Source organism: Cervus elaphus, chromosome 15 (assembly GCF_910594005.1).
Source record: "Cervus elaphus chromosome 15, mCerEla1.1, whole genome shotgun sequence".
NCBI lineage: Eukaryota > Metazoa > Chordata > Mammalia > Artiodactyla > Cervidae > Cervus > Cervus elaphus.
This window is the reverse complement of record NC_057829.1, coordinates 44,022,506-44,092,157: the sequence shown is the minus strand read 5'-3', so window position 1 is coordinate 44,092,157 and position 69,652 is coordinate 44,022,506. Positions and strand designations below refer to the sequence as shown.

General features: G+C 48.0%; 4 protein-coding genes across 9 annotated transcripts in view; 3 read left to right on the top strand and 1 right to left on the bottom strand.

The window, feature by feature from the left end:
• Positions 1-1,695, top strand: part of TMEM72 (transmembrane protein 72) — a 22,396-nt gene extending 20,701 nt beyond the window's left edge. Inside the window, exon 5 of the mRNA XM_043925000.1 lies at positions 128-1,695. Within this exon, the coding sequence (XP_043780935.1) occupies positions 128-606 (479 nt within the window). The 3' untranslated portion in view covers positions 607-1,695. The remainder of the gene's footprint in view (positions 1-127) is intronic.
• An 18,806-nt stretch (positions 1,696-20,501) lies between these two features.
• On the top strand, positions 20,502-55,078 carry RASSF4 (Ras association domain family member 4). Of its 4 annotated transcripts, none has more exons than XM_043924996.1 (11): positions 20,502-20,624; positions 31,055-31,151; positions 33,526-33,601; positions 42,552-42,685; positions 44,045-44,136; positions 45,308-45,465; positions 50,197-50,298; positions 50,581-50,632; positions 51,233-51,354; positions 52,191-52,288; positions 53,538-55,078. In XM_043924996.1, the coding sequence occupies exons 2-11, from the start codon at positions 31,090-31,092 to the stop codon at positions 53,596-53,598; spliced, it is 957 nt and encodes a 318-aa protein (XP_043780931.1). In that variant the 5' UTR covers positions 20,502-20,624; positions 31,055-31,089; the 3' UTR covers positions 53,599-55,078. The 4 variants fall into 4 exon arrangements, with proteins under 4 accessions (XP_043780931.1, XP_043780933.1, XP_043780934.1 ...); XM_043924998.1 differs by lacking the exon at positions 53,538-55,078 and adding an exon at positions 53,040-53,531; XM_043924997.1 differs by having other exon boundaries at positions 20,514-20,624; positions 31,058-31,151.
• DEPP1 (DEPP1 autophagy regulator) lies at positions 38,441-39,996 on the bottom strand. 2 transcript variants are annotated; one of them, XM_043925004.1, is made up of 2 exons: positions 39,695-39,996; positions 38,441-39,126 (listed from the first exon to the last, which is right to left on the bottom strand). In XM_043925004.1, exon 2 carries the CDS (start codon positions 39,097-39,099, stop codon positions 38,473-38,475), a length of 627 nt encoding a protein of 208 aa, XP_043780939.1. In that variant the 5' UTR covers positions 39,100-39,126; positions 39,695-39,996; the 3' UTR covers positions 38,441-38,472. The 2 variants fall into 2 exon arrangements, with proteins under 2 accessions (XP_043780939.1, XP_043780940.1); XM_043925005.1 differs by having other exon boundaries at positions 38,441-39,129; positions 39,695-39,897.
• A 7,358-nt stretch (positions 55,079-62,436) lies between the features above and the next one.
• On the top strand, positions 62,437-67,651 carry ZNF22 (zinc finger protein 22). 2 transcript variants are annotated; one of them, XM_043925001.1, is made up of 2 exons: positions 62,437-62,633; positions 65,004-67,651. In XM_043925001.1, the coding sequence occupies exon 2, from the start codon at positions 65,097-65,099 to the stop codon at positions 65,772-65,774; it is 678 nt and encodes a 225-aa protein (XP_043780936.1). In that variant the 5' UTR covers positions 62,437-62,633; positions 65,004-65,096; the 3' UTR covers positions 65,775-67,651. The 2 variants fall into 2 exon arrangements, with proteins under 2 accessions (XP_043780936.1, XP_043780938.1); XM_043925003.1 differs by lacking the exon at positions 62,437-62,633 and adding an exon at positions 62,760-62,892.
• The last annotated feature ends 2,001 nt before the right edge of the window (positions 67,652-69,652 follow it).

Below are 69,652 nucleotides of genomic sequence, written 5' to 3'. Positions count from 1 at the left end.
GTTAGGTGTGCCGGCTGGAGCACTGGGGGCCTAGGTGTGGCTGCACAGGCCGCCTGCACAGGGACGGTGGGCATCTGGCTCTTCTCGAGGATGTGTCCAGCATCCTAACCTCCCAGATCTCTCCCAGGCTCTATGCTCATCATCACCGGTCTGGCCTACTTCCTGCTGAGCAAGCGGAAAAAGAGCAAAGCTGCAGCAGAGGTGCTGGCCCTCCCAGAGCAGTACACAGACCCTTCTAGCAGTGTGGTCAGCACCACCGGCTCTGGGGACACCGAGCAGACCTACACCTTCCACGGAGCCCTCAAGGAGGGACCTGGCTCCCTCTTCATCCACGTGAAGAGCATCCTGAAGGGGACGAGGAAGCCCAACACCCTCCGACGCCCGGACACCCTGACGGAGCTGACTCTGGAGCCGGCTGACTCACTGGCCAAGAAGAAGCAGGTGCACTTTGAGGACAGCGTGGTGAAAATCATACCGGCCCTGGCAGAAGGCCCAGATGATGGGGACAGCGAGCCGGAGGAGACCACCTCTGACACCACCCCCATCATCCCGCCCCCCGAGGCCCCACTCTTCCTCTCTTCCCTTGCGAGCCCCGGCCTCTTCTGAGCTGCTCTTTCCAGGCTGGGGGATGCTCAGCAAGGAGTCTGTATAGATATATGGTCCTGCCAGGAATTCCCTGGTGTCCAGGGCCCCTCGGGGGAGCTCAGAGTCTTCACAGGTCAGCTCTTTAGGGGTTACCAGACATCCCCATGGTGGTTGGGCCTCTGGGGCCATTGGGCAGCAGGACAGGTCCTGTGGAGACCATGAGGGTGGCACAGATGAAGCTCATGCTGCCTCGAGCCCTCACAGGGTCCTCCCTCCTGGACCCAGATCGGAGAAGTCCTTGTGCTTCCCTAAAGGAGATCGTCACTCCCACCTCACACAAGGCATCAGCCCAGAAGTCCTGGGGCTTCTTCGGCTCCTGAGCCCGGATCCTACACTCTACACTGTCACAGCCCATCTCCTCTCTGATGTAACATAGCTCTGCAGGCCCAGCAGTGCTCTGGCAGCTTATGCATCTCAAAGGCAGGTGTTGACGACCGCCATGGTCCTGAACTCCAACTGAGAGTGTTCGGGGACGGGAAGCGGGGAAGGAAGGCAAGGTGGCGAACCTCCAGGGTGGGAGCAGCGCTGAGGAGTAGGCTGCATTCTTTGCGTGCTCCAGGGCTGGCGCCAGGCAGCAGGAGTCACAGAGCCACTCAGGGAGACAATGCGGCTCTGTGCTCACTGCAGGGAGAGCGGGGCTGGGACAGTGATGCTCATTCCAGAAGCATCGCTGAGGGCTCCCTGTATCCCCACCACATGGGTTCTCAAGATTCCAAGCAGATGATGTAAATTAAAAGAGACTGTGAGCCGACAATCTTCGGCCGTGAATGCCAACATACATGACAAGGCGCATGCTGTGTGCAGGGGCCACGGGGCGGTGCCTTGGAGACTCACACAGCTTGGAGACGTGGCTCTGGCCTGCTTGGTGACTGGTGGCAGAAGAGGTGAGAAATGTATGCTTGTTCAAAATGGAAGAGAAGGAAGGAAGAGCAGGGGAAAGAGGGGAGATAGGAAAGTGGGCAGGGAACAGGCCAGCCCTGTGCCACAGGGCCATGGAAGTAACAGTTAACCCAGAATGAACAAATAAAGTTGAATCAAATATTCAGTTAAGAAAACTGCAATATATATTTCTAAAAAGTGTTCTCTGGTCCTTCAGGTGGTTGCAAGGCAGAACAGATGTGTTATTCTTCATAAGTAATCTTAATTAATGAGCAATTATATTATATAATGCTTCCCATTCGTGTGTGTGAGCAAACACTAGGGTTCTGCAGAATAGCCCTTAGAGCACATGCTTTGAGGTTTAGGTAAGAAACACGTGCTTATTCTTGTACACTTTTCCATATTCCCTACAAGTTATTTCACAAATGAATGGAAATAGCCAACCAAAAGCTGGTATCAGTGTGGTGCCTAAACGCAGCAGGTGTCCCAAACAAGCAGACTCCTTCCTGGAGACAGGGGTAGCGGGGGACAGTTCTTCTGTAAAACCAAGTGAGAAAGGATACTCTCATAAGCCCTCAAAGGTGGAAGCTGCAGAGTTGTTTCTTTAGCCGCCACCAAGGAGGAACTTCAGGAGTCACTGTCCGGGGAGAATGAGTAATACGGATCATGGGTATGTGTAGGCAGGGATTGTGCTGGATTCGTAATGGGCCAGGGTTCTCAGGCTGGCCTGCTGTGCACCCAGGGAGCCCAAGTGGGAAGGAGTTAAGGTCCCCACCTGTCATGGGGGGCGGGGGTGGAGGTGATGGGCAGAGACACCCTCACTGCACAGGCCTCTAGGGAACATGACACTCCTACCCCGTACTCAGCCCAAGTCAACTGAGCTAGATGGGTGACTCGGTCTCAGTAAGCAACTGGGAAGCACAATCTCAGAGATTTCAGACCCCATTAGTAAACATCTCAGTTTATTAAGAGATGTTTAATAAGCATCTGCTATGGCATTGTTCATGAGGTGGGCACTGGGAGTTCCAGGTGATATTCTGAAACCTCTAGGTTTCCTGGTCGGCTTCCCTGTAAAGAATCTTCGTGCAATGCAGGACACCTGGATTTGATTTCTGGGTCAGGAAGATCCCCCGGAGAAGGGAATGGCTACCCACTCCAGTACTCTTGCCTGGAGAATTCCACGAACAGAGGAGCCTAGCAGGCTACAGTCCATGGGGTTGCAAAGAGTCAGACATGACTGAGCAACTCAACACTAAGGCTTCCTGGTGGCTGCTATCAGTAAAGGGAGTCTGCTGCGTATGAAGCATTAGAGGCTTAGGTGACTATGAACTTACCTAGGTTAACAAAGTAAAGTTCTTCAACACTCTTCTTGCTGACCCCACCCTACCCTCCAAAACAGGCTTGGATGAGGTCATTCAATAGACCAGAGCCCTCATCTCTGTCAACGGACCGGGCAAGAAAGCAGCACCTTCCTCAAAAGCAGGCAAGCACCACGTCTCCATCTGATTCTCAATCCAAAACACTAAACCACGTCCTGATCTACTGCTGTCCTTACGAAGATGCCCTGACTTCCATCTCACTGAGAAACAAAGACTAGAAGGGCTGACTTGCGGTAGCCTGCCCCACTTTCTCAGCAGAAGGCAGAGCAGACATAGTGTAGATGCAGAATAGAACTATTGGGCGTGGAGCACTGGGCTGAGGTTGAGGGGGGGCGGGGTGGGGGAGGGGGTGTTCTTAAATCTGCCCTTAACACGTTGACTGACTTCCGCCAAGCCCCTTCACCTCCCTGGGTTCCAGGATCCCCTATTAAGTAGGAACAACAGCACTTCTCTCAGAATAGGTGCAAAGTCTTCCCAGAAAATGGGGAAAGTGCTTTTTCAGATTACACAGGGCCCAAGTCAGTGTGAGTGCTTGTTACTATGGGTCCCGCAGTGAGAAAACATCAGCAAGGCTTGTCTCCAGGGCACGGCCAACGCAGGTCTCAACTCCAGATTCCAGGGCTTGAGCCTGGAGAGGGTGTAGACACCATGCTCCAGCTTCAACAGAGAGCCAAAGCAGACCCCCAGTAACGGGGAGCCATGCTCTAGGGTCGGTGGGAGTGGGAAGTGACCTAGTATCCTAGTCTCTCTCCCATCAGTACTAAAGGATTATTTTTTAATTTTTAAAATAGCTTTATTGAGATATGGTTCAAGTATCATACAATTCACCAAAGTGTATAATTGAATGTTCTTTGTTATATTCATAATCGGGTTTACTACAACCTAAGATAATACATTTTCATCACCCCTACAAAATGTCTGTTACTCATTAACAATTATTCCCCACCCTACTCCACTCCTACCCTAAGCAACCACAATCTACTTTCTGTGTTTTTAGGTTTTCCTATTCTGGACATTCCATGTAAATTGAATCATACGATATGTGGTCTTTTGTGAGTTGCCTTATTCACTTAGCATAATGTTCTCAAGGTTCATCCATGTCTTAACACATATTTTACTTTGTTCCTTTCCATGGCTGAACACTCCTATATGGATATACAACTTGTGTTTATCCATTCATCTCTTGATGGACTTTTGGGTTATTTCCATTTTGTGCCTTTTATGAATAACGCTGCTATGAACATCCTCATGTACAAGTTTTAGGGTGAGCATGTATTTTCATTTCCCTGATATATACCTAGCTGTGGAATTGCTTGGTTAAGTGGTAAATCAATGTTTAACACCTTGAGAAACTTGCAAAACTGTCTTGCAAAGGGGCTGCATCATTTTACCCTACCATCAACAGTGTATGAGAGTTCTGATTTCTCCATATTCTCACCAACATTTGTTATTGTCTGATTTTTTTATTATAGTCTTTCATTAATTATGGTTTTGATATGCTTTTACCTAATGACTAATGAGTTGGGGCAACTTTCCATGTAATTATTGACCATTTCTATACCTTCTTTGAGAAACCCCCATTCAAATGGCTTGCCCTTTTTTAAATTGGACTATTTGTCTTTTTATTTTGAATTGTAAGAAAAGAGCTTTTAATATATTATGGATACTAGACTTTTACCAGGTATGAAATGTCAAATATTTTCTCCTATTCTGTGGGTTGCCTCTTCTCTTTCTTGAAGAGTCTTTTGAAGCCGTTTCTCTTTCTTGCCTCATTTTCCTAGCTACCACCACCAGTACAACATTGGCTAGAATAAGAGCAGACATCTTTATCTTGTTTCTGAGTCTTAGAGAAAGCAGTCTTTCACCACTGAATATGATGTTAACTCAGTTTTTTGTTGATGTCTTTACGGGGTTGAAGAAGTTTCTATTTCCAAGTCGTTGAGTGATTTTATTATGAAAGGTTAGTGGATTTATCAAATGCTTGAGGGAAAACTGTAATTCTAAAGTGAAAATTGTAGGGAGAGGGATCCTCTGTGTTATTAGCCATCCTTGCCCAGAGTGGACTACAGGTACCTGGAATAATTTCCAGGAGAGAGAACTGAGAGGGAGTAAGCCAATGGGTCGTGGTTCAAATGCCATATATACCCTCTCTGTTCTCACCAGGATTTAAGAGATTTTCTTGAATCAACATTTCTCCATTTGCTGTATGCCCTTAGGACAATTTCCAGAGATCTTAAATAATTGATACTTTAATTTCCTCCTGCTAAATAGTTGGTTTGTAGGGAGAGTGTCCCCCGAGTTCCTTACACTGCCAGTCCATAAATCTTGCTCCTAATTGTGGCACAGCCATGAAGACATGGCATACATTGATGAGAATGTTGACCATCAGGTGCACAAAGTGTCGTCTGGAAGCCTACATCTGCTTTTCACCAGCTATGTGGTCAGAGCTCATGTAATCCCTCTGAACCTCCATTTCTCCATTTGGAAAAAGGAAATAATGAGAGTACCTACCTCTAAGAACTGACTGATAGTTAAATATAAGGATTTAAATGAAGTAAAGCACCTGGTTGCTGGCAGGGACTTACCAAACATAAGCCTCCAGCCTCCGAATGTTCCTTTTTTTTTAGAACATAAGTGCCTATGGCCATTCTGGAACCTATTGCTGGCTCCCTGGTCAGCTTTGCTGAAATGTAGCTCTCTTTCTGCAGGCTTCGTGTTACTGTCTCAAAGTCCCACCCACCCCTTTCAGCTCAGAGAGGAGTCCAAACCTTGCCAAAGACATATAAGTCCCAGGAACCGACTTGAACCTCTTTTTCTGGAGTTCTACCCCTTCCACACCTTACTGTTCTCTCAAAGGAAATGTATTATTTGGTGTGTCCAAATGGGAGAACATCTTGCACCATCCACTGCCTGCACAGAATGTCAGTCTTTTTCTGCAAACTGGTCAGTCATCCAGCCTGCATCTTTCCCTCAAAGCCCTGGGATCCACTGGAGATTTGAGCTGCTGCCCTGTCAATGGAAACCCAGCTGTTTGGCCACTTGGAGAGGGGAGGAAAAACTAACATTCTTGGGAGACAAAGAAGTAGTGTCCCCATTGGCTGGATGGGGGCTGCTCCCCCGGGATTTGTCTGGCTGGTTATTTTCTCATTGTCTGGAGAAGAAGAAAGAATTGATTAGTAAAGACCTTTGCATAAGAGGGAAGTGGATTTCTGAGAAGCCAAGTTTCATTTAAGGGGAACATTATGCTGTGAGTTTCATATTATGACAAAAGTGAAAACAGCCTTTATAAAAGGAAGCTTCCAGGAAGCCAGGAGTATGGTCCCACTGGGCTCTGCTGAGAAATGAGGTCATCTGTAAAGTTTCTGCCAGCTCCAAGCTTCAGCAATGCCCAGCTGGGCACATTAGCAGGGAATATTTGCCCAGACTTCAAAGCAGGGCCAAGGAAAATCCAATATTGAGTCTAAAGATAGGCTGTGTGGTTTGTTTTTTTAAAAAGCTAGATCTTCTGGGAAATTCATAGAGTCTATGAAGATAGAGAATGGAGATCTGGGGCAATGGGTGTGTCAGAACAGCAGAAGTGCTCTGACATGTCCTGAGGCAGGTGCAAGAGCCCATTCAATGAAATGTTTACCAACTAATGGATATTGAAAGCCTCTGTGAGTCTCAAATCAAATTCCCCTTTAAAGTGAAGATGACAAGTAAAGTAAATAGGCAATGCCTGTGATGATTCATTTGTCCCTAAACAACTGCTTCTGACTGAGGCTGCATGCCGTCCAGAGTGGGGCTGAGGCTGCCATAAGCCCACTATTGCTTCAGTTTCCAGGAGACCCAGTGAGATGTTTACAGGTCCCAGGTCTCTGGTTCCCCTTCTCAAAGTGAACTACATCTTTCTTTTTGGCCAGCAGCACCATTATAAACTTAGAGATCAGGTTGCTAGGGACAAGAGGCCATTTAAGCAACAAATATCCAGTAAGCTCCTCCTAGTTGGCTAGGCACCATGCGAAGTGCTGGGCTAAAGGGATGAGTCTGGCTTACTGTCTCATCCCACAGATGGACATGTGGCCAACATGAGGCAGATATAAGCATTATAATGAAACTGCAGACAATATTCCATGAGAGATGAATTCAGAGGGAGACCTCGGAAGGAAGATTCATGTTGAACTTCAAAAGCACTAGCATATTACCAGGTACATCATCGTCTCTTCTGGGACAAGAGAAGCACAGCCAGAAGATATGTTTTCCATACACAGCAAACAAGGTTTTTCTGCAGTAGAAAGAGCTCAAGGCAAAGAGCCCTATCAACAACAAGGCAACAACAATGGGTAGAAATGAGACCTGAGTGTGTGCGGGGCATTCAGTGTTCTGCAAGTCCGTTTTCTCTAATTCTTGAAGTCTATGAGGCAGGGTCTTTACAATTACACATTACAAATGGGAAATCATAGCACGGAGAATTTAGTAACTTGCACACTGACTCGGGAGATGGTGAAGGACAGGGAAGCCTAGCGTGCTTCAGTTCATAGGGTTGCAAAGAGCTGGGCACAACTGATTGACTGAACGAAAACACTAGCTCACAGCTAAAAAGTAGTAGAGCCAGTATTCATCGTAGGCTCCAGAGCTGAAATTCTTCAAGCCATCAGGAGAACAGTCTTAGATTGGCCGCAGACCTCATCGGCCCAGCACCTTGACCTTGCTCCATCCTCTGGACCTGTCTCCCCTGAGTTTTGAATGAGAAGGGTGTTATCCAGAAAACCCTAAGGTCCTTTCCATCCAAGTCCTCTGAGACTCATTTTTCTGAGGGGTGGACAGAGAGGAGGAAAGGAACAGGGAGGGATAAGGAAAGTTTAGGGAGTTTGGGTGGGAAGAGGCAGAAGACCAACCCCCGATGAGGCCTTGACTGCGTTTACATCATTTTCCTCTGTGTTTGCATGCCCGGGAACAGTTTCTATTCTGAGCGCTAAACCCTCCCACCTCAACGCACAGCCTGAGCAAGGCCTGACTCCTGCTCGAGGCACAGTCAGTGCTGAGTTGCTCATCCTGCTAGAGGCCTGGCACCTTTGAGATTTTCCCTGGTGGCTGATGGGCCTGAGCAGAGCCTGGGAGCTGTGCCAAGCCCTCCCACATGGCCTACATCCAAGCTCAGAACAGAATCGCAGCCTCACCAGGGTCTTCCCTGCTCCATGCAGTAGGTAAGTAAGCAGTAGCTAAGTAAACAGCTCTCTGACACTTACAGAGATGCATCAATCCCTAGGCTATGCTCTGGTTTCCTTCTAGAGGCCCAAGTCTCTTTCTGCTCCTGCTTACTATGTTCCCAAAGAATGCTCAAACTACCACACAATTGCACTCATCTCGCACACTAGCAAAGTAATGCTCAAAATTCTCTAAGCCAGGCTTCAACAGTACATGCACCATGAATTTCCAGATGTTCAAGCTGGATTTAGAAAAGGCGGAGGAACCAGAGATCAAATTGCCAACATCCACTGGATCATCGAAAAAGCAAGAGAATTCCAGAAAAACATCTGCTTTATTGACTATGCCAAAGCCTTAGTGTGGATCACAACAAACTGTCAAAAATCCTTAAAGAAATGGGAATACCAGACCACCTGACCTGCCTCCTGAGAAATCTGTATGCAGGTCAAGAAGCAACAGTTAGAACTGGACATGGAACAACAATCTGGTTCCAAACTGGGAAAGGAGTACATCAAGACTGTACATTGTCACCCTGCTTATTTAACTTATATGCAGAGTACATCCGGAGAAGGCAACGGCAACCCACTCCAGTACTTTTGCCTGGGAAATCTCATGGACTGAGGAGCCTGGGAGGCTACAGTCCGTGGGGTCGCGAAGAGTCGGACATGACTGAGCGACTTCACTTTCACTTTTCAGTTTCATGCACTGGAGGAGGAAATGGCAACCCACTCCAGTATTCTTGCCTGGAGAATCCCAGGGACAGGAGCCTGGTGGGCTGCCGTCTATGGGGTTGCACAGAGTCGGACATGACTGAAGTGACTTAGCAGCAGCAGCAACAGAGTACATCATGAGAAATGCTGGGCTGGATAAAGCACAAGCTGGAATCAAGATTGCTGGGAGAAATATCAATAACCTCAGATATGCAGATGACACCACCCTTGTGGCAGAAAGTGAAGAAGAACTAAAGAGCCTCTTAATGAAAGTGAAAGAGGAGAGTGAAAAACTTGACTTAAAACTCAACATTCAGGAAACTAAGATCATGGCATCCGGTCCCATCACTTCATGGCAAATAGATGGGGAAACAATGGAAACAGTGGCTGACTTTATTTTCTTGGTTTCCAAAATCACTGCAGATGGTGACTGCTGCCATGAAATTAAAAGATGCTTGCTCAGCAGACGAATGGATAAGAAAGCTGTGGTGCATATACACAATGGAATATTACTCAGCCATTAAAAAGAAATCATTTGAATCAGTTCTAATGAGATGGATGAAACTGGAGCCCATTATACAGAGTGAAGTAAGCCAGAAAGATAAAGACCAATACAGTATACTAAAGCATATATATGGAATTTAAAAAGATGGTAACGATAACCCTATATGCAAAACAGAAAAAGAGACACAGATGTACAGAACAGACTTTGGGACTCTGTGGGAGAAGGTGAGGGTGGGATGTTCTGAGAGAATAGCATTGAAACAAGTATACTATCAAGGGTGAAACAGACCACCAGCCCAGTTGGATGCATGAGACAAGTTCTCAGGGCTGGTGCACTGGGAAGACCCAGAGGGATGGGATGGGGAGGGATGCAGGAGGGGGGATCGGGATGGGGAACACATGTAAATCCATGGCTGATTCATGTGAATGTATGGCAAAAACCACTCCAATATTGTAAAGTAATTAGCCTCCACCTAATTAAAAAAAAAAAAAGACGCTTGCTCATTGGAAGGAAAGTTATGACCAACCTAGACGGCATATTAAAAAGCAGAGACATTACTTTGCCAACAAAGGTCCATCTACTCAAGGCTATGGTTTTTCCAGTAGTCATGTATGGATGTGAGAGTTGGGCTATAAAGAAAGCTGAGCACTGAAGAACTGATGCTTTTGAACTGTGGTGTTGGAGAAGACTCTTGAGAGTTCCTTGGACTGCAAGGAGATCCAACCAGTCCATCCTAAAGGGAATCAGTCCTGAATATTCATTGGAAGGACTGATGCTGAAGCTGAAGCTCCAATACTTTGGCCACCTGATGTGAAGAACTGACTCATTTGAACAGACCCTGATGCTGGGAAAGACTGAGGGCAGGAGGAGAAGTGGACACCAGAGGATGAGATGGTTGGATGGCATCACCAACTCTATGGATATGAGTTTGAGTAAGCTCCAAGAGTTGGTGATGGACAGGGAGGCCTGGTATGCTGCAGTCCATGGGGTCACAAAGAGTCAGACATAACTGAGTGACTGAACTGAACTTGCTGTGTTCCAATCTCTAGGATTTATAAAAACGGTTAGCAGAGCGAGGTCAGCCAGCACCACCTCTCAAAGACCTCTTGTTCCCTTGAGCCCTGAGCCCATGGCCAAAGACCCCCAGTTGCTAATGGGAGTCTTTCAGGCCTCAGGACCCCATGGCCACTCTCCCCATTTCTCAGGTTTGGGCAGCTCCCTGTGCTTGCAGCCAGGCTACTTTTCTCTCCCAGGGTCCTTTCCCAATTACTGAGAGCTTCCTCCCCACCTCCCAAGTGCTCCAAAGTGGACACTGCTCTCCTCAACTTTTCTCCAGCTGTTGTCCTCCCTTCTTGCTTCAGACCCAGTTCACTCACCCCAATGCACTGACTTTGCCCCCACAATGGGCTCTCCTTGCCTGCCGTGACTCTGAAGTTACCTCAGGCATGGACAGGCTTCTTTCCAAGGGCACTGTTGACCCCTCGCTTGCTGGTAGAGCCTGAATTTTCATAGCTGATCTACCTTCTTCCCCTCTGCCAGTCATATACTGGGTCACTTGGGTCTAGTCACCTGGGTCCATCCTCTGCAGGGCACCCATATGCCACTCCTGGACAACAAGAAGTGAGAGGTGGTAGGCGTGGCCCAATACCTTCTGGAAAAGGTTTCCCTGCTATTTACATGAGCCTCACTCGATCACACCCTTCCTCTCCTTCCACTCAATGTGGTCATGGCTGCTGAGAAATGTAAGAACTGTTTCCAAATGTAAGGGGGAACTAAAAGTGTGAGGATGAGTGCAGAGATGGAAAGAACCTGGGTCCTTGAAAAGGTCTCTGAGACCCTGACTTAGACAACAATGGAACCACCCATTCCTGGGGCTTTTTACAGTGTAAGATAATAAAATCCCCTTTGTTTAGGTTTTTTTGTTCCTTACAGATGAAACCATCCCATGCTAGAGTGTAACCTACCCACACCCTTTGCTAGGTTTTGCATAAAGAAAATGTCCTATATCAACCCCACCTCTCTCTTTACTCATGGACCAAATTGGGTCTTCATCCTGTTTTGGTAAATAAAGATTGATCGGAATACAGCCATACCATTCATTTACAGATCGTCTGTGACTGCTTCTGCTTGAGAAGTAGCAAGAGAGATGGCACAGGCCACAAATAAGAAAATTTTTACTATCTAGTCAACTCCTAAGTTAGACTCTGTAGGCCAATGGAGAAGCAAAAGTTCCTCAAAAATTGACCCAGATTATATGGGTACATTAAAATGGGAAATCCCTGGGAAAGGAGGCACTGTCATATTTCAGGGTCTTGAAATTTCAAGCATCAGGCCATACCCGGCCACGGAGCCTGTTCTGAGAGGGACGTGATTCATTTTCTGTGTCCACTTGGCTAAGCCATGGTGCCCAGCTGTCTGATCAAACACAAGTCTAGATGCTCCTGTGAAGGTATTTTTTTTTAAGATGTGATTAACATCTATATCAATAGATTTTTAGTAAAGCATATTTCCCTCTAGAATGTGGTTGAAAGTGAAGTCGCTCAGTCGTGTCCGACTCTTTGTGATCCCATGGACTGTAGCCTACGAGGCTCCTCAGTTCATGGAATTTTCCAGGCAAGAGTACTGGAGTGGGTTGCTATTTCCTTCTCCAGGGGATCTTCCTGACCCAGGGATTGAACCCGGGTCTCCTGCATTGCAGGCAGACGCTTTCCCATCTGAGCCACCAGAGAAGCCAGAATGTGGTTGGGTCTCATTCAATCTTGAGGCTTCCCTGGTAGCTCAGGTGATAAAGAGTCTGCCTGCAATGCAGGAGACCAGGGTTCAGTCCCTGGGTCAGGAAGATCCCCCGGAGAAGGGAATGGCTACCCACTCCAGTATTCTGGCCTAGAGAATCCCATGGACAGAGGAACCTGGAGGGCTACAGTCCATGGGGTTGCAAAGAGTAAGACACGACTGAGCAACACACATACACACACACACACACACACACACACACTCTCACACACACACACACTCACATACACACACACTCACACACACACATACACTCACTCACACACACACTCTCTCACACACACACTCTCTCACACACACACACTCACACACACACACACACAGCCAATCTTAAGACTTTAAGGATACCTTAAGAGCAAGGACTGAAGTTTCCTGAGGAAGAAACGATTCTGCTTCAAGACTGAAGCATGAAAATCCTGACTGAGTTTCCAGACTGCTGGTCTGCAGATTTTAGACTCAAGCATGCTACATCAACTCATACCTGAATCTCTAGCCAGTTGGTCTGCACAAAAGATTTTGGACCTGTCTGCCCCCAGGAATTATTTATTGAAATTGTCAGATGAGCCAATTTCAATAAATAAATAAATCTCTATCCACCTATCACAATAGGATATATAATATAATATATAGTTCCTATTTGTATTTCTCTTGAGAATTCTATTACACCAGTCATTCTAATTCTGTCCCAGGTATAAGGTTGACATCTTAATTATTACAATGAGGGAGAGTTTTCAAAGTGAAAAAAAAGAAACAATTTCCAATGGACACACAATTTAAGAAGTTTAGTAATTATACAGTGTTTTCCTTTCTTAAGGGCTTCCCTGGTGGCTCAGATGGTAAAGAATCTGCCTGCAGTGCAGGAGACATGCGTTTGATCTCTGGCTCGGGAAGATCCTCTGGAGAAGGGAATGGCAACCCACTCTAGTATTCTTGCCTGGGAAATCCCATGGACAGAGGAGCCTGGGGGGCTACAGTCCATGGGGTCGCAAAGAGATGACACGACTGAGCAACTAACACACATACACACATCCTTTCTTAAACAGTCAGGTCCTTAGTTTACAAAGTTTGAGAAGGAAGCTTGGGAATGGGCAGCTTCTGTCACACCAGGGGCAAAACAGAGGTGGCTTTGATAGCAGGTTCAGAGGTAAGGTCAATTCAGCTGAAACATCTTTTTAAACCCAGGGTTAACAGGTCAAGTCTGGCCAACTTGCCCCTTCCCCACTGGGGATGTTTTACATTCCTCGGGAAGCTGCGTGCTTAGAAGACTAGGTAGAGGAGGCCACTCTTCCCTCCAGGACACAGTAGCAGCCACATTCTCTATGCTGGGGAGTCTCCCCAAAGTGCCTGAGGAGGATCATTTTGAAACTCACAGCCCAGGAGCTGGACAAACGGCCCTTGTTTGTCAAATGCTTTATTTTTCATCTAGAAGATCTCCACTTCCTTTGGCTGCTTAATATCCTGGCTTGAGGGAAGGTCCTGACACTCCTTAGTTCTCAGCCTTGAGTATCAGTCAGTATTGTATTATTCATAGAGATTCTGGCTTCCAAGCAACACAGACTCTGTGTGGAGGGAAACCTTACTCAAGACATTCTCCTTTGAAGCACATTGTCCCGTAAATCCTCCTGCCCTTATACTCTTTCATGTCCAGCCATTGTTTTCAGTAAATAGTCTTGCTTTTTGTTAAATGAATCAAAATATTAAACAACTTTAAGTTATTTTCTATTATTAAAATTATAGTTACAGTGAAAATGCAGTTTGTCCCGGAGTTTTGCATTGCCAGTTGTTTTCATCCTATTGTTAAGATCTTATTAACTCCTGATCATTACAATATCCATTCATAATAATCGACTTTCTAGCAGCCCCATGTTATCAGCATTCTCCAGAGGCACAGCCACATAGACGGTGGAAGAACATATGAGATGTGGGTGAGTGGGGAGGTGACACAGGTCTGGGGGAGGCATGGGAAGGCAGGGAGAATCCAAGGACGTGGAGAGGTGTACCTTCCCTACCTTTCTGATTTGTACTGTTGGATGAACCAAAAAAAAAAAAGTCTGTATGTCCAGTATCAGGAAGATAGGGAGGAGAGTGTGAATAGAAAGATCTTAACTGATCAACCAACCAGACCTGTGTATGCTCTCTGCCTAGAGATGTCCATGCCATCCTTGTCCTCACGTATGTTTTTTGAGCAGTTCTGGGTACAGTTACACCCTCTTCTTGGGGCCAAGTGGAGAAAGGGCTTGAGCTAAGCAGTTATTTTTCCCCAAAGGAAATTTCAGCAGCAATCTTCAGCAATTAATGTATCACCTTTTAAAGCAAACTCTCATCCTTCTAAGAAACCCAGTGCCTAGCACTTATTAGATCTGCAGTATGGTATGGATGTTTTTCCAAAGCATAACTTAAAGGACAAATAATATGTTGAGTGTGTGCCCATTTAAGGAGAAGGCTCTAATATGGTAAACATCATTGAAATTTATGTCCATTTGTAGAATAAATTCTCATTCTCAGTCTGCCTCTGGAGTGGGTTGCAGAGTTCCATATATTAACCTGAAGTTATTATTTACATGCTAATAAATGGAGCTAATGCAAACTATTTCATATAGGAAAGAAACGTAGATGGTATGCAAATTATTTGAGACATCGTCTGAAAACTGGCAAATCCTGCTGCACATTAAGATCACACAATGGGATGATCTTGCTCCTCAAGGATTCCACCAAACTGAATAGTACAAGAAGTATTCTATAAGTGGACTCTTCCTGCTAATGGGTTCAATAAAACAGAACCCATTAAAGTAAAGAAAATCTACTCGAAACTAGATCTTACCAATCTCAATCAGGTACAATCATCCAGTAGTTTCCCAAAGATATACATTCAAAATCTGCTGAATTTTTGAAAACTTGCTTTAAAAACTCACTTGTCCAGAATCTTCTGTCAGAGAAAGTAAAAGGGAAAAATCATACAAAGTCACCCACAAAAGGCCTTAGGAAATAACCCAGTAATTTTAATTCAAACTCCACTTTACTGTTTTAAAAGAATGGCCTTGAAAATCATCTTCATTGTTAATATTATGTTAAAATATACATCTATTTTCTTTCAAGACTCAGAGAAATCTAAATTGACTCTTAACAGTGTGTGATCATACCCAGGCATTTTCACGACTTGCCTCTCAAAACACCAGAGGGAGAAGGTAATTTCTCCATCTTCTTGGAATGGTGCCCTGGTGCCAAGAAGCTTCAAGAAAAGCCAAGCACAGTGCACTGCCCCAGGGGCAGCCTTATCTGATGTAAGAAATCATATGTGTTTGATCAGACTTGGGCTCCTTTATGTTTCCACACTTACAAGTCAAACATAAGCTTATTCTCTGTGGCTCCTTCTTGGCTAAAAATGTTGGATCATGAGTGCTGCCCTTCGGCATTTTATGAATCTTACAAGTCAGTCTGGACTGTTCACAAAATAAACATTTTTTTCCTAACGATTTTCTGAAGCAGGAATGCTATAAAAAATGAGACTGCCCAAGATAACAGGATAATGCCCTATTTCCTTATTGACTCCCAAAGGTCCCCTTTATTGGGACAATTCCCTGGAGGAAGAAGTCTTCCAGAAAATTCTGTGGCCCCTGCTTCCCTGAGCCCCAATCTTCCAATAGAGGTACATGCTTAGTCGCTCAGTTTTTTTACCCACCGAGTCATCAGGGAAGCTCCCTATAGAGGTAGATATTGTTCTATTCTCATTCCCTGGTGGCACAAATATGACCATCAGGGCAATTAGGAGGCAAACTCAGATTCTATGACTTTACTCACTTTGTCCCCTTCGATGGGGTAATGAGCCTCCTTATGTCTGTTTTCTTACCTGAATCTGACAGGCAGGAAAAAAAAATCAATCCTACACCAAATATTGATTAAACACCTTCACATTCCAGGCAGAGTTAGTATCTAAGGAAACAGATAAAATCTCCCTCTCTCAAGGATCTCATGATAAAGAAATGAAATACACAGCATGCCAGAGAGTAGTATGTCCGGGCCAGGGACTGGCCTTTTAGATAGTGGGCAAAGGAAGACTGCAGAGAAGAGCAGTTTGTGTGTAAAACCTGAAGGAGGTGAAGGAATGAGTCCTGCAGATATTTGGGAGAAGAGCCTTCCAGGCTGGGGCAATAACAAGCGCAAAATCCATGAGGTTGGAGTGGGCCAGGTGTGTGGGAAAAAGAACAGAGAAAGGGAGGGGAAGTGGGAGGAGATGAGGTCAGAGAGGCAATAAAAAGAGCAAGATCTGCAAACTACAGCCCAGGGGTCACATGTGGCCTGTCACCTGTTTTGTTAAGTTTTATTGGAACTTCACTAGTGTCCTTTGATTTGCCTGCTATCTATGGATACTTACAAAACACAACAGCAGAATTAAGTAGTTGTTATGACCAACCTAGACAGCATATTAAAAAGCAGAGACATTACTTTGCCAACAAAGGTCCATCTAGTCAAGGCTATGGTTTTTCCAGTGGTCGTGTGTGGATGTGAGAGTTGGCCTATAAAAAAAGCTGAGCACAGAAGAATTGATGCTTTTGAGCTGTGGTATTGGAAAAGACTCTTGAGAGTCCCTTGGACTGAAAGGAGATCCAACCAGTCCATTCTAAAGGGTGTTTTACACCAGTCCTGGGTGTTCATTGGAAGGACTGATGCTGAAACTGAAACTCCAATACTTTGGCCACCTCATGCGAAGAGTCGACTCATTGGAAAAGACCCTGATGCTGGGAGGGAGTGGGGGCAGGAGGAGAAGGGGACGACAGAGGATGAGATGGCTGGATGGCATCACTGATTCCATGGACATGAGTTTGAGTAAACTCCGGGAATTGGTGATGGACAGGGAGGCCTGGCATGCTGCTATTCATGGGGTCCAGAGTCGGACATGACTGAGCAACTGAACTGAACTGACTGACAGAGATCACTTAGCCCACAAAGCCTAAGATATTAAATATCTGGCCCTTTACAGAAAAGACTTACCAACCTCTGGCTTAAACAAATAGTAGTTTATTTGGGGGCCTTTCCTGGTGGCTCAGAAAGAAAAGCATCTGCCTGGAGGTCTAGAGAAGGCAGTAAAGGCATTGTGCAGCAACTCTGTAAAGTTACTAAAGGCCCAGACTACTTTTATCTTTGTGTTCCACCAGCTTTAGCATGTGGACATGTTGCATCATAACCTCAAAATGGTTGCCAATGTTCCAGACATTACACATTATACACATTTGAGACAGAAAGGCAGGGGAAAGGGGAATCTATCTGATCCTTCTATCAGGAAAGCAAAAGTTGTCTTCACCCTCCAGCACAGTTTTCCCTATCTCTTAGCCCAGAAGTGGGTCACATGACCACTTATAGCTTCAAAGGAAGCTGAGAAAACTATGTAAAAGATTGTCAAGATTGACTTAGACAGTAACTTTCAACCTTTTTTTTAACTGAGGCCCACAGTGAGAAATATATTTTATATAACAGCCTAATACCCATAAATGAATCATAAGATAAACAAAATTTTGTAAGACACAACTTTCATTTACTATGTGTGCTTTACATTGATATTTTCTATTTTTAAAATACTAGTCAAATCACGTACTAACTTAATTTCATGACTCACTGTTGAGATGTATGTACGGTATGAAAAATACAAATTGTCACGATCCATTACTAGGGAGTGGCACATTGCTGCTCCAAACAAGTTGCTCACTCTTGCTGCCTCCTTCTCTGTTTCTCTCTCTGTCTCCCTCTCAACTTTTTTTCTGAAGTACTGTTGATTCATGATGTTGTGTTAGTTTTTGGCTTATAGCAATGTGATTCAGGTATATTCCTTTTTCTTATTCTTTTCCATTATGGCTTATCACAGGATAATGAATATAGTTCTCTGTGCTATATAGTAGGACCTTGTTGTTTATCCATTGTATAATAGTTTTGTAGCTGTTAATCCCAAACTCCCAATTTATCCCTCCTCTATACCCCCTCCCCCTTGGCAACCACAAGTCTGTTCTCTATGTCTGTGGGTCTGTTTCTGTTTAGTAGATAAGTTCATTTGTGTCACAGTTTAGATTCTACATATAAGTGGTATCATAGGACATTTGCCTTTCTCTTTCTGATTTACATCTCTTAGTATGATCATTTCTAGGTCCACCCATGTAGCTGCAAATGGCATTATTTCATTCGTTTTTATGAACAATATTCCATTGTATATATTTGCCATATCTTCTTTATCCATCCATCTGTCAATGGATATTTAGGCTGTTTCCATGTCTTCACTATTGTAAATGGTGCTGCTATGAACACTGGAGTCCATGTATCTTTTTGAATTAGAGTTTTCTCCAAATATATGCCAAGGAGTTGGATTGCTGGATTATATGGCAACTCTATTTTTAGCTTTTTGACAAACCTCCTTACCATTCTCCATAGGGGCTGCATCAATTTTCCTTTCTTCTCTTTATTTTTTCCAAAGTAGAGAATGGGTACTGGGTTGGCAACTAAGAGTATACACAACACTCACCATAAGTGATCTGGGGGCCAAATATGGTGCCATTGAATACTGAAGGAAAAGGTGATTCTCCTTCTGAAGGTCCTTGAGGATGGACACTTGTGTTCTATGTAAAATGTGATTAGTAACAACCATTCCCGGGAAGGTTGTGGGAATTGGATGGGATCCCTACTGTAAAGCACCTACAGAGTGCCTGACACACAGTGGGAGTGAGGGACACATCAAGCTGTTCCTTAAAGCCAATCATCACTCCAAGCTAGTCCTGGCCCTGAAGATAGCATCAGCTTGATCAGCACTCTCAAGTGCTGGAAGGCCCAAGGGAAATTGTGTCTTACCTGGGTGCTCTGTCCACTTATCCTACTGAGCATGAATGAATGCTCAGAGGTTAAGGGTTACATTGGATTTTAGTTACTGTTTGAAAAAAAAAATTTTAAAACAGCTTCTGAAGCACCCAATTATTGTCCTCAGTTTTGGTGATCAGACCTTTGGGCTCTGTAGGAACAGAGGTCCCTGACCACAGGGGTGTCTTGAATTGGCAGAGAACAGGCTACTCTTCATGAAGTCGTGCAAAGACAGAGCTGAAATATCCTTGGCCTGCTCATCTTTAGCTCCATCATTTTTACAGGTGGGGAAACTGAAGCCAAGAGCCATTGCAACAGGGCAAGGTTATGCAAGAAGTCGATGGTAGAGCCCAATCTCTTTACCCCATAACCAGCAGCCCAAACTACAAGGATTAGTACAGCCTCCCTCAAATGGGATCCAGAAGCTCATAGACTCAAATCCCAGGCAGATTTTTACCTATGTGGGCACCTGCATTTTTCTAAAAGGTCCATATCACATTCTAAACTGGCCATATGACTCTAAAAATATTAGGATTAACCACAGATTGAGACGAAAGTAAAATGATTCATGCTGAGGGGAGGGAAGGGGAAGTCCCAAGGTCAGGGTTGGGATGGTGGTATAAAACAGAAATCAGAATTGTTTTCGTCAACCCCTTCTCCATCCCTTCCACCCCCACACCCCAGAATTACGGAACTGCTCCGAGTTCCCCAAAAGGCGATGGTCTTCCGTTCACTCTACCCCCACGCAGGTAAATCCTCCTGCCGCTGCTGCTGCTGCTGCTAAGTCGCTTCAGTCGTGTCCGACTCTGTGCGACCCCATAGACGGCAGCCCACCAGGCTCCGCCGTCCCTGGGATTCTCCAGGCAAGAACACGAGTGGGTTGCCATTTCCTTCTACAGTGCATGAAAGTGAAAAGTGAAAGTGAAGTCGCTCAGTTGTGTTCGACTCTTCGCGACCCCATGGACTGCAGCCCACCAGGCTCCTCTGTCCACGGGATCCTCCAGGCAAGAGTACTGGAGTGGGTAACTGGCAGAGAAGTTATCTCCTCTTCATCATCTGAGGATCTGATTTCTTAAAGGCGGTGAAGCTCTGAGAGGCAACGCTAACGTTGCAGCCAAACTGCAGACAGGTGGCCCTTGAGCAAAAACTCACATCGTTCGGATTCTGCTGATTACCTCCTCTCTCATGACAGGCACACTAGTAATTGAGGGGCTTGACAGCGACCTTTGTTGGAAACCCGAGTGTCTATTCCCGCAGGGGTCCTGACCTTGGCCAGCATGCTTGATTCTGCCGATCCAGTCGGGGCTGCTTCCTTCGTGAGTCTCCCTCAAGGCGCCCTCGGGGTGGTCCCGGGACAGCCCGCCCAGCTAATGCCCCAAACCTTCCCCGAGGCCCCTCGGCACCTCCCCTACCCTCCCGGGCGTGCCAGGGGCTGGGCGGGTCCGTCAAGGTGACAGGACGCCATTGGCCAGAGTTGGACGAGAGGCGGGGAGGGGCGGGAAGAGGCGGGGGGCGGGGCGAAGAGGGAGTAATGAGGCTTTGCCATTGGCTGGAGCGAGGCGAGGGGCGGGGAGGGGCGGGCCTGACCCTCCAAGTCCTGGAGGACCGGGCAGTAGGCGCTGCGGAGGCATCTCGGGTGACTGCGAGGGCAAGGCACCGGCAGCGGGTTCTGCACTGCGCGATGAGTGGTCGGTGAGTGATGCACCGGGCGCCCGCGGAGCTCCGATCTCCTTCCACCGCGCGAGCCCAGGACCTGGCCCAGCCAGGGGCTCTGGAGTCTAGGCACTTGTGCCCCTTGGCTGCCTCGTGCTAAGTCCCCTCCCTCTGCCAGCCTGGCACTTTCTGGGCCTCGGGCCCACCGCTGAGAGTGGGCACTGCGCCAGGCACCTGCTCCAATGAGAGGACACTTAACGAGCTAAAACCTGAGCAAAGCAGGTGCGCGCGTGGCCGCCGGCTACATCTTTGCCCACCTTGTCTCTTATCTTGGCCGATATCCTAGCAGCATTGATCTTAGAATGGGGGGGAGAGGCTTGAAGTGCCTCTGGCACAACCCTCAGATTTCATGGATGGAAGACCATGAACACCGAGAGAATAGCAGCATCAGGGCCTCACAATCGCTATTTACAGAGGATTTGCCTTGTTGTCAGACCTGTGCTAATAGTTTTAGCACAATATGCTTCTCACACTTCTCACAGCCTTGATACTTTCAGTGTCCCCATCTTCAGATGAGAAAACTGAAGTTTGAAAAGTTACAGTGTTGTCTGGTTTTACCGAGATGAGTCAGGGGTAGGGTCAGGATTTTTAGCCAGGGCTTATTATGCCAGATTTCTTTCATTTCCCCCACTGAGTTCAGCCACCCTGTTTGCCCCGTGCTCCTGACTCTGTCCTGCACTTCCCACTCTGGACAGATGCCTTTGTTTTATTAATCTGCAACAGCCCTGGGGGAGGGCTGTGTGTGATCTCTTGCACCAGGATCAGTGCCAGGCCAGTGACAGTGTTTTCTTAAAACACTGAAAAAGCTTTAATAACCCCACTTCACAGAGGAATTAAGTAGGGTCATAACAGGTGAGGGCTGGGATTCTGGAATTTGAGCCCAGAAATGGTGAAGGACAGGGAAGTCTGGCATGCTGCAGTCCATGGGGTTGCAGAGTGGGACTTGACTTAGTGACTGAAAAACAAGTTGGACTCCAAAGCTGTGCGCTTGCACTTGCAAGAAGGACCCTCACAGGCTTCTCTGTAGTTTAACTGCTCACAGCAAGATCAAGATTTGTTGGCAGAAGCCATGAGTAAACAATAACAACAACTAAAATGCCGATCAGCCTGCCTCCAACTCCCTTGAGTAATTGCTGAGCTGATGCCAGCAGGGTGGGAGGTGCTAAGGAGAGGAGGGAGGAAGGTGGGGGATGGGAGGGAGAGGGGAGGAAGGGGAAAGAAGAAAAGAGAAGATGAATGCCTTAGCCCTAGGTCAAAAAATTGCTGGCCGGAAGTTGTTATGGGGTGTGTTTCACCGCTGTCAGTACATTTTCATTAGTTTTTGTCATTATCCCCTCTCTGCACAGTGCTGGTGGTTCAAGACTTTGCAGGGAAAGTAAGATTGAGACCACAGATTAAAGTGTCAGTGTGGAAGCAAGGGTTGGGGGGGAGGGGCAATGAGGGGAGGTGAGGGGGTGGGGGACTAGGGGGTGAGGGGGATGGAGCTGTATTTCCACCATGAGACTCCATCAGGTGGCCTGGAGAACAGAGTGAAGGTCCAGAGTCCCCCAGGGTCAGGGTCAGCTGGACAATGACCCGTAACAACAGAATATGAACAGAACTCAGGCATGTGTTACAGTTCAAGTTCTATAAATGCAGAGGCTCAAAGGGGAGGCTCTGACTATGGGAGCTACCAGAAAGCACTCTGGACTGGGCCCTGTTTTGAGAGTGAGTTCAGCTAAATACTGTGGCTCATAGACGCTCCTGCTGAGGACCGTCATCCTCTCTGAGTCCTATGTTCCCATATCAGAGCCTCGCTGTCCCTCTGGAGCCCTGGACTCCCATTCAGACTTCTACTGGGAACTTCTGTTTATCATGGGTGAAGCCCATATGAAGCCCATCTTACCTGTTCCCTCATTCACCTTCACAGCAGTCAGTGATTCAGCTGAGGAATCTGAAGGTCAGAGAAGGAAAGGGATTTGCCTAAGGTCACACAGCTACAGAATCCCAGTTCAGTTCAGTTCAATCGTTCAGCATGTTCAACTCTTTGTGACCCCATGGACAGCAGTACACCAGGCTTCCTTGTCCGTCACCAACTCCCAGAGCTTATTCAAACTCATGTCCATTGAGTCGGTGATGCCATCCAACTATCTCATCCTCTGTCGTCCCCTTCTCCTCCCGCCTTCAATTATTCCCAGCATCAGGGTCTGTTCAAATGAGTCAGTTCTTTCTCATCAAGTGGCCAAAGTATTGGAGTTTCAGCTTCAGCATCAGAACCCCAGAGCCGAGCTCTAAATCCAGATCCTTGCAAAGGCTGGTGGTTATCCTGTCACAGAGGACACTGAAGAAAACATTTTCAAATTGTTTTAAAGTAAATCAAAATCAAATAGGAAGTGGCTCCACTTCCCGAAGCTTCGGCAGATTTCTCACTCTTATTAAAGGGGAACTTGCAGTTGGTTCCCTCCCTTTTTTGGCTTCTGACCTCCTTCCCCAGGATGCACTGCTGAAAGAGATTTGGAGCCTCTTCCCCTTACCTTGGGCTTCCCAGGTGGCTCAGTGATAAAGAATATGCCTGTGGTTTTAGAGACGCTGGTTCGATCCCTAGGTTGGGAAAATCCCTGGAGGACGAAATGGCAACCCAGTCCAGTGTTCTTGCCTGGAAAATCCCATGAACAGAGGAGCATGGTGGGCTATAATCTATGAGTTCACAAAAGAGTTGAACACAACCTTAGTGACCCAATTAAGAACAACAGCAACAGCCTTGCCTGAACTTGGGGGGTACAAGTGAAGGTGTCATACAGCCCCATAGCTGCAGAGCTGGGAAGAGACCTAAAGACACTCTTTTCCAGCTGCCTGGCTACAATCCTAGCTAAGCTAAGGCCCAAGAGATGCAGCAGCATGCTGAAATCATGTACCAAGCTGATGCCCCAGCAAAGCTCACACCTGCCTTCTCTCTGGGATGCCCCCTTGTCTCCTCTCTCTTGTTGTGACACATTTCGGAAGAAGTTCTTAACATGGGACCTAGGGATCCAGGGGCACATGGGTAAGGGTTTACTGATCCCCTGCAATGGTATGCAAATCTCGTGTGTGCGTGTGTGCACACTCACACACACATGGGCATTTTTCTGGAGAGAGTGTGTTAAGTTTCAAGAGACTCCAAAGGGCTCCATGACCCATGGCTCTGAGCTGAACCGTGTCTTGCAGGAAGCCGCCGTCAGCAGCTGCATGCGGTAGGCAGGTGTGGTGCAGTGTGTAGCGCTGGCTGCGGGCGGAGGGCGCACCAGGGAGCCGGGGGTGGGGGCAGGGCCAGAGAGCATCAGTGCTGCCCCACAGCACTTGTAATAGGAGGGCCTGCCCCTCTAACCCCAGGCCAGCGGGATATTGGTCAGTGATCATTCTGAGGAGCTATTTGGCCCAAAAAGCACGGCTGCAAGGATTCCTGTTTCTGTGAGTGCGTGCTCAGTTGTGTCTGACCCTTTGTGACGATATGGACTGTAGCCCACCAGGCTCCTCTGTCCATGGGATTCTCCAGGCTAGAATACTAGAGTGGGCTGCCATTTCCTCCTTCCTCCTTCAGGGGATCTTCCCTACCTAGGGATTGAATTCTCATGTCTCCTGCATTGGCAGGCAGGTTCTTTACCACTAACGCCACCTGGGAAGTCCTCCTGTTTCCTTAAATCTCTTCTTCCATAGGCCAGGGGTGGGTCCAGTTTGAGGAGGAAGAGGTGTGTGTAAGGACTTTGGCCAGGGAGTATGTATGTGTGAGAGGGAGCAGGAGGATTGGAAGTGCTCTCTTGCCCCAGGTTGCCATGTTTTGAAAGCAAGGACAGAAACCAGAGATCTGGCTGCAGGAGTCCGGGTGTAGTACCACCTGTAGGTGGGAGCTACCAGAAAGCTTATGAGGAGGGCCAAGCTGCCTAAGTGCAGAGGGTTCGGCTCTTCAGAGGAAGGGCAATGGTGTCACGGAGGCCTGGGTGTTGGGATGGTCTGAGGGAGAGAGCTGGGGGAAGCCCAAGATTTGGAGGATGAGAGGATACAGTAAAGGTGAGCCAGGGTCAGAGGATGGACCAGGAGAAGGCGCTGAGTAGAGGTGCTAGTGGCCCTGTGCTGGCCGCTCCTGCTCTGTTCGACTCCAATTGGACTGCACAATGTCCCCCTGGGCTTCCCGGCCACCAGGCTTGGGGCGGGGAGGGTGTGGTCAAGCCCAGGCTGGGGGTGAGGATGGAGGAGAGAGGAAGAGCCAAGACAGCCGTGTGGAAGGGGATGGGAGCTGCAGCTGCTGTGTTCCCGCTCACCACCCGCATCCCAGCAGCTGGCTCTCTTGGCAAAAATCTGTTGCTTGGGAGTGGCCTGTGTCTGGCCAGACCCCCTATCAGGGGCAGCTGGTACCAGCAGGCACTACAGCTTCTTCCTTGGCCAACTTCCTGCCATTTGCTGGCTAACAGGTGATCTCAAGGGCCCTTTTAAAGGTTCATTGTTTTCCCTGCCACCTTCCTGCTGGCCCTGGCTGGTGATCGAAAGTTGTAGCCTTGGGCTGCAGAACACGGGACTCGGGCTTCCCAGGAATGCATGGCAGTGTCCCAGCACCTGCTGTCTTCCTGAGGACCTCCTTCCTCCTTCTGGTCTGAGCAGCCTGGGCGCAGAGGCTCCCAGCCGTGCCCCTCATGCCCTGTCCTTTTTCTTTGGCTCGTCCTGCCTTCCCGCTCCTGTATTCTTGCCTGGAAAACTCCATGGACAGAGGAACCTGGTAGGCTACAGTCCATGGAGTTGCAAAGAGTCAAACACGACTGAGCACACCCACAAAGAGGAACATCAGAGTCATAATTTTATAAGATGTAAGAACAGAGGTTACCAAACATTTGGATTTCACAAACATCCTCAGAACATTTTAATTTGGACACTGATAACATTTTCCATTCTGCCAAGTGAGGACAACAATGACGATCTGTTGTTGCCACAAGTTTATGAAAGAGGGGGCATTGTGGGCAGCACATCATCTTGAAATAAAAGGCTTTCAAATGTAGTGGGTTTAGCCTCAGGAAAACACCACTGCATTAGCCTTCTTTTTCTGCTTCAGACCTTGGCCCATAGGAAGTGGGCTATGGTGATGGCCTGAAGAGCCATCTGCCTTCCCTCGTGATAACCGGCTCCACAACCCCCAAAGAGGAAAGTGGTCCAAACCAGGCAGCTGAAAACCTTCAGTGTCCTTTGTCCCAAATGAAAGGCCAGGGACAATGGGGAGGGCAGGCAGCCGGCCCACTGTCCTCACGGCCCCTCCTCACGGCTGGCAGAGCAACCACTGAAGTGCAAAGCGAAAACAATTCACTGCCTGTTCACTGGGACAGGTAACCATGGCTGGCTTGCTGCCCTGGGGCCCTTCCTCTGGGGACAGGGAACCCTGGCTGCAGCCTGAGTCCTTGGATTGGGGACGGAGCCTCCTCCAGCCAGGGAAGCAAGAGTGGAGGCCCGTTCTGTGTGCCCTGGGGCCTGGGGGAGGGGAGCCAGCCAGGACAAAGAAAGCTGGACTCCCCAGAGCCACAGAGATTTGGCCTGACCAGCTGCATCTGTCACTCTGCACTTTGCAGACTGCGCCAGGGTGGTGGGCCAGCCCATCCTCTCCCCGACTCCATCCTCGACCAGAGCGGCCCGCTTTAATCCCTTTGTGTATTAGGCTTCTCCTAGGGTTTTATTTAAAGATAAGATCATGCTTTTTATAAAAGGTAGAAAAACATTCCATTGGAGATTCATTAAGTCCTGCCCAATGCATGAGGAGAGTGAGCGTTTAAGGGGAGGTTTCAGGAACATGTTCCAAATAAAGAGACATCTCCATTGGCTTTCTTCCTGGGTATGTGTCCTGTTCTCTCTCAAAGCTCTTATTCAAGTTATCTATAGGATGCCTCTTAGGTACCCATGCAGCTCACTTGCGAATTGGACAAGACACTGGGAATGAAAACTGTCTCAACCTCCAGTTGGGTAAATGAGGCACAAACGTGGTATCGACATTTGGAGTGGAATTCTGAAAGTGACCCCAGAGCTCAGGTCTGGAATGCAAGGAGATGACAGAGTTGCCAACTTGGGAGTCGGGGGATGAGACATGTAAGAATCAGAGACCATGAGACTGGCTTCAGGCCATATACATGATGGATGTCAGAGGACCCAGCAGTATATGGTTCTCTCAAAGAAGAGAAGATTGTTTTTCCCTGGGGTAGAGCTTCCTACCCTGTAAGGCTCAGGTCTCGCCCGGCAGTTTGGAAGCAGCTTTGTTGCTTCCCCAGCCTTCCTCACTTCCCTCCTCCCCTCACTTGGGATGGTGTCCTCCATTCTCTTTCCCTGACACAGATGCTATTTACTCAACAAGCCACCCTCTCCTTTCACTTCGTTCTATGTCATCTAGGATCCTTCTGCCCTTTCCTCCTGATTCCCTCTGAGCTGCCAACCCCAGCTGATGTCACCCAACTCCAGCTGGAAACCCTCAGTTTGTTGATTGTGTCCTTTAAATAAGCAGGCTCTCTAGGGTAAAGTGTATTCCAGAAGCCCAGTGAAGACAGCATCTCCTTTGTCACGCAACACAGTAATATCCAGAGATGGAAGACCCCCTGGAGGAGGGCAAGGCAACCCACTCCAGTATTCATGCCTGGAGCATCTCATGGACAGAAGATCTCAGTGGTCTACAGTCCCTGAAGGTCCCAAAGAGTCGGACACGACTTAGCCATGAGCATACACGTGGACAACGCCATAGATGGAGGCTCCCCACCACCCACGTCACCTTCAGCCAGAACACCCCCACCCCGTTAATCTAATCTGCATAAATATTCCATTTGAATGAAGAGTTCCACAGCTAAGAAAATTTCTAACTCAATGGAAATCAATATTCTCATTGTACAGATGGAAAAATCAAGACCCAGAGAGGAAAAATCATGCAACTGAAGCTATATGGGTTTTTAGCAGCTCCCAGCCCAGAACACTTTAAGAAGCATCTTCTATTAATAACTAATCACTGTTTATAAGATAATTCTTTTAGAAGAGAATTCCACTTGTAAGTGTCCCTACTAAATAGAGCAAAATGGGCATATTCCTCACATGCTATGGGAGAATGAAAGCACGAAGTGTTATAAACTGTCATGTATCTGCAAGTTTTACATATATGTATACATGCATGTGTGCTAAGTTGCTTCAGTCATGTCTAACTCTTTGCAACCCTATGGACTGTAGCCAACCAGGTTCCTCTATCCATGGGGATTCTCCAGGCAAGAATACTGGAGTGGGTTGCCATGCCCTCCTCCAGGGGATCTTCCCAACCCAGGGATCAAACTCGCATCTCTTGTGTCTCCTGCATTGGCAGCCTGGTTCTTTACCAGTAGCACCACCCGGGAAGTTAAAATATATGTATATATTCATTTTTAATTAATTTATTTATTTTAATTAGAGGCTAATTACTTTACAATATTGTAGTGGTTTTTGCCATACATTGACATGTATATTCAATTTAATTGAATTATTTACTGCATTAGAATAAACTAGATTACCCTGCAGTAACAAATCCCTGAAACAGAGAGGTTTATTTCTCTTCCCCCATCCACATCTGTTGTGGATTGGCAGAGGCCTCTGGTCCCCCGAGATACTCTGGGACCCAGGCTGACCATCAAGAAGCTATACTAACTGGGTTATGTGGCTTTCTGGGTCACCATGGCAGGAGGCAGGAGAGCTGCAGGGTCACACGCTGGCCCAGATGCGCTGGCCCGGCAGTGACTCACAACACTTCTATTTGCAGCGCCAGTCACACGGCCCCATGGCTGCAAGGGGCTGGGGAGTGGGAGCTATCACGTGGTCATCCCGGGGGCAGTAATTGTCTCCACCACGGTCACCCAACTTTAAACGTGAACTATGGTCTGTAAAAATCCAGATTTCTGGCTTCTCATGAAACACCAGAAAAGCTGCCCTGCCGGAAGAAGAATGTGTCCCCAAGCCCCCATAGGCTCCATTGACCAATGTCCCTCAGCCAAGTCACATCCCTGGCCCCTAGAGACTTTACATGATTTATTCCGGCTGTGTATACACAACTCTGGGAAAGTTGACTTTGGGGGAACCTCATGAGGCTTTCTGTACTCATTCAATAATTTAACAGCCATTTATGGATCTCCTGCAGCATCCAGTTTTTGTGATCTGTACTGGAAACAAGCGGTGGGGCATAAAAGCAACATCTCTGCCACACCAGGCTCCTGCCCTCCTGGGAGAGTTAAAGCAAGAGGCAGGTCTTGCGGAGGAGAGCGGGGCACGAGTGCTGGGCCAGAGAGGAGCTGACGGCTGGAGGAGGGGCCTGATCTGGGAAGGGCTTCCTGGGCAGCTAAGGGTAGCATCTAGGATGAGGATGATGCTGGATTCTGAGACAGAATGGCCATAAAAGCCCAAAGGGAGGACAAAGCCTCGGACCCATTAGGGGACCTGAGAGCAGCTCAGGCAGGCTGGAGCAAGAGCAGGAAGTGGGGAGGAGTGAGAGAAACTTGCTGCAGAGCAAGGCATGAGGAAGAAAAAACTCCTCGGGTTATTTCTGGGTAAATCCGGCCCTTCCCATTATGAGCTTGCTTAAAACAAGAGGGTTGGGTCACTGACCCCGCAGAAACAGGGTTGACTGAGAGACTCAGCCTTGCCCTGGGCTGAAGCCAGCTTCTGTGTTGGTAGCATTTAAGGAAGTACCCGGAGAGAGAACCTGGCAGATCACTTTTTCCACAGGAGGTCTGAAGTGCTGAGGAACTGAAACCCTGTTTTGAAATAGGCCAAGGAGAATGCCGCTGGAGGCCCTCAGCTCCAGGCCCCTATGGTGCCAATGCCCTGTGCCCTACGGAGGCAGGGCCAGCTGCCAGTCACAGCTGGGAGCCTGCCCCGTCTGCGGGCCAGTTTGCCGTACTTTAGACCAAGGCAGGGGGAGGGGTTTAGGGGATGATTTTGATGTCACTGGGAAGCTCACCACCCTCAAATCATTCTCCTTCTCCATGCCTACTGTGTGTCCCCTGCCTCCAGCATCGATGCTCAGGGCTGATGGGGCCACAAGAAGGCTAGCTCTTATTTGTGGGAGGATCAAGCCAGCAGGGAGACAGTGTGCTGGGCTAGTTGGGGTCAGCGCCCAGGGCACTGTGCAGTGAGGTCCTCCATGAGACAGCAGCTGAACGGGATCTTGGCCCCACAGCAGCACTGGCACGCACACAGGTCAGGAAGATGTGGCTGAACCAGGCTTGTGTGAACAGATGTTGGGTTTTGTCTGTGTGTGTGAAGAAGCCGAAGGAGCTCCATGATGTGAAAGACATGCTGTGTGCCCTCCCAGGTCTGTGCCATCTCCCAGGGTCACTAAACCCCTCATTCCTAGCTGCAACTTGGGAGAAGTAGTACAGAAGCACAATCGAGGTTACAGCATGTGTGTGTGTGTGTGTGTGTGAAGCTGGCTTAGAGCCCAAAGCACAGGGGGCATTGATAAAAGAGCACTTGGCCAGAATGATGCAGAGACAGAAAAGAGCAGGAATCTATGCACAGGATGCCAACAGGATAGAGAAAGCTCTAGCAGGTTTACCCTCTGTGAAAGGAACCCCAGAGGGCTTGGGAAGCTCCACAAACATTTCCAGGTTGTGAATGAGAAGAGACAGTTTCATGGATGAGTCTATGAACAACCCTATAGGTCAGAAGTTACTTCATGCACCAAAGAGAAAATGAAGGGTCTGAGGGTTTAAGTCACTGTCAAGATCAGTATAGAGAAGGGGCTAAAAGACCAGAATCGAGGCGCTAGATGCTTGTGATCAGTGACTTGGCCATTTACTCACTAAGAATCTTAGGTGAAGCTACATAACTTCTGTCCCTGTTTTCCCATCCGTGAAATGGGTATACGATGGTCCTTACCTCATAATAATACTGTCAGGAATAAATAATTCATAGAATACGCTCAATAGCCTCCAGCATGTAGTGAATATGGTACCAATCAGCCTGTCACTAAGAGGGCTGGCCCAGGTGTGCTGACTCAAAGGCAGCAATGGGACAACCACCCCAGGATCCTTAGGGATGGACAAGAAAGGCTCGGGGTGACTTAGAGGTTTGAGGGAGCCATCGAGGTAGAAGACATCATTCAAGGTGTCCTTAAAAGGAAAAGAGAATATAACCTGAAACACTTAGGAGATTGATCTGGTTCCTAGGGATTGTGAAGAGGTGTGGGGGAGGGGGCTGATCGGTAGTTCTGATCTTGCCCTGCCTGGGCTGGCACATGTGGGTGCGGGGTCCCGTTAAGTCCTCTGGGTCTGACACTTCAGCCACTCCGTGCCTGGGGATGGGGGCTGAGGTGAAGTAGGAGTAGGGACGTGGTCTCAGGCCTCTACAGCAAAGCTCTGGCCCCACACTGGCTGTTGCTCCTCCTGGCTTACTTGTCTGTGGGCCCTTCCTTCTCTACCTAGCAGGTAACTTCCAAGTCTGCAGACAAAAGGAGAAGATGAAGGAAGATTGTCCCCCCAGTTCTCATGTGCCTATCAGCGACAGCAAGTCCATTCTGAGGTAAGTCACTGTGCGCAGAGAGGGGCCTCCAGGCCTGCCATCCCCAGGGCCAAGCCCCTGCCGGGGGCAGCCTTTGTGGGAAAGGATTCTGGGCACTTCTAATACGTATGATGATGGGCCTGCCCCAGGGACAGTGATGGGGGCACTTCTTTTTGAAGTCTTCCTCTTTGGAGATCAAGGATCAAGGTATGCATTTGACCCCCACCTCCTAGGGCCCAGGAAAGCAGGAAAGTGTGACTGCCTACTGTGACTCTGCAGAGGTGGCATTTAATTTATTTAAAAACTAGAGCAATCCTAAACTCTTATTGTGTTAAACAGTTCATGGAAAGAACCCTCAAAACTGGTGTTGAGTTTTTATTGAAAAAGTATATTTTATTCACATTATGATTTACTTCTGCTTCTTTTTATTTTATTTACTCCCTGCCTGTCTCATGATAAAAAAAAGAAAAACTGTTTGGGAAACTTTTCCAAGTTCACCGCTGAACTAAAGAAAAAATCTTTTTTTTTTTTTCATTTTATCTTGCTTTTCGAGTCCTGAGTCCAAATATTTTCTAAATTTGGGCAGCTCCTGTCTGTTGTCCTGAAAGCAAACCAAGTCTCCTTAAAATGCATTAGCTTTTACTGAGGACCTGGCCCCTAGGATCCTCCTACTGGACACCCTGAATAAAACAGTGCTGCCTACAAGATCATTTTCCTTATTTAGATTTGTTAATAAGAACAATGTAACAGTATTAAATGTCATTTTGGAAAAGTCATAATAATAACCCTAATGTGATGAATTATATGTTGCATGCATTCTAAGTCGCTTCAGTCAGAGATCGAACCCCATCTCTTACATCTCCTGCCTTGACAGGCGGGTTCTTCACCACTAGTGCCACCTGGAAAGCCCACTTATATGTTATGCATGTATATATATATATCCTATTAAGTATGTGCTATATATACATCCTAACAAAATTATATTCAGTGTTTACACCCTTAGAAGCACAACGAACATGCAATATTGAATCCTGCATTGTTAACGCCATTAAGTTGTAAAACCTTGCCAGTTATCGTCGTCACACAGGGCTGCACACCAGAGCACCAGAACGTGTTTTGCTCATCCAGGCCCTAGATTGCTTGAGTGTGGGTGAAAGCACTGCCTGAGAGGTTCTAGAGCCTCTCTCTCCAACAGGGAGCCACCAGCCACCTGTGGCTGCCAACCACCTAGCCTGTGGCTGAACAGGTGTAGTGAATATAAAAGAAGCTCCAGATGGCAAACATTTCTTACAAATAAAAACAATGAACAAAGTCTCATTAATAGTTTTTACATAGATTACATGATAATATTTTACATATGTTGGGTTCAATAAAATGTGTTATTAAAAATAATTTCCCCTATTTTATTGTCCTTGGTAATATGACTACTGTGGTGATTTAGTCCCTGAGTTGTGTCCAACTCTTTTGAGACCCCATGGACTATAGCTGACCAGACTCCTCTGTCCATGGGATTTCCCAGGCAAGAATACTGGAGTGGGTTGCCATTTTCTTCTCCAGCGGGTCTCCCCAAGCCAGGGATTGAACCCGGGTCTCCTGCACATCTCCTGCATGCAGGCAGGCAGGCAGATTCTTTACCACTTGACCACCAGGGAAGCCCGATATGGCTACCGGACAATTTAAAATCATGTGTGTAGCTTTCATTTCGTGTCTACTGCACTGCACTGCCTGCAGAGCCCAGCTTGGGTGCGGCAAACCGGAGTCATTTTCTCTCTGCCACACCTCAGCCAAGACATAAGCTGTGCTTTCCCTTTGTTCTGGGGAGAAAGCGTTTGGATACAGTAGCCTTCCTGGGGCCTTCAGGATCTCACTCTTGGAGCTGTCACCCTCATCCCTTGAGAACATTCAGAAAGTAGTCAGGAGGAGGAAGAGACAGACATCTCTGGTGGGACTCCCATAGCAGCCACCCCAGACCCTTATAGGAAGTCATATGGCGGAAAAAAGCAAGCTGCCAATTATCCAAGTCCAAGTGATTTATTCTGAGGAGGTGACTCAGAAGTAAAGTATAGCAAGATTGTCAGGAACTCTTATCTATAACAGTGAAATTGTGCAAATACCCTCGAAGTACCACAATGTGACCTGGGCCCCTCTGTGAGTTTTGCTTCCTTCTCAGCCCCACCTCAGGCTTTCCAGGAGTGCTGGTATGTGAAACTCCCTAGAAGATTAAAAGGCATGTGTCTGATGGCAAAGTCTAGCCTCTCCATGGAATGTATACTGTTGGCAAAGTGTGTACATTATGCCCATTTTACAAATGAGGAAACTGAGGCCACCAAAGCCAAATGCCTTATCTAAGGCCCGATCACATTCCAAGATCACATGTGTGTCTTTACCTTTTTAGATCAGAGCTCTTAAGCCTGCTGAAAACCTACAACTGCTACCATGAGGGCAGAAGTTTTCAGCTGAGACACAGAGAGGTAAGGCCCATTTATCTTCTTTTTCATAAGGTCACCATGTATCCTGGCTTGCCAAAAAGACTTTGGCAAGTCTTTTTCTTGGCAACTGCTTTATATCTGTTAACCAAGGGTAATTCTTTATACCTTTTAACCAAGTGAAAGAATATTTCCTTCACTTTAAGTGTCCAGTAAGGATAATGAATTGTGAGGTCTCCCATTCTCTGAGTTGGGGACCAAATTATCTCCTTTGAGGTCCCTGCAAGTGTGCTGAGGGTCGGACCAGCCCCGAAAGAATGCAGAGCCAATGTATTTCACAACGTGGGTCTTCTCCTTCCTCCTGGGAGTTTTGTCTCAGTGAAGGTCAGGATTCTGGTGTTTGAAATCTTTGAGATTCTACCCAGCCCAGTCCTTCCTCAGCCCATCCTCCATCACAGGGCGCTGGTTTGCCCAAGTTCACAGCAATCCAGGAATAAAAGCAGAGCCACTCTGCTTTTCAACCAAGAGGAGAGCCTTGCAGTAGAGGAGATCTCCCCAGATGATGCTCACAGGGCCAGGCAGGTCCAAATGTGAAAGGCAGGGTGGGTGTGGGGAGAGAGGACATCGAAGAGGCCATCAGTCCACTGGCAGGCCACCGCTGCCTGTCAGATCCAACCCAGGGTGGCTGCATGGAGTTATGAGACTGGGACACCCAAACCCTTCCTGATTTTTCAAAAGAAGCTAGATATCTGGAATTTCATGTGGAATTTCCAAAACTCGAAACACTATGTGAGGTAAACAAAGCACATCTGTAAGCTGAACACAGCCCATGGGCACCAGCTGGACTCCAGGGAGTGACCAGCATGGCCAAGGCTCAGGGAACCGCTTACCAGGCAGATTAAGTAGAGGTGGTCTTATCACAATCCAGAACTTCCAGATCTTTCACAGGGGAGCCCTGGTCAGGATATTGGGATAATTTGAAAGGCCAAATGGGAAGTCTTATCATGATCATGATTAAGCTTTATTTGGGGGCTTACCACGGTTGAGATCCCCTGGACAAGGAAGTGGCAATCCACTCCAGCATTCACACCTGAAAAATGCCATGGACAGAGGAGTTACATGGCGGGCCATAGTCCACAGTCACAAAGAGTTGGACATGACAGAGAGACTGAACACAAGGTTGAGATTGTATTGGCTCTTGGACTTTCTGCAGCCCATCAGTGTCTGAGAAGGGCCAGCAGACTCTTTCCACCCTCCTTTTCTCGGGCCTGCTGAATCAGAAACTCTTTCACCCTCCCAGCTGTTTTGACAAGTCCTCCAGGGAATTCTGGTGATGGCCAAGTTTGAAAACAGCTAATCTAAGAGCTTGATCTTGGCACTTGGGATTCCCCAGAACATTCCCCTCTGTAGGAACAGCTGAGTGGGAAGAGGGACTGGGAAGCCCCAACCCTGTTTGTGTGATGGGACAGTCCCCGTGGAGGACTAGAGGACCCTGCGTCAGGAAGAGGAGCTCCTGACGTTCCCCAGAGGCAGGAAGTTAACATCCCACAGGCAGAGATTTTCATTTTTCTAACCCTAAAGCAGGTGCGGGGGTCTGACTTGATCTCCTTGGAGCTGGAAAGTACTTTTCACGAAACTTCTGCAGCTTTAACCATCCAGGTGTGCCAGCCTGAGGGAGTGTATGTCTTTGGAGGTAACCGCCACCATCGAGACAGGTCACTGGCTTGGGAGGCAGGGAGTTCTAATACTGAAATGCATGACTGGTTCCTAGAGCACCACGTCTCAGAGTGACTCACCCACCACCCAGTGTCGGGGCCTCTGCAGTTCCTCAGATGGCTCACCTGGGACCTTCTGGGCCTCAGAGACTCGCTGTCCTCAGAACTTGCTACAGGGCCACCTGAGACTGGCCTCTCCTGGCCCTGCAGACCCCAAGGGCAGGACAGACAGGAGGAGCTTGGCCTCAACTCTATTCGTTGTAGTCCTAGAACTTGAAGAGGGAGGAGGGGCCATTTTCCAACAAGGAAACCGAGACTCTTCAAGTCTCTGGTCCAAGATGACACTGAAGTAAGTCAAAGATGCTGGTGTGGCTCCAAGACCTGAGCAGAGAAGTGTTTAATACAGTGATAGCATGGTCAGCATTAAGCTCTGGAGGGCTTTGGAGGTCTCTATTGAGGATGACTCACCAGATCTTAGAGACTCAGAGAGCTGTTCCCCAGGCTCTATCCCCACAGGGCGCTCAGCATCGGGTACCCATGGAGCAACCTCAGCCTGGCTGCTACAGTTGGGGGACCTTCTCTTCCACTGTCTCATCTGCAGTCCCCTGAACTTGGAGAGATGAAATGTGTCAATGGGCAGGGGCCGCACCTGGAGCAAGAGTCTCCCTGTGAACTTTCCCCCAGCTTCTAAACGGCTAGGAGCATAGGATTCCCAGCTCAATAGGCTGAAGCACTAGCTTCCTTCATTGAAAACCTTGCCTTTAGGATAGGATAATTCTGCTTGTTTTACAATGAAAAGTGTGAATGACCAGGAGCAATCTGAGCCTTTTGGAAAAATAGCAAAACATTTTAACCAGGCTGGTTGGTGCCTCTAGAGAATAATGGACCCCCAGGAAATGCCAGTGGGCAACTATATCACTGCTGACATTATGAGCTAGAGGCTTTAGGGCCCTGGGGTCACTGGGTATGGTGTGCGGCCAGCTTCCAAAGCCAGCCTCCCACCTTGCCCAGCGCTCAGCTCTAAATGGACACAGAGCTCCCCCTGGTGGCCTGAGCGCATATCACACCCAGTGTAGGACCTCAGCCCCTGAGCCACTGCAGCGTGCTTCAGAATGGGAAGGATCTTCCTCCACCAGGGGTCCCCTTCCCTCTTAGAATGATCCCCCTTCCCCTAAGGCCTGAAGGCAGGAATGACAGGCGTTGACAGATCACCCGTGTTCCCTGGGAGTTGCTGAGTGCTTTCCAGCCTGCCTCTCCAGGTGGGAGGGGCGTTTGGTTCCCTTCCCTGTCAGCGGTGGGTGGGAGAAGAATGAGGCTGCTCACTAGGGCCGCACCACGAGCACTTTCTGTTAGGCTTTCCTGTCCTCAGGCGCTTGGGACACCGCTGGAGACCACTTCCCTCCGACCTTTATTCTTTTCTGTTTTCTTTTTAGGGGATACCTTCTGAAGGTGCCATTAGTTTCTTTTACATCCAGGAAATAGAGAAGTCCAGAGCCCAGGGCTCTCCTTGGCCCTGTCTGATCTCCCAAAATGCAGCAGTGTGATTTCTGAGCTTGCGGGATTAGCAACATCATCCTAGTTTCCGCTGCTTCGCTGTAAGGCTGGCCCAGTGAGCTCAGCACTTCCCATCACCAGCCACACACCCACCCAGTAGGTCAGCCCTCCTCGTCACCTCCTAAGGATGTTCCAACCAATGCCTGTTCCACACATATTTGCTGCAGAAGGTCAGGAACCCAGAGGTTTGAGCCAAGTAGAGGCACAGCAGGTAGTGACGGCTGGGAATTTGTATACAGTGTTCATAATTCCATCTCTAAATTCACTTGTACTGTTTCCCCAATCACTGTAGAATGTGAAGGATGGGCCTTGCTGTCCCCATTTTACAGATCAGGAAACTAACCACTTGTCTGAAATGTTTTCTTTTAAAATTTAAAATTATCATCATTCTAATAATTTTTTTTAATGTATGGTTTACATTCTGCCTCCTCAGAGGACACACATTAAAGAGGACTGATAAGCACCGTAAACATCCAAAGTGATTTTTGTAAATATTTTAAAGTTGAAGGAAAGAAAGGGCAAAAGAGAGGGAGGGAGGGAGGGAAAGTAATTTGCTAGTCCACAGAGCAAGGAGGTAGGGGAAACTGAAGCAGGCCGTGAGCCCTCCCGTGGTCCCAGCTCTATCCTTTGCTCCTCTGTCCTTCCCACCCTGATGAGGGCAGCCAGCCCTGGCCAGGCCCAAGAGAACCCAGCAGCAGGTCTCAGGCCTGTGTCTTCTCAGTGCTCTGATGCCCTACCTCCTCCCTGAGGAATGCAGTCTGCCCCCTCCCCTACTCCTCATCCTCACCCCCTTGCTTGCCAGACCCCTCTGGGAACTGGGTTTGCCAGGCTGTGGGGACCCAGGGTGGGGGCACCCATGGACATGTGGAATGAGGCTGTGGTCCCTGAATGTACCCAAGAGCGGGGCATCTAAACCCTGCCGTTCACCCCATGGATGAGAGGCCCCCCGGGTGAGGTGGTGGGGGGTGGGAATGAGTGGAGACAGAACCATATGGTCTGGCGTGCAGGTTTTGTCTTGGCCATCAGCGTGGGGGAATGCTCCTGAGGCCACAGCAGGACTTGCGCGGTGGGACCTCTGAGGCACCTGGGAAGCCCCAGGGACAGACCCACTGAAGCACAGCAACTGCATTTGCGGAGCCCCTGTGTTTGCTCGTGGGCCCCGTGGGGGGACTTCGGAGTGCCCAGGGCTGGGCTCTGAAACCACTGGGGGCGAGGCCTTCGTTTCTCTTCTCCCCCAAACTTGCTTGTTTCCCCACCTGTGAGGCCACCAGAGAGGCAACAGCTGCTCCACGTGTGGGCTTGTAACCTGCTCCCCCAAATGCGTGCGAGTTTTAGCACAACCTAGGAGGCAGGTCTCATTAATCACAGCTTACTCAGGAGAAAACTGAGGAACAGACATGTTAAATAACTTGCCAAAGGTGATCTGCCAGTTAGGAGAACCACAAGTGGGATAGGCTGTTATTCAAAGAAGGGGTCTCACTAGGACTTGCCAAAGCAGAAAGCCCCTGCAGAGAGGTGGTTCCCTCCCAGAGACCTACCAGAGCAGTGCCCACCTGGATTGTGGGGAGGGGGGGGTGGATAGGAAGGGGAGGTGTGGAGGAGATGCAGACCTGTGTGCTATTTACAGAAGTCTTTATTGGGGAGGTGTCAGAGTTCATGGATCACCGGGAGGTGCAAATAGAGAGTTCTGAGGATGCTGCTGGGGCGGGGGCTTGTCGGGGAGCCCGCATCCTGCCCAGGCTGCCCAGAAGCCTGGGAGCGCTGGTGCCAGTCCCTCGACGTTCTCTGCAGGGAGTGCCCTGGAGCCTTGGCATCACTCAGCCTCCCTCTGGGGGTCGCTGGGGCCTTGCCACTGTCCATCTGTCTGCGAGAAGCCCAGGGATCAGCGGAGGGTCCAGTCCTCCTTGGCACATCCCTTCTACTTGGCTGCTTCTCCTGAGACTCCCCAAAGAGCCAGTCCAGGGGGTCCACAGTGCCAGTCCCAGGCAGGGAGGGCTGCTGGCCACTGAAGCGAGTGGTGATGTCCTGTAGAGACCCAGTGGGGCAGCTCTTCGCACAGGGACGGGCTGGCCGGTGGGGTCTGCTGGGTCGCACCCTCGCTGCAGCCTCATCCAGCACTGAGGTAGGCTGTGCCAGCTGACAGATGGACCTCACGTAGTCATCCAGGCTGGGGGAGGCGGGGGGTTCCTCTCCAGCCCCTCCGGGTAGCATCTCCTCCGAGGTCTCCCGAATTGTGGGCAGGAGGGCCACAGAAAGCAAAAGCCGGGACCTCATAGCTGCCGGTGACAGGGAGGCAGCGACCTGTTGGTTGACAGAGGACTCGAGGTAAGGGACTGCTGGCCATCCTGACACCCCTCCTGTGTCCCCTCCCCCATCTGAGGTCCCCTGGGAGAATCAGAAGCCTGAGAGCACTTTAAAGTCTGCAGGTCCAAGACCAGGCTCAAACTCCTGGGCTCTTTCTGCTAACACCACTTAAGACTCTTAATATTACTGTGGTTCAAGAACCTGTACAGATCAGAGAGCCCAGCTTCATGGACGGGAGTCCGAGGAAACCTGGGTTTAAAACCAAACCTGGGTTTAAAGACCAAGGTTCTTTGGAAAAGTCACCTCTCCAAGCCTCCACTTCTTCATAAAATAGGGTTATAAATACACCTCTCAAGGGTGTCAGGAAAACATATGGAACTTTTCCCTCAGGGGCAACGCCGCTATGAATATAAAGCCCCTCTGCAGCTGTCGTCACCACTGTTAGCTGCATCCCGGTCTTTAACCCGCAGTGAGGCAGGGCATGTCCCAGGCTGAGAACTGCCCTCAAACATACCCAATGCATTTTTGTTTTACCTCAAACCAGAGAGCAGTGGCCCTCCCTTACCTGTAGCTGAGAAAGTCTGGGGGTAGCAGGGGAGATGGATGAGGAAGGAAGTCCTCAGGAAGCGCCCAGGAAACTCAGGGCCAAGGGCTCAGGGTCGAGGAGTTGGAGCCGGTGTCCGGAGCCAGATTGCTGCGAGAGGGACAGCAAGGACGATGCGCCAGGCCTCTGTCCACTGTGCTGCTATCCAGAGTGAAAGCCTCCCTGAGCTGTCTGGCAAACCTTGGGGCCTGGCCACTGCTTTTATACCTTTCCACCAGCAATCAATTACTGTCACACGGGGCCAAAAATAGCAGCACTCAGGAAGGCTCTCAGAGGAAAACAGCTTGGCGGGCGAGGTCTGGCCCAGCTGCCAGCTAGAAGCAAGTGTTTGCACTCCTGGGAGGTTCTGGGAATGTTTACTCCGCAGGGCAGGGGTGGGGTAGCCACAGCTCCTGGCCATCTCAGGGCACTGGGAGGGGCAGGGGCCTCCAATGGACTTCCACAGCAGCCCTAGACTCTGCCATCTCTGCCTGGAAGCATCCTTCGATACATCTTACACCAGCACACCGACATCCCACGTCACTCTGGCCCAGTGCTGACTCTGGCTGAGCCCCCAGCCTGCACCTGCAAGGGACCCCATCAGACACAGCAATGCAGAACTCAGCCTGGAGGTGGCCAAGGCCGGGCTTCCTGGGCTTGCTGAGACTTGGGCTATGCCCACCTTCCTCTGGTCCTCGGGACCAGAGGCAGCCTGAGGGGTCCTGGTCTTGCCGCTTCACAGAGGAGGAGCTATCAGATAAGAACTGGCTTGTGTATTTGTTTCTGGGTATCTAACTAGTACTCCTCTGCACCAGTGACTATTCTAGGTACAGAGAACGTAGCAATGAATGAGTCGTTACGTCCTTCACCCAAAATGCGGTTCAGGTCTTGGTTTTCAGACTTGGCTTCAGACACCACTGTCAGATGTTGACACATTGCTGGAGAGAGCCTCTGCTCCACCAGGAACATCTCATGTCCACTTGCAGACATGATTATCCATTGATACCCGCCCCACAGTGGACTCTGGGTGGAGGAACATGAAAAAAAACAGCCGCAGACCTGCTGATGCTCTGGGGCAAGGCTGAGGTGGGGTCCATGAGGCTGGACATGCTGAAGCCAGGCCTTCAAAGACGGCTCTGGGGACCCTACCGTGAAGAAAGAGGCGGGGCTTGCTCTGGGGAAGCGAGGGGTTGGGGCAGAGCTGCTGCCTCTGAGGTCAGGGCTAAGCCATGCTGGGGACCAGCTGCCTCATGCGACTCATGTCTGGTGTCCCTGAAAAGACAGCGGGGGTGCCCCCAGTCTGAGCTCCCCCACCGTGGATGGAGGGAACACCCTCTTGGCCTGCAGCTTTCTCTGATCTTATCAGAGGAAACCCACATCAGAGGAGTGGGGCCTCCTTCACCACCCACTTTGGGTTTTCTTATTATCCTCACGAGACCTTTAACTCGTTGAATCCATCTAGTCTTTACAAAGATAGTTACTTATTTGTGCCTGTGTAGCATCAGTGGTTATCAATGACTCTGGGTATTTCTTTTGTTGTTGTTGTTACCCGTTTTCCTTTTAGCAGATGGTGCAAGGCCATTCCAGAAAGCTATGTGTATTTTTGATAACCTTGAACAGAAGAGAACTATTTTCTTTGTGGATGGCAGGGTGTTTTTAAACTATTATGAACTAGCCATGAAATCAATACTGCAGGACACCCCTATAAGTGTTGCCAGGGATATGAGACTTCCACAAGGTCCCTGTTCTCACAGTTTTCAGTGCTAACAAGGAGAAAGAAATGGCTTTGATGAATCTATAATAGAATGGTGCTTGAGATAGCACTGGGAGAATGATGTTTTAAGTTCATTGCCGAAAGACCAGTATCAGAGCAGATTAGGAGCGTGTGGCTGGGGAGACCTGACTCTGCTGAAGGGTGAGGCAGAGAAGGTTTCTGGCAGATGCTCTGAGGGTACAGACAAAGCAGCCTGGCCAGGAGCACGCGTGGGCTTGATTAGCTTGGCACAGGGAAGTTGGAGGTGGTTGTGTGCAGACAGAAACCTGAAATAGGTCAAGAAACAGAATCAAGGACCCAAGGGGAGCAAGTAGGAGCTGGCTGAGAGTGCTTCTGGAGGACTCTGTTGATTAGGACCTCAGGGTTTGGCAGCAGGTGAGTGACCATGCCATCTGCAGACCTTGGAGAATTAGGGCTGGTCAGGGAAGCAGGCTAGGAGCTGTTGTAGACACTCTGAGTGTGTGTGCCACTGGTGGGATGTGGGACAGGCCATATCCCAGGTGGTGAGGAAGGCAAGACTGGCCCTCAGGAAAGAGGCCAGCTTGGAAATCTGGGGATGGAGACCATGCTAGTCCCACTCAGTTCTAGTGGGCATGGGATCCAGCGCCCTTGGCACATTCCCAGAAGGGCCAGGTGACCGTGGGCCCCCTGAGCAGGCGCGGCGCTGGGCGGAGAGCCGCCCTGTGTTGCACCGGTGTCTGCCCAGCTGTGCTTCCCTGGAGCATGCTTCCTTGCCCTGTGTGGACGTGCCTGCCGGACAACAGCTGCGTTCCTGTGGGACTCCTGACTCAGCACCCTGTCCCAGCCCCTGCGCCCGAGCGGTGGAAGGGCATGCCTCAGGCTTCCTCTCCAGCCCGGGCCTTGTGCCTTGGAGCACAGAGAAATCCATGGGCCTTCCCCTAGAGGAAGACAGGACCCCAGGGATGAGAGGCTGCATGTGGGGGCCTGAGTGCACTGGGGAGTCCCCTGGGCCGGGGCTGACTTCTGAGGGGGGTGTGAGGGTGGTCAGTGACCCCTGAGTGCGGCTGCTCTGAGAGGACAGGCTGAGTGTGTGGGTCCCCACAGGAAGAAGGGGCTCTGATCATCGAGGGGCTCCTCAACATCTCCTGGGGACTGAAGCGGCCCATCCGGCTCCAGATACAGGACGACAGGGAACGCGTGCACCTCTCCTGGACAACCGGACAGTCCAGCTGCCATTCGTGAGTGCCCTGCTGGGTGGGGCGGGGCCAGCTGGTCTCCATGACAACCTGAAAGTGCTGCTTGGAGTGTGTGGGGCCAGGAGGTTGATCTCTGCCTCTGAGTGGAAGCCCCATTTCTGTTTGGGGCGGGAGGTGGGAGTGACCCTCAACCCGGTCACTCCTGTCACCGCTTGACTGCCTCAGCCCAGGACCTCAGCTGCCAACCTGAAGCCTCATCCCCAAGTGGTTCTTCTCCATGACAACCAAGTCACCCTCGCTCCTGGAGAGCAATCCAGGCTGCCCTCCCCTCCACTTGTGCTTCTCAAACATTCCTTGTCTGTAAGAGAAAGAGGACCCCCAACACTGCCTGCAAGCCAAGCCTCTCAGCATCTCCTGTTCTATCCTAAAACACACAAGTTTAGCCTCCAACGGCTCTGCTTTTATTTCAATATCTGAATTTATTTTTACAAATTTATCAGAATTTATTTATATTAGATTTATTTGAATATATTAAGAACATTTTGATTAGGATAAAATGGTTTTCTACCTGTCTTAACAGACATTTGCCTCTTCCCACTTCACACCCAAAGACGGGCAGTAAGCTGCTGAGTTACGCTTGCTTCTATACATAATAAATCCTTCTAAGAGTCAGAAATTCAAAACATTTCCCCTTCAAAAATTCAGTAAAGTTGCTGCTCTCATGGCCCTTTGCATGTTGACGCCCCTGGTGCATCTCCAGGTGTCCCCAGTTACTCAGAGTGGATTTTGAGCCTTAGAGCTTCGCGTTTGGATGGGCTCCTTAGAAAGGAGGGTAAAAGTGGTCACACGAGCAGTCTCAGACAAGGACCCTCAGAGGCCCCTCAGTGCTGGCTCCTCTGTCTACTCTTCCCACGTTCCCTTTCTCGGTGTGGCTACTTCCCATTACGCCCATCCCTCCTCCAGTCCAGCCCTGGCCACCCTGGCTTGGAGTCCACCTTTCTCAGAGGCCTGGAGGTTAGACCACTCAAGGATGCTGCTGCCCTACTCCCCCAGGCCAGAGGGCAGGCCAGAGAGCCCACTCTGCACATGGCCCCAGAAGCCAACCGCCTCGGCCTGGCGCCCAGCATGATTACTGTGTGTGTTCCTCTGTCCTACCCCAGGGCCTAGGACAGGCCACTCAGGTCTGCAGGGCAGACTCCCTCTCCTTCCTGCAGACACTGGCAATCTTTTGCTTTTCTTTTTATCTTTTACATTAACTATGTGTGAAATCCTGGCCTCAACTCAGCCTGTCCTGCTTCTGGCCTGTGTCTGGCCCACAGAGGTAGCTGGCCTCCTTTTCTTTGGTCTGAGCTCCCTTTCTCTGCCAGCAGCCCTCTGAGCACCATGATTGTCTCTTTTCAGGAAGGAGCTACCTGTTCAAGATGGCAGAGTCACTGCCCAGGAACCCAGCACTCAGGCTGGGCCCCGGGAGGAGAGTTCCAGAGACAGCTCAGGTCAGTGGGGCCTCGAGCAGCCCAGGACCCAGTCTCACTTCTCTGAGGTGGTGGTGGGGCTGGCTCATGACCGCCATCTCTGGAGATCAGCTTTGTGGAGTAGCAAAGAGTGGCTTTGTGTGCCTTCAAGAGCGTGTGTGCTAAGTTGCTTTGGTCGTGTTTGACTCTGTGACACTATGGACTGTAGCCCGCCAGGCTCCTCTGTCCGTGGAATTCTGGAGTGGATTGTCATTCCCTTCTCCAAGGGCTCTTCCTGACCCAGGACTGAAACCCACATCTCCTGCACTGCAGGCAGATTCTTTACCAGTGAGCCACTAGGGAAGCCCTGCTGCTGCTGCTACTAAGTCGCTTCAGTCGTGTCCGACTCTATGTGACCCCATAGACGGCAGCCCACCAGGCTCCCCCATCCCTGGGATTCTCCAGGCAAGAACACTGGAGTGGGTAGCCATTTCCTTCTCCAATGCATGCAAGTGAAAAGTGAAAGTGAAGTCGCTCAGTCCTGTCCGACTCCCAGTGACCCCATGGACTACAGCCCACCAGGCTCCCCTATCCATGGGATTTTTCCAGGCAAGAGTACTGGAGTGGGGTGCCATTGCTTTCTCCAGCCCCTGCTAAATCTCTCCTCAGCCCACGGCATTCTTATTGACTTCTCACCCAAGGACAAGGAGGTGGAGGCTTCCAGAGGTGATGTGGTTGTCTGAGTCCCTACAACGTGCTGCCTTCTGAAAAGGAGAACGTCTGCAGAGAACATGGCTCTCACCTGGCCCTGCAGGCCTCTGGGACCTCTTCCCCACCTGCCAGGATCCATACGTGGGTGTCTGTCCTCTCTGCACCCTCCTTTTGGACTCAGTGAAGGGCTTGTCCCAGAGGGCAGGGCTGGGGCTGTCAAAGTCCTGCTCTGGGTTCCTGGAGTTGGAGGCCCAGAGGCTATGGCCATGTGGCGTGGTGACACAGGTTATCCTGTCTGGGGTCACCTTTCCTGTCTGCAAAATGGGTATCACACTGGCTGGACCCCAGCCTCCATCCCAGGGACAGCGTTCACACTGCTGTCTCCTGCATCCCAGCATGCCAGGGAGCCACACGTCACACGCAGCACCACCATGGAGGCTGTTCTGTCACTGCGGCACACCCCTGCCCTGAGCCTGACCCCCTTGTCCATTTCTCGCCACAGAGCCAGTGGAGGATGACGAGGAGATCCCACAGCTGATGCGGACCAAGAGTGACGCAGCCTGTGTGATCCAGAGGCGGCCCAGGAGCCGAGCGCCTGGTGAGGCCCAGAGGATCCGGCGACACCGCTTCTCCATCAATGGGCACTTTTACAACCACAAGGTGAAGTCCCAGTCTGGCCTCTCCCCTGGGCCCTGAAGCTGAGGCATAGGGAACTAGCCCCAAGCACCATGCAGTCATTGGACCTTCTGGAGTGGGGGCCCCTCGAGGGTCATCCCTGAATTCACCCTCAGCAAACCCTGGTGGGCTTCCCAGGTGGTGCTAATGGTAAAGAATCCACCTGCCAATGCAGAAGACGTAAGAGACGCAGGCTGGATCCCTGGGTCAGGAATATCCCCTGAAGGAGAGCTTGGCAGCCCACTCCAGTATTCTTGCCTGGGAAATCCCATGGACAGAGAAGCCTGGGGGGCTACAGTCAAAGGGGTTGCAAAGAGTCAGACACAACTAAACGACTTGGCATGCATGCACAGCCCTGGTATACAGGTGGGGCTGTGCCGGTGTCCTGATGGAGAAACAGGCTCAGGAGGACAATTGTCTTGCCCCAAATAACATTTCAGTTCATGACCACAAAGCTTGTATTTTTCCCATCACACGGTCACTGTCAATTCATTCTCACAAATTGCATGAATATTTGGAGAGTGATGCTAAATTTGTCTTTAACAAGTCAATTTTCTATAAGGTTTCTACCCAAGGTCGGTTCATTGTTTCATGGGAATGTCATGTCCCCTACTGCCAAGTCACTTAAGCCAGCTAGGTCGCGGTGTGCCCTGGAGCAGGTGTGATGGGTCCCAGAGAACTCTCACAGCTCCTGATTCCCAGCACTTAGCCTTTTGTCCTAGCCTTTTGTCCAAGTATGTATTGTACTGACCTCAGGAAAAAAAGATCTCCTTCCCCTGATGACATCATTCCATAAACAAACCCAACTGTAAAAAGGAGAAGTGGATTGTTGCTATAAATGGCACACATGGCAGTGTGGGTGAGGCCCTGAATGGAGCGTCCTGTCATAGAACACATCCTGCAGCGCTGGGAAGCTGGAAGCCGGGGTTTCCAGGCTCAGCAGCTGCCCTTCCTGATAGGTGGTGGGTGACTCATGGGATGGGGGGAGCTGGGCAAAGGGAGGTCTTGGGTCAGATCTAAAGCACAGTCGCACAAGTGAGGTCTGAGGTCTGCTCGGAGCCATTCAAGCTTCTCTTGGGGTGCCCTGCACTTGGGTATGAAGAATTCAACAAGGCAGGCTGAAGGGACCCTGCTGCATCGTCAGGACCTCCCTCCACTCCACACTAGGTTTGCAGGGAGTGTTAATGAGGAGCAATAGGTTATCTTCACTGAATCTAGGAGGGTGAGTGCGTCAGTCACTCAGTCATGTCCAGCTCTTTGTGACCCCATGGACTATACTCTGCCAGGCTTCTCTGTCCATGTGATTTACCAGGCAAAAATACTGGAGTGGGCAGCCCTTCCCTTCTCCAGGAGATCTTCATGGCCCAGGGATTAAACCCAGGTCTCCTGCACTGCAGGCAGTTTCTTTACCATCTGACCCAGGGGAGCCCAAATCTAGGAAAACCAGAAGTATCTGAGAGCAGTTTCCTCAGAGGGGGAGGGGGAGGCAGGGCTGAAGTTAAACAGAGGTTAAGAATGTCTGGATTAGCCAAAGGACCAGCCATCTAACTTGGGTATTCTTTTTTTTTTTTTTTTTTAAACATGGACCATTTTTAGTCTTTATTGAATTTGTTGCCATATTGCTTCTGTTTTATGTGTTTTTTGGTCACAAGGCATGTGGGATCTTAGCTGTCTGCCCATGGGTCAACCCCGGCCCCTTGTATTGGAAAGCAAAGTCTTAAACACTGGACTGCCAGGGAAGTCCCTGACTTGGGTATCCAAAGGGGTTTAGTCTGCAAAGTGTTAAGTAAGCACCATTTGCTAATATTTGAATAAATGTTGATATGCTATTTTAAGAGATTTGAAAATTTAGAAAGATTCTTTGCATGGATTTAGGCTCATTCTAATTCTACATTCCTTAAAAAAAAGAAAAAAAAAAAGGAGGTTTTTATGACTCAGGGTACTGAATCGTGGGCTTTATCTTCAGTACATTCACCTCTCCTCTAAGAGGTGTGTTGGGCACTTTAAACCTTACATTAGTCGTTGCAAACGTCACAGGGACATGGAGAAGTCTGAACACCCTGTGGCCTTTGCAATGAACCGAAGTGAACAGTCAGGGCTTTCATCAGTCTTTCACGTCCCGTGGTGCCATCCTGCCAAGAAGGGCTTCTTAGCCAGCCAGTCCTACACTCGACACACCAGCCAGGGTGGCTTTACCCCAAGTCACAGATTTACCTGCGAAACGTGGATCCATTCTTCCAGGCAAACTGGGTACCTTCGGGGACATGAACTAGTGTCTTAGGCATGTTGGACAGCTGATTCACATCTCCTGGAGGAGCAAGGGGCTCCCTCTTTTTCTCCTCACTCCACATCCATTCAGAATCAGTGTCCTTGGAAATCAGGTAACAAAGTACTTGAGTCACAGGCAACAATTAAAAAATAATAATAAATTCCTAGAATTAACTTTCTGGAGTTGTCATTCCAGGTTTTATTTCTTAGAACTGTACACTACTGCTCCACTTAATTATTTTCTAAAACAGTTCTCACTCACAGTAATGTTGGCTTGATTTCCAGAGTGGGTAAACTTGGTACCTGTTTTCAGTTCTTTGCCTGTTAGACTCAAGTGTGTTCTATGAGGGAGAAACCATTGTGGTTAGAGACAGGAAAAGAGCCACAGGACTTTTGTTCCTACTTGGAGCTGGTCGGTCTCTCTTGAGAAAAGAGTTCAGGCTGAAGAAACACTGTGTCTTGTTGACATGACCTTTCTCCTAGAGATAGCCTGACTCCTCTGTTTCATATTTCTTAGAAACTGAAAGTTTAGTTGGACTTTCTGTATCACCCAGAGTCATTCTACATCTCAACTGTGGAGAAAGCAGGTTTGGGTTTGAGGCTGGCTCTAGTACTTGGAGATCAGCTGGGGACACTGAACAAAGCCCTCATGTACCCTGAGCCCCAGAACATCCTGGGAAAAGCAGGGCTAGGGCCATGCAAGAGGAATGTGTAAACTGGAATTTGGTTTCAGAAAGCAAGGAGGAATCCTAAACCCTCCTCCCTTCATTAACTGATACATATTACTTGGGTATTTGTATAGCTGCTCTTTCTGGGACTTAGGGAACATAACTTTCATTAGATTCTTCAAGAGGTCCAATTACAAAAGGATTAAGATCATGGTTTAAGAGGAATACACTTAATGACACAAAAACATATTCATGATACATTTATATTAGTTAGCAGATTATGTGCAGCATGATTCCATTTTTATAAAAACATATGTCTTTATAGGTATAAAGATAAGAATGGAACATTAAAGTTTTAACAAGTTATCACTTGATAGTTGAATTACAGATCATTTCAAATTTATTCTTTTTGTTTCTCAATGGTCGTTAAACTTGCTACAATAAAACTATATTTTAGCCAACTAGTTACAGTACTTAAGATATCAAAACTAATTTTGAAGGTTATTGAGTAGATTAAAAGTTATAGTACATATGAAAGCATGTTATAAATCACAAGACACAAAGGTTAAAAAAAAAATAAAGCAAGGAGGAGCTTGCCCACAGGGAAGTCAGATACGAAGGGAGGATCCTGTGCCATGCTGGTGAAGATAGGACTTGGGGCAGCTCTGCCCTTTCTAGGCAGGTGACTCTGATGAGCTACTAACCTCTCCAAGCTCCATGTACTCCTAAAGACTGTTGTGAGGATTAAATCAAAGAATCTATATAAAGTATTTAGCAGGTTTATTACCTGATTAGTGATCATTAAGGGTTTAATAAGCTTTAAGCTTATTCCCTGGAAATTCCCTGGTTGACTTCATGTATAGTGTCTCATGAACAAAGACGGGATACCTGCAAGAATATCACGGGCCCCCAAAACTGTGCAGAAGCAGTGTGGCTTGAGCATGGGATGCTTGGGAGGGAACCATGTGCCACATGTGCACAATGGGGAGGAGCTGCAGACATCACTGTCTAGGCTGTGGCACATGCTGTGATACAGTACTGCTCAAAGTTTACCCTACGAATAGCATCTCGGGACATTTTCCTCAAATGCGGATGTTGATCCGGGAGTCTGCACCAGGGGGCCTGAGACTGTATACTGACACAGCTGGTCCAGAACACACTTTGAGTTGCAAAATGTTTGAAAGGTTGTTCCTTTGGGCAATAGGGTGGAAAATGGATCGAAAGGGCTGAGACTGGAAGGGAAAAGTTGGAAAGCTGTAAACAGAGGGCCTCACTGCAGGCAAGCTGGGAGAATAGAGCAAAGTAGACAGATTTGAGAACCTTTAGCCTTAGAATCAGCAGACACGTGGTGATTTGATTCTAGACAGAGTAGAGAGACTCGTTCCCCAACGCCTTGTGAATGAGTCTCATGGCCCTTGTTATTGTTCAGTCACTCAGTTGTGTACAATTCTTTGCGACCCCATGCACTGCAGCACACCAAGCTTCCCATGGCCCTGGTTCCTAGAAAAAAGAATCTGGCTCTTATAGATCTGCAGGCATCTTTCTTAGAGGCCTCTGTAGGATGTGAGCTATCAAAGCTTCCCTGCTCATGCCTGGATCTGGCGCAGCTCGTGTGTGGATCTGTGTGGATGGACAGACACAGGTGATCGCAGAGCCCAGGTTCGCCTGCTGTCCCAGGCTGCTCAGTACCAGCTGGCTGACAGTATGCCCACACCCTGCCTGGTGTCAGCCCTGTGTCCCCTCTGGCCTCACCCTGAACCGCCTCCCCCTTCCTGTGCAGACCTCCATGTTCACTCCTGCCTATGGGTCCATGACCAACGTGAGAGTCAACAGCACCATGACGACCCTGCAGGTGCTCACTCTGCTGCTGAACAAGTTCCGAGTAAGTCTGGCCGTGGGCAGCCTCGCCCCAGATGCTGGTGGTTTGCAGTTTTGTTGGGGAGGGGGCTGGCAAAAGCCATGGCTCCTAGTAGAAGGCTGAGCGAGGTTTCCTCTGCTGAGCTGGCAGGAGAAATGCACTGGGAATTTAAGCAGAGAGAGGGGAGAGGAGGGTCCCTGGGGATTTGTGTGGGGGGCATTGGAGATGTGGTTACTGCCAGGGGTCCTTTTCTCTCTCTCCTGTCTTGAAAAGCCATGGTCTGACTTCCTGTCATTACCTGTGCAGGTGGAAAACGGCCCCAGTGAGTTTGCACTCTACATCGTTCATGAGTCTGGGGGTAAGTGTCTGCCTTTGATTCCTGATCGTAAAAGCTAAAGTGCCCATCCATTTGGCAAGCTCACCGACTGAGCTCCTTCTCCGAGGGCTGAGCTGGCTTGTGCAGCGGGCACAGGGCAGGTGCCCTCCTGGCCTTGGGACACGCTGTGCCCACACCACGAGTAACCCTCCCAGGCTTATATCCAGGCACACTTATCCCTTTCAGAATCCCACCAGAACCCCATGGGGAGCCGATCTCTCCAGTAAGTTCGGTGAGGGGTAGGGAGGACTGTGCTTCTGGGTTTTCAGGATGGATGAGAAGCCCCTCACCCACTGAGAACTGCTGTTGCAGAGCTTGTACCCCACAGCCCTCTGTCCAGTGCTGCATGGCCTGGCCTCCCCAAGTCCACTTCCCATGCCCTGCTCCTCCAGCCACTGTTCCCCTCTGAGCTGGGCCTTCGCTGAAGGACACAATCCACATCATCAAGGCAGTGTCCATCCCATAACATCTGGCAGCATTGCTGGGGCCCCTGAACATCTGTCTTCCATCTCATTCCCATCCTGGAACAAAGAGACACGGTCCTACCACCCCATGAATTTTGTCTACTATGTTCTTTTTCAGAGCGGACAAAATTAAAAGACTGTGAGTACCCACTGATTTCCAGAATCCTGCATGGGCCCTGTGAGAAGATCGCCAGGATATTCCTGATGGAAGCTGACTTGGGCGAGGAGGTCCCCCACGATGTGAGTGGGGTTGAGGCATCTCGAGGCCTCTCCTGAGGGAGGGGCTGGGGGACAGCATGGCGGACTCCTGTGACCTTGGGCAGAGCCCCCTTGGGCATTGCTTCCAGGGCCCCCCGTGGCCATCACAAAGGTCCATCCCGTCTTAATGGTTTCATCCCGTCTTGTTCCTATCAGCCACCACCAGATCCATCAGCTGGCTCAGGGAAAATAGGAGTTGGGTCTTAGAAAACCATGGCCTGGCCTTTTCCATTCTTTCCAGACAGATGGAGGCCTTTTCCTTCATTGGAGTGTGTTTGTTGTTATTTACATTAAAAAGAAAAAAAAAACAGCAAAAGCTCCTTACCTAGGGTCTAACTGCACCTTATGGAATGGACCAAGTTTCTCAGGACATCTTGAGTCCTGAATGGGTGATGAGCACATTTCCAAACTCTGCTACACAGAATAGGCCTATAGGGTGTGGACCCCAAGAAGAAGGCCTGTGACCCTGTGTCCCTGGGGCCATTTGCAGGCTAGTGAGTTTCATTCCATTGTTAGAAACAATGGCATTCCCACCATCTCCACCCCAACCCCAGAGAACACCCAGAGTGAATCCACTCACTACTGAATGGTCTTCCTAAAATTCAGTTTAATCTTTCCTCCCAGGGATCACAGTTGCCTTTGGGGTCGGAATGGGCTCCATCCTCCCATCCTGGTTCACACAGAGCTGTGTTGGGGGGTGGGAGGAAGACGGGCAGCCTCTTCCTTGGAGACAAGATCCCGCTGAATCGGCCACAAGGAAAAGAAAACATTTTTGGCCTCTAATTTAAAGCACATTAAAATGTTCTTGGATTTTCTAGGTCGCTCAGTACATTAAGTTTGAAATGCCGGTGCTGGACAGTTTTGTTGAAAAATTAAAAGAAGAGGAGGAAAGAGAAATAATCAAACTGACCATGAAGTAAGCAGCACTTAAATAGCCAGTGGTGGGTCTGGAACATCAGGGCAAGCCTGCAGTCAGAGCACCAGGCCCAGGGCTGGGAGAGCTCTCCCTCCAGTTGTGCCAGATGTCAGTTCAGAGATGCCTGCTAACTCTGGCTCCCCAGGACCTCCCTCTGGCCCCTTGCTCCATAGTGACACCAGACTGGGGTGACAGCCTTCCACAATGGGGGCCTGCAGCCAGGCCACCCATCGAGCCTTGGCAGCCCGACCGTCACGGGACGGACACGAGCTGCTGAAAACTGCGCAGGAGAGTCGGGCAGCAGCACGGGCAGGCCCTGGCCCAGGGCTGTGCGTTCTACTGGAGACGCTGCCCTGGAAGTGCCACCGAGGGGGCCTGCCCGTGCACATTCAGCCTGGTCTGAGAAGTGCCCATTCACGCTAGCGGGAGTGCTGAGCCTGCCCCAGAGCAGCAGTTATTGGGACTGCCTGTACCCGCTGATGGTTGCAAGTGCAGGGGACCAGTTCAATGGGCAGGTGAGTGGGTGTCACCTGCTGGCTCCTAGGGGGAAGCTCCAGCAGGACCCGGCTGTGTGAGGTCAGGTCGCAAATCCCAATGGTCTGTCTCTCCCTCTGCAAGGGAAACTCGGTCCCAGAGTCCCTCTTAGGAAGGGAAGGAGGGAGGCCGCTCACTGTGAGAATCTGCAGTCAGGGGACTGTGTAAATCCTGGCTTCTGGCTGAATGATTCTTAAAAAGGCTTCTGTGTCTACAGTCAGGCCCCACTCAGGCAGCCAGCGGAGACCTCATCAGTGGGAACTGTGTCATAGAAGCGAGAAAGGACCTGGGGGTCGTCTGGTCTGGGTCTGCTCGGTGTGCTGAGAGGGAAGAGCCGCCCGAGATGAGGAAGGAGTCCACACCATGTGATTGTAGAGCCAGGGCTCGAACACAGGCTTCCTGACCCCCCTCTGCCACCCTGTCTAATCCAGCACGCTCCTGTCCGTACTGGAGAATCTTTGGAATAGAAAGAGCATTCTCCTGTGAAGCTTGACAGAGTCTGCAACTCTGTGTGACTGCTCCTCGAAGCCAGTGGCCTCGCAGGGTGTGGGTCCTGGCTCTTCCTTGTCCTTGGCAGAGGAGAGATGGCGGCCGCTAATCAGCCGGTCAGGAGCCGTGGGTCTCCAGGCCCAGCATCTCTGGGCTCCTTTGCTGCGCTCCTCGCTCCCTGTCCCCTCTGGTACCAGTGTGTCCTCTCGGCTGTGTCTCCCTCCAGGTTCCAAGCCCTGCGTCTGACAATGCTACAGCGCCTGGAGCAGCTGGTGGAGGCCAAGTAGCCCACCAGCGCCTGCCCCTTCCGGAGCCCCCAGCAGCCAGTGCATACGGAGTGCCGGCGGCCAGGCCCTGATTGGTCACCCAGATTGGTCACACTGCCGAGGAATCCAGCTTCCGTGCTTCTCCCTGTCTACCTGCCTAGGTAGCATGAGTCCTATGGCCCAGGCCCTTGGCTCCAAGCTGAGCCTCTTGGGGCTCAGTCCTAAGCCTGAGGACCCAGGAACTTGCTGGGAGATGTCTGCATGTGAGATGGGCCTGGGCTTTGAGCAGCCCTGAAGCTGTGACCTGAGCCCAGTTAAGGAAATAGATGGCATGGCCAGTCCTGTTCATGCCAAACCTCTCCAACTCAGGGGAGCAGAACACAGTCTTGCTTCTAGAGCGTGGACTCCATCTGCTTTTCCAGTGCCTGGCCCAGAGCTACTGCAGAACCACAAGCCATTATCCTCATCAAACACGTGAACCACTAGATCCTATCCACCCTCGCCTCATGCCACCACTCAGAAACTCTGCTGGGAAGAGCAAGAATTGCCAGCGGGCATGGGACGTACAGTGCCCCCAGCTGTCACTTTACCGTGACGGGGTGCCAGGTAAAGCCTCTGATGTCCTCAAGCCTCTGATGGCACTCCATGAGTCTCGCATAGCTCAGTGCCCTGCCGGCAGAGGTCAGACCAAGAATAAGGGCATCAGTGGCCCATCTTCTCTCAGCGGCACTCACTCTGAACTTCACCTGAACACCTGAAGGGATTCTTATAAGGAGCTCGCTGCAAGAAACATGTCAATTGTATCACATTGAGGAGGTGACCCATATGACACTGAAAGGATGCTTCCAGGGTGGGTGAGAGGCCAGAAGATGTCCAGGGACTGCCGGCAGCAGCCTGGGAAGGCCATGCTTCGCCCATCACCGCTCTCCTCGGACATTCGTATGCCTCCTGCCCTCTCTGGGTGTGAGTCAATACTCCCATCAAAGGGCCGCCACTGGGAAAAACTGTTTGAGGAGAAAGGGCTTTGAATCCCCTGGGGTCAAATCCAGAACAATTTGGGTCTGCCAATTGATGGAAAAATTCTGGAATGAACAAGAAGGCCTTTGCAAAAATTACGCAACAGTTTACAGCAGTCATGTGAGGTGTTTGTCCAAAACAGAGCAAACGAGACCAGATTCTCCCCATGGGGCCCATGGATTATGGATTTAAAGGGAAAAACTATAAAGTCTCCCAAAACTAGAAAGTCATCATGAGTCAGATTCCAACTCTGCCGCATACAGCAGCTCCTCACCAGCACCCATAAAGAACAGAGCTTGGGAGCAGCTCCACCATTTGAGTCCACTGTTCAGGGTGAACCCCACACCAGGATTGTCCCAACCTGGCACCATGATCACAGAGGCAAGCGCAGAGATACCCAGGGGAGGTCTGCCGCAGTTTCCCCTCTCCTTTGTTAGCAGAGTTTCCTAGGTACTCAATAAAGGTGTAGCTACATGGAACCAAAGGAGTTAGGTCCAAGCTTTTTTTTCGCTTGTGTGTGTCTACCCTGACCCTCTGCTCTGACCTCTGAAACTTTTGTCCTACAGCACATGTGGCCAAGTTTGGTAGAGGAGCTAACGCTGAACCACAGCCCACCACTCTGATGCTGACATGACTCCTTCCTTTCCATGCATATCCTTGGGATTGGTGTGGGGCCTGAGGACAGCGACAGCTGTCAGGCGCAGAGGAGGAGGTCTGTGGGCAGCCTGGACAGTAAGCGTTAGGGTCACCCTGAATTGCAGAGTTCTAGCTTCAGGAGCACCTCGGGAATCTTCCAGGGCTCAGGGGGATGCAACAGGTCTAGGAGATGGTAGAGAACTAGTCAAACAGGGCTCCCCAGTGAAATAGCGAAATAGCTACCCAGAGGGCTTCCCTGGTGGCTCAGACGATAAAGAATCTGCCTGCAGTGCAGGAGACCTGGGTTCAGTCCTTGGGTTGGGAAGATCCCCTGGAGAAGGAAATGGCAACCCACTCCAGTATTCTTGCCTAGAAAATCCCATGGACAGAGGAGCCTGGCGGGCTACAGTCCATGGGTCACAAGAGTCGGACATGATGAATAAAACCACCACCAGCTTCCCAGACCGCATTTGTAAGTTCAGGTCAAGGACAACTGCTGACCATCGTTCAGCAGTAATCGAGGGACTACTGCCTTGTGCCAGACCTGAGCTCAGCTCCGAAGGGACAAAGACAGTCATGCTGCACCCTGCATTCAGAGGTCTCCTAATTGGCAGAACAGGCCACACACCCTGGAGGGTCAGGGGATCTGCAGAGCAGAGAGATGGTGAAGCTCTCTGGAAGGAGGCCCAAGGCTGGGCCCAATTTGCCTAAGACAGCTTGTGTCAGCCTTCCAGCTTGAAGACGCCACTAACCTTGGAGCAGACAGGGCCTGACACATGAAGAGCCATCAGATGAAGAAACCCTCTGTAAACATTCCCCAGTTTTATTTTGGGGGGTTGGTTGGTTGGTTTTCTTTTCTTTTCTTTCCAGTTGTTACAATATTACTTCATTTAAGGCCTGTCTTGATAAGGGTCACTTGTGAAATAGAAAAGTTATCAAAACTAACTTCTGAATAACATAGCTAAGAAATCTCTAACAAGGGGAAAAGGTACAGCCATACCTCAGATATTGCATATTTGGTTCCAGAGCACTGCAATAAAGTACATATGACGATAAAGTGAGTCACACAAATTGGTTTCCCATTGCATATCAAAGTTATCTTTAAGCCCCACTGTCATCTATGAAGTGTACAATAGCATTCTGTCCAAAAAACAATGCACATACCTTAATTTAAAAATACTTTATTGCTAAAAAATGCTAAGCATTCTCTGAGCCTTTGGCAAGTCATAATCTTTTGCAACAGTAACATCAAAGATTATTGATCATAGATCACTGTAATAAATATTATAATGACAAGTGACAAGTGAAGTCGCTCAGTCGTGTCCGACTCTGTGATCCCATGGACTGTAGCCTACAATGCTCCTCCGTCCATGGGATTTCCCAGGCAACACTGGAAAACTCCAGTACTGGAGTGGGTTGCCATTTCCTTCTCCAGGGGATCTTCCCAACCCAGGGATCAAACCTGGGTCTCCCGCATTGTAGGCAGATGCTTTACCATCTGAGCCACAGGCTTGAAAATTGTGATATCAACTAAAAAAAAACACAGCCTAAAATTTGCGAGTTTTTTTAAGTTAGAGAATAATTACAATATTGTGATGATTTTTGCCATACATCAACATGAATTGGCATTTGTTTACATATGTCCCTTCTCTCTGGAACCCCCCTCCTGAGTTATGTTTTATGTGGGGAACTTACTGAGGACCAACGCCCATGGGAGAGCCTGTTAGACAGCTCTGAAGAACTGTTCCAAAGAGGTAAGGGAGGAAACAAGATATGGAGTTTTCGCTTAAAAACAGAACAAAAAAACATGTAGTCAAACATCAAAAGATTAATGCTAATCACAAAAAAACAGACATCTCAAGTTAATGATTTTACTGCCTTCTGTGTACAAAGATACAAGAGTCTGGGTCATTAAAATTACTCCTTAGATATGCATCTTAATTATGTAGGGCCAGTATCCTGTTTTTCTCAATCCTGAATTCCCCTCAGGGTACACCCTTGGAGCAGCTGCAGTGACCGATGGCTTGATAGCAGGCAACATTTCTTGTTTACAGAAATGGCTGGCAACGTGCAACATTTTTTTGTCCGTAGTGAGAATTACCAAAATGTGACACAGAGATATGAAGTGAGCAAAGGCCATTGGAAAAATGGCACCAATAGACTTATTCAATGCAAGCTTGCCACAAACCTTCAATTTTTAAAAAATGCAATGTCTGCAAAGAACAATAAAACAAAGTATGCCTGTACATACTTTGTTCTACAGCCATCTGAGGATTACAAAGCTTTCTATCAACAATACTCGCTTTTCAGAGGCGATTTGAAAAGATGCTAATTCAGCTCACCAGGACCCCACAATTTCAGACTTTCTCCTAGGCTCTGAGGTTTCCTGCTGGTTTATGTGGAAGTTCCATGTACCTCTCTCCATAGAGCTTTTAGAGAGTTTGTCATACCTTGCTTCACTCACTAGTATCTCAGGTAGAAAAATGTATCCAAAGGTAAAGTGAAGATTGTGGTGATGAGCATCCTCTTCTAGATCAGGATGGTCTTCCCAGGTCAGACCTCAGGAACCAGGGAAAATAATAAACACAAGATAAAATCAACATGATTGCAAAAGATCTGAACTCAGGAAAAACAGGGTAATTTGCCCAGAGCAAATGAGCAGAAGGAATAAAAAAAAAAAACAAAAACAGCTTGTTTTTCCTGTGGTGATAACCTTTTGCTACCAGCTTAGAATGTTTACCAGAAGATGGATTAAAGACCTTCCCACTGTTAAAATAAAGCCATTGGTTCACCAAGGACACACCTGGCACTTTAGTCCTAGGGAAATAAAGCACGAGGCTTACCCTGTCAGATCGGGTGATTGTGGAGAAGCTAGCAATACACAATGTGCCCATGTGGGCAGGATCCAGGTGCCCACAGCTGCAAGGCAGCAGTGGGATATTTTTGTCAGGTGCCCTGCCTCCCAGGAAAGGCAGTCAGCCTCAAGCCTTTCCAAATGTAAAAACAGCAAGTGCACATGCTGTCTTCAGGTCCCAGGAGCTGTGATTATCTGGGAGAAAGCCAGCTGCTGATCAGCCCTTGGACTCTGCTCCCTCCTGGCTGGGCTTTTAACAGAGATGTTTTCTGCAAACTCAGGAATGGGAATTCCCAGAGTTTCCTTTCCCAAAGGAAACAGAAAGCAACGTCTCAGGCTTGGAGGGCAGAACCATTGTTCAGGGGCCCTTTATGGGAGAGAGACGGCCCCTGTTACTGCTCTCGGTCCCTGGGCCACACGTGTGACCAGCCTCCTTTGCATTGTTGCCTAAGGTTACATGTTCATAAGTGGCAGACAGTTTGGCAGACCCCAGGCAGCAGCGCTCCCTGTCGAGGCAGTGCTTTCTGGTGTGTGTCTCTGTCTGCAAGGGAGTTGGGGTGCAAGGAACAAAACTAGAGTAAAAAGAAGCTGTCTTGCCAAGACGGTTCTCAGTCTGTAACACAACACTCTATAGCAATTATACTCAAAAAAAAAAAAAAAAAAAAACTGTTCTCAGCCCAGAAGCCTCTTCTTCCTAGAATGAGCCCTTCAGATACACCTGGGCCCAGGGACACTCTGGCCCCTGCTGTGAGCAGTTTCCCAGAGAAGCCCTAACCACTGAGAGAGCTGGCCTGTCTTGACCCAATTTTCTCAGAAAGATGTTCTGTTAGGAGAACACAGCCTATCTCTGTGGCCCTGGCTGTACACTCCTCCCTCTCCCTCCACCCCCCCCTTTTTCCTTTCTGCTTTGTAAATATCCAGGCCTTCCTTGTGGCTTAGCTGATAAAGAATCTGCCTGCAGTGCAGGAGACCTGGCTTTAATCCCTGGGTTGGGAAGATCCCCTAGATCTGTAAATATTTACACTGGATCTGTAAATATCCAGTGTGACCAATTTCAATCATTTACTCTGTTTAAAAGTAATTCTATGGAATTCTATTTGACAGATTACTGCTAGGTAGAGGCGAAGAGCATAGGCTCTGAGGCCAAACTGTCTGCCACTTATGAACATGTAACCTTAGGCAAGCGACATGCCTCCATTTTCTCATTGTTACAGGATTATAACAATTCTTATCTCTTAAGAGTGGTTACAAGAGCGTTTATTTCTCTGGCCTGTTACATGTGACTGCAGGTGGCTGCAAGTGGGCTCATGTGGGTCCACTCCACATGCCCTCTCATCCTGGAGCAGCCACTACTTGGGACATATTATTCTTGAGGCAGAGGGAAAAAAGAATGGTGGCAGAAACAGAGTGACCCAAAGCTTCTTCTGGAATGGGCTATACGTTGCATGCACACACGTGCAGCTGGCCAATGCTACTCATATAAAGTTAATATCAGTGGAATGGGCAGTCATTCACTAGGAGACGATGAAAGTCACACAGCTTTAAGCAGGGATGTAAAGCTCAAGAAGGGTGGAGCAAATGCTCAGGAACCATCACACCACGGGAATACTGAATGAGGAACTGCCAGTGCTTCCAACAGTACCTGGAACCTAGTAAGCACTCAACAGGTGTTGGCTATTATCATACCTACATAAACGGAGAGCATAAGACCCTGCCTACTTTCCCTCCCTCTCCCCTTCCTTTTCTTTACTCCGCCCCCTCCTCTCCACCGTATCCTTTCCTATCTCCTGCCTCTCTCCATCCTCACCTCCTACTCTGTTCACTCTTGGCTACCCACAGCCCTTTATTTCCTGACTGCTGTTCTCTCCTTTTTAAGGTTCATCTTCCTTCATCTAGTTCTCTACTCCTCTCATCTACACATCTCTGGGCCTTCTGTAGCTGGCCCAGCTGTTTTCCGGTACAGGCAAAAGGGATAATCCACCTTTACGTGGGCTGTGTAGTTTTAACTGGGCTTCCCAGGTAGCTCAAATGATAAAGAATCTGTCTGAAGTACAGAAGGCTTGGGTTCGATCCCTGGGTTGAGAAGATCCCTGGAGAAGGACATGGCAACTCACCCCAGTATTCTTGCCTGGAGAATTCCATGGACAGAGGAGCCTGGCAGGATACAGTCCATGGAGTCACAGAAGAGTCAGACACAACTGAGCGAGTAACGCTTCTCTTACTAGTAAAATTTTTTAAATAAATTTTTACTATTTTAATGCACATAAAGCAAACAGTCCCAGCAGGTCACTTTTGTTCTTGAAACTTTACCTAAACTATCTTTGGGCACTGTCCCATACCCCTACCCCCATCCAGCCACCAGAATCAACCACTTGTAATAATAATTTAATAGTAAAATAACAATGCCTGGCACGCTCCAGCCCATGGGGTCACACAAAGTCGGACACAACTTAGCAACTGAACAACAACAAACCATGCCTCATATTTCCTATGTGGCAGGCATTGTGCTAAGTGCCTTCCATTATCTTATTTAATCTTAACAGTCTGGCTATCATCTAGATTACTGAGTTGACAGTCCCTGTCCAGGACTTAGTTTCACACTTTTCCATCTGCAGAGCAGAAGGCTCCATCTTGAGATCTGAACCTCTGATCTAGTCTTGCTTCTGCCATCAACCCACTATGTATTCCAGGCAAGTTTCCTTCTCAGCCTTATTTTATTGCTCTTTAAGACAGATACTAGGATCCCTGCTTCATGAGACTATAGTAAAGATGAATGACCAGAGAACAGATGTAAAAGCACTTTGTGAACAATGAGACATCTTATAAATTCACTCATTCAACAAATATTTTCTGAGTGCCTGCTACCTTCTGAGCACTGTTCTGAGCACCACAGATATGACAAAGAACAGAAGATAGATCATGACAGCTTTGGTGCCCCTGTGAAGTCATGAGCTCTTGTTCTAGAAACATGGGGAGCTTTTGCTCTAATAAGAGCAAAGTCTTTCGAGAATTTAGGAAGCCTTTGGAGGATTTTGAACAAAATGAATGACATGATCTGAGTTGGGTTTTTCAGAGGACCACTCTGGGGCTGTGAGTAGATGTAGGACGACCAGAGAGGAAGCTAATCCAATAATCCAGGCAGGAAGTAATAGCAGCCTGGTGGCATTAATAGCAGTGGCGGTGTTGAAAGTGGTTCAATTCTGGATATATTTTGAAGATTGAGCTAACAGAATTATAGATGGCTTGGAATTGGGTTTGGGGTGAAAAAAAGAGACAACAGTGACATCAAGATTTTTGACCTGAGCAACTGGAAAGTTGGAGTTGCCATCAACTGTCAGGATGAAGACTGCTGAAGTAACATGTTTGGTGAATATAGTAAGTTCATCTGAGGGTATACCACACATGCATGGGCACTGAGTAACTCTATATACAAGTCTAGAGCTCAGTAATACTTGTATCCCAACTTCAGACTGGAGTTAGCAGTTCAAGAGTCTTCAGCACACACAGATAGTATCTGAAGCCATTAGATTGGAGGCGTTCTGTAGGCAAAGGAGGGCCCAGGAAGAAGAGGGATCAGGTGACCCAGCACAGGCTAGGTGGGACAAGAAGGCGATTGGCTGCAAGAGATGAAAACCAGGAAAGATCATTACTAAAGAAAAACAGGTGGTGTGTTGAAAATCACCAGACTTGGAGTCAAAAAGACACGTTCCAATATGTGGCCATCTACTTACACACTGTCTGAACTTGAGCAAACTCCTACTCTAAGCCTTGGTTTCCTTAACTGTAAAATGAGTTCAATCAATTAACACAACACTGTAAGGCAACTACGTGTGTGCGCTTCCTCTCTCAGTCCTGTCCGATCTGTGTTACCCCATGGACTGTAGTCCGCCAGGCTCCTCTGTCCACGGGATTCTCCAGGCAAGAACACTGAAGTGGGTTGCCATTTTCTCATCCAGGGGCATCTTCCCTACCCAGGGATTGAACCCACATCTCTTATGTCTCCTGCTTTGCAGGCGGATTCTTTACCCGCTGAGCCATCAGGGAAGCCTCCCAAAAAGCAACTATACTCCAATAAAAACATTTAAGGGAAAAAAAAAATTATGATCGTTCCCATTTTGTAGGGGCTTTTTGGTATAATTAAATAAGGTGACTCAAAAGTATCAGGAATAGTTTAGGCTCTCCAGAAGTACCTCTATATAATCAGTAATTAATATTTGTACAATGAAGTCTCGGGGTCGAACGGGCTGGTATTGAGTTCAAAAGCCCTGAAACACTGGCTGCAGTTCCCGGCCGGTTGGTGGCTCCTTCATCACAGAGGGAGATAACCACAGATCTTGTGCTCCTGGGAGGCCACACGACGCCTTTCGAGGGATAGGAGATGAAAACAAAAGCACAGGAAGAAACGAAGAGCGGTTTTTTCCGGTGGGCTCGGGACCATAGAGGGTCACTCCGCCAGGATCCTAGAGCGACCGCGTGGCGCAGACTAACCGCGCGGCCTGCACTTCCGGCAGCGCGAAGGGCTCGGGGCAGGCGAGCGAGGGCGGCGGCGGTGAGTGGGCCGAGCCCGCAGGGGCGCGAGCTGGCCGCGGTTGGGCGGCGCCGACCCGGGAACGGCGTGGGGGGCGCGGCTTCGGGCCTCAGCTACCGGGAGGCCCCGAGGGCTCCCCGCCGGCCGGGGGCGAAGGGGGTGGCGTGGGCCTGGCAGTCGGAGGCCTCGGCAGGGCGGAGGCCTTAACCGGAGTCCGGGCGAATTGAGGCCAGAGGACTGGCCTGGGCTTCTGAGCTGCATTCCTTTCGCCATCCATCAGGCGCGTGTCCGGATTAAACAGATTGAATAAACGCTTGGGTAGCGCAGGGCTGTTCTGAGCAATTTACAGACCTTGACTCATGTAAATTTCTAACACCCTGATAATCTTGCGGCTTTATTGTCATCCCAGTTTTTATTGGCGAGAAGGCAAGCACATTCCAGCTTGTTCGCTCCATTCACTCAAGTTTACCGTAATGCCCGCGACTGCCATGGAGTTTGGCACAGCACCAGTCGGAGCGCTGGACTTGACATTGCAAGTTGGGGTTGCAGTCAGTTCTGCCACTGCGAGTACAGGCTCTGGGGTCAGGCTGCTAGGGGCTGGATACCTGGCCAAAGTATGCCTACCCTTTCCTTAGAAATGGAAGTAGAATGAAGATAATCCCATAAACCTGTTCTGAGAATGAAATAGCACGGTGACGCAGGCTACCTGTATGATTTCGTCGTCTGTAGTGTTCTAGCTGAATTAGTTTCCTACTAGAACTGCCTTCTATAGTATTGAAAAATAAAATTTTTTTTAACATATAATTACCATTATAGCTATTTTTGAACACCAACATCATGTACCTAACAGATGTCTCCTTGAAATAGATGTTCCACAAATATTTACCAAGTTAAGAAATGAGAAGTGCTCTCTAATTTTGTGTTTTCTCTCTCTGGTACTTACCTTAGTTACAGCAGATGTAACTGTTAAATACACAGTTAAAATCTCAGCACTATCAGGTCTAGAGTTTCAGTTATACAATATAATGAAGGAAAAGCAATAACCATGAAATAATTTTTGTTTTCAGTTATTTGCTTTGTAAGCTTGTATGCAAAGACCAAGGTGATTATTCCCATTTTAAAGTCTACTTGCTGACACAGGAGGTGGAAATTAGTTCCAATAATAGTATTACCTTTGCAGTCTTAGGCTCTCCCACATTTCTCACCTATTTGGAGTTTGTGCTTGTTTGTGGCCATGATTTTAAATAACCTTGTAAGTAATTAAATGAAATTAATTTATTTGAAATTTTGAATTCTTGCAGCATTTAGGTATTTTTAAAGTTCCTCCCTATTTTTACGTGTAAACTTACTTTCTTCTCTTCTTCTTGTGTTTTACCTACCACCTTTTATTCTGTTTCATTACACTATCAAATAAAGTTCTTTGGAAATTTTTGCCTCCCAGAAAAAAATCCTCTTGTATCAAGTTTTCAAACAATTGTCCTTTCTTGGATCAGTGGAATGTAGAAGAAATAATAAGGAGACATTTCTTTGTTGACATTTTTCTCACCCAGTATTTATTGAGTAGATTCACAGAAACTTTCCACTCCTTATAGAATAGTTCTTACATTCAAAACAGTCTATGCTACAAAGTTAGAACTAAATTGTCCTCCACAACTGTGAAAGTAGAATGGCTAAGCAAATAAGGATAAACAAATATTTAATAAAGTAGTATGATTTGTCATTTCTTTCTAATTTGGACACCCTAATTAGCCACCCATAAATGACTACCAGCTTAATATGGGAGCAAATATTAAAACATAATGATAATCTGTTGCCCAAATTTTGATTGTCTTTTGGAACTATTTTTTATTCCCATTAAAATATTATGTTGTCTCTACTTTTTAATCTTTCAGAATGACATACTTATTTGTTATTGCCCAACAAAAATTTGTATTATATGTTATCACTTTTTTGTGTCCTGTCCCAACAGACAAGAACTCCAAAGGTAAATTTGGTTGTATTTATTAAGTTTAGACTCTGAAATTATTGGGCTTCCCTTGTGTCTCAGCTTTTAAAGAATCTGCCTGCAATATGGGAGACCTGGGTTCAATCCCTGAGTTGGGAAGATCTCCTGGAGAAGGGAACAGCTATCCACTCCAGTATTCTGGCCTGGAGAATTCCGTGGACTGTATAGTCCATGAGATCGCAAAGAGTCAGACAGGACTGAGTGACTTTCACTGAAATTATTAGAATTATTTTGCACATATTTTTCCCTAGAATTATATTTGTTTTCATATATATATTGAATACATTCGCAATTTTAAAATAGATCAATTTTGATGGGCTAAAGAGGTGTTAAAGTTGAATAACAAATCATCTATAATTTGTTTTTTATTTTTTTCTTTTATACAGAAAATTCTGAGCTGTGTATCTCTAGGAAGTGGAACGAACACTCATTCAGAAAAAGAACATAGACTCTCTTAAGAATACATTTGACTCTTCACCATGCGGTTAGGAAAACCTAAAGGAGGTATATCTCGGAGCTCAAGCCAAGGAAAAGTCTATGAGAACCAGCGCAAAACAGGCCGGCAGCGGCAGAGATGGGGGATGACTGTCCGATTTGACTCAAGCTTGAGTAGGCTGAGAAGAAGCTTGGATGAGAAGCCTTATAAATGTGTTGAATGTGAAAAGAGCTTCAGTCAGAGCTCAACTCTTTTTCAACACCAGAAGATCCATACTGGAAAGAAATCCCATAAATGTGCAGATTGTGGGAAAAGTTTCTTTCAGAGTTCTAATCTCATTCAGCATCGCCGGATCCACACCGGGGAAAAGCCCTATAAATGCGATGAGTGTGGAGAGAGGTTTAAACAGAGCTCAAATCTCATTCAGCACCAGAGAATTCATACTGGAGAAAAACCCTATCAGTGTGATGAATGTGGCCGATGCTTCAGCCAGAGTTCCCACCTCATTCAGCATCAGAGAACCCACACTGGGGAGAAACCCTACCAGTGCAGTGAATGTGGCAAATGCTTCAGCCAGAGCTCTCACCTTAGGCAGCACATGAAGGTACACAAAGAAGAGAAGCCCCGTAAAACCCGAGGCAAAAATATCAGGGCAAAAACTCACTTGGTATCATCTTGGAAAGCTGGTAAAGGAAGAAAGTCAGTGGCTGGTCTCCGCTAAGTAAGGGCACTGCATCAGCCCTTTTTTAAAAAATAAAAAGTGCTTCTTTTGGAACTGGAGATATTTTTTAAATTTAGTAGTGTACTTAAATACCATATCCTTTCCTAGCATGAGGACATTGGGAGTTTAATGACACTGGGCCCAGAGAAGTTATGAGTCCAGCCTTCCTTATTTTATATGTAACCTGCAGTACAAAAAACAGAAAATGTGTTTCTAGAGAACATAAGCTCCTTGATCTCATTCGAAATTGATTCCTGCATCATTTTGACAAAAAATCATGTTTTGATGACGTGTAAAAGTGTAGAAATTCCAGTGACTGCTCAGTTTCAGGACTTTCCTTAGAAGGAATAATTAAAAGGGAGAAATTAATTCCATCAGTTTTGGAGTTCTGCCATAGACGAGATTTTATGTTTTTAAAGTTTTGTAGTATATTAACCATTGTTTTGTAAGTATGTCTCAAGATTCAGCATACTAAAATGAATTCATGTTCACAGATTTTTAGTGAAGTACATCACTTTGTGTTAGCTTTTTTTGTTTGTTTCTCCTGTTTAATGATAGTTACTAATTAAAGGAGTAGAATTTCCCCATTTTTCATCAAATTCTTAGTAAGTGATACTCTGGAAGCCAAAGAGAGAAGTGAATTAGATCACAGGTGTCCTATTCCTGCTAATGCTGTCCTTTGTGATGGTATTACACTGTGTCACTTGTTTTTAGAAGTTGGAATGGCTTTATGTTAGCCCATACCCATGTCTTTGACTTCTTTCAGCTCTCTCTTGTGCTCTGACAAACTGAGCCAGCCTTTTAGAGCTAAATGAATAAATAAACCAAAATTATTTCTTCAAAATAATCTCAACTTGCAAATTAAAAATCTATAATTTATATGCTTCCCTGCCTCCCCCTTCAAGAGCTTCATATAACCCTGGTTATCTTGAATGTTTGCCAGTAGCATAGTGAAGTTTTTAAAAAGTCAAGTGTTACTGCATTGTAGCTTTTTTGAAATCTAAGTTTAACTTTTTCTGAGTTACCTGTCTTATTTATAAGACCAAATAAATTTCTTATCTTTCATGAGAACAGTGCCAAGTATCAAACATTTTGATCAGCCTTCAGCTCAGGTTTTAATTTCTATTAAATGCTAACATTCTTCTGATTTTTTTTTTATCTTTCATAATCATATCTGATCCTGCTGTATTAATGACAGTTACCCATAAAAAAATTTTTTTAAAGAGTATTTTGCATATTACTACCTTCTGTTTATTTTTCTCCTGGGAAGTTGCTTTGATGATATAGGCAGCATCTAAAATCACAGCCTTGGAAGAATCACTTGCTTTGCCTGTCTTTGATTGCCTCAAACTTGAACTTTGCCTCCCTCATGGCCTTGTATTTGAGTGCCAAGTCATGAAGATGGCTTTGTCGACAGCAGTTTGATCCAATAGGATATTCACAGTGTTGTGTGAGTACAGGCATGCCTTAGAGTACCACAATAAAGCAAATATCACAATAAAGTGAGTCACATGAATTTTTTGGTTTCCCAGTGTATAGTGAAGTTGTGTTTACACTATATTGTAGTCTATTAACTGCAATAGCATTCATTATGTCTAAAAAACAATGTAATAGTGTAATTAAAAATACTTTACTGTTAAAAATGCTAACCATCATCTGAGCTTTCAGTGAATCATAGCAGTAACATGAAACACCACCTACCATGTAACAAATACAATGAAAAAGTTTGAAATGTTGCAAGGATTGCCAAAATATGACACAGAAACAAAGTGAACAAGTTCTGTTGGAAAGATGGCACTGATAAACACTTGATGCAGGGTTGTCACAAACCTTAATTTTTTTTTTTAAGCAATAAAGCATAATAACAAAAGGTATGCTTTACAAAGTGATCACAGTTATCTTTTACAAAAGACATTGTTTAAATTTTACTGATTGACTTATTAGGTCTTCGGACGCAGAAAAGCTATTGAATTAAATCTAAAATTGTCAGCAGCAAAAGTATTACCCCCACAGATTTAAAGGTGAGTTCAATTTTATTTTGACTGAGTCAGTACTCTTGAAAGAAAGTTATAAAGGACAAGAACCATCTAGTAAGTTCCTAAGGGAAATTGAAATATTCATTTGAACTTTTGACAGGTAGTGGGAGTATGCCTTCAAAATAAAGATACATAGCTACAGACGGAATTTAGGCCCCATGATAGGGAAGGAAATGCTATCATTCTGTTGAGAAAATAAAATATTTGTTAAGTACTGCCCATATCTATTTCTACCAAAGACTGGTAGAAAAGGTAAATTTTTTTTAAGTGAAAGTAAAAAGTAGGTAATGAATATACCGTCTGATTGCCATTCAAATTGGGAGAATTTTCATCAGGTACAGGGAAGAAGGAAGGGCTCTTGGAACAGATGACGTGTACACTCAAGGAATAGAAACCTAGAAGTCTGTAGAGGTGAGGTAGCTAGTGCAAATGAGTGAAGTGAGAAGAGTGCTGTAACCTGAAGTGCGCATGCCCATCTAACAGGATAACCTGACTCAATTTTAGTCGTTGCCATGCAGAGAATCAGGCCCAGATACGCCACATCTTGATAATTTCAAGAGAAACCAGAAATCCAGATTTTAAAATTCACAGTACTTCTTACCAGTTTACCACACCTGAACTATCTTTTCAAGGCCTTGTGTGTGGCTGGCTGTGTTGGCGGTGGAGGTGGACAGCCTGGCATGGTGAGAGGTAGAGGTACATGATGGAGTGGAAGCTGCAAAGCACAAGAATCTGCTCAGAGAACAGCAAGTGGCTGCTTTATTGACATTTGGTGTCCCTGAGAGTACAATGTGATGCAGTGCTCTGTCCCTGAACCACGTTTTGGAGTGGGTGGGGGTGGGGGTGCAGATAGTGAATCTTTTTTGGCTGGTAGGGCTCTGGACCTTGCTAGTGGTAAAGAATCTGCCAATGCAGGAGACGCAAGAGACATGGGTTCGATCACTGGGTCAGGAAGATCCTCCCAGAGAAAGAAATGGTACCCCATTCCAGTATTCTTGCTTGGGAAATGTCATGGACAGAGGAGCCTGGTGGGCTACAGTCTGTGGGGTCGCAGAGTCGGACATGACTGAGCACACATACAGGGGGCTCTGGACCAGTGAGAGATAGGCCAGACCTGATATACCAGTGATCCAGAGGCATCCCTTTCTTATCCTCATTCCTCCAGACAGAATACACTCATCCAGGGAAGTTGATCCTAAATCCCATACAGTCACTAAGGCAATCGGAAAATCCAGGATTGCGGACATCACCCCTGGAATTAGAAAATTGGTCCTAAGACCTATACACTTCCTTAAGACATGGGAGAAAGGGGTGTGCATCCCTCTTAACAGAGTGTGTGTGACAGGACCAGTGACAGCATGCTGCGTAGGCACCAGGAGGACCCACCTGTAAGAGCAAGATCCTTTAGTGCACAGGGGATGGATCTGCTACCTCACCTTGATTTCAAATAGATGAGTCATCCTGGACAGTGAACATCCCAACCACAGCCATGGTGAAGACTAGAGGACGTTCCTCTGAAGTCCAGGTACCACATAGGGTACTGTGTGATGCAACTCTAGAGGGGCTGAGGGGACTACGAAACAGGATTGAGACTAGATTTTTCACCACCCTAGAGACGAAAGGGGCTATCCATTTCCCTTTTTTTTTTTTTTTCGGGTAAAAATGTATTAAGCTGTTTCTTAAATTCAGAGTTCTATAATAAAACTCATAACCCAGAAATTCTTTTCTGTCAGTTTTAGATAAAGCACAGGGGCTTATCTGGTAAAATAATTAGTTTTGCTTCGTTTTTTGTAATAAGTGCAAAATAGTCCACTCCAGTTTGAAACATAAATTTTGCTACTG

What these genes read in the sequence shown, in the direction of transcription:
- ZNF22 (XM_043925001.1), top strand. Translation starts at nt 65,097, where the DNA reads ATGCGGTTAGGAAAACCTAAAGGAGGTATATCTCGGAGCTCAAGCCAA.
- RASSF4 (XM_043924996.1), top strand. Translation starts at nt 31,090, where the DNA reads ATGAAGGAAGATTGTCCCCCCAGTTCTCATGTGCCTATCAGCGACAGC. An exon ending in GACAGCAAGTCCATTCTGAG is followed by an intron (nt 31,152 to 33,525) that starts GTAAGTCACTGT and finishes TTACCTTTTTAG; the next exon opens with ATCAGAGCTCTTAAGCCTGC. An exon ending in GAGTTCCAGAGACAGCTCAG is followed by an intron (nt 44,137 to 45,307) that starts GTCAGTGGGGCC and finishes TTCTCGCCACAG; the next exon opens with AGCCAGTGGAGGATGACGAG.
- DEPP1 (XM_043925004.1), bottom strand. Translation starts at nt 39,099, where the DNA reads ATGAGGTCCCGGCTTTTGCTTTCTGTGGCCCTCCTGCCCACAATTCGG.